Source organism: Symphalangus syndactylus, chromosome 9, assembly GCF_028878055.3.
Source record: "Symphalangus syndactylus isolate Jambi chromosome 9, NHGRI_mSymSyn1-v2.1_pri, whole genome shotgun sequence".
Classification (NCBI taxonomy): domain Eukaryota; kingdom Metazoa; phylum Chordata; class Mammalia; order Primates; family Hylobatidae; genus Symphalangus; species Symphalangus syndactylus.
Window position 1 is genome coordinate 18,044,273 of NC_072431.2, and position 72,089 is coordinate 18,116,361.

Below are 72,089 nucleotides of genomic sequence, written 5' to 3' on the forward strand. Positions count from 1 at the left end.
CTCAAAAATCAAAGAATTCAGAGAAGAGTTGTATCCTTGTGAACTGAGTGTTCAGGAAATATGACCTGCAGTTGCAGGGACCTTGAAGGAATAATAGAATCTAAATTGGTCACTGCTGAGTGGCATATATATTTAGGATGGTCAGCCTTCTAATTATCTAACTTACTGCTCTTTCTCTTCTTCAGTGCCTTTTTTCACTCCAATTAGATCTTAACATTGCATATGTGTTCTAAGCAGGGATCCACTTAAAAAATATAGCCATGCCTTTTAGCCCCAGTTATTCACTAAATACTAGAGTTTAAGAATTTCTGCTTTTCATTGAAAAGGAACATACAGTTCTTTTGATTTGTAGCCTGTCTGAAATGAAGGAGACCAGGCTGGCAGCAAAAGGAGGTAATTTAGCCAGAATTCCTGTGCTCTGTACTTGGGTTATAAACAGGGTCTTCGTAAGAGCCTTGTGCACTTTTAAACTTCAATAACTGAGGTTGTGCGTGTTAGAGAATCTGTAAATGGCACTCAAAAGTAAATGTATTAAAGTTTAGGACAACTACATTACACAATTGCACACAATATGTACTCATTTTAGATCCTGCGACAAATGAAACATGGCCAGCAGAATTGAAGTTCATGACGGCTCTAAGAAGAAAATTGAATTTGCCTTTAAATTCCATTTACAGTTTACTATCATGTCTACCTCATATGCTTTTGAAGTTAAGTTTAAAAATGGCACAGGGACTTGATAGAGATCCTGTGCTTGAACTCAGTGATAAGTATAGTTGGAACATCATACCATCTCTTAGCAAAGATAATACACCTGCCTACTTTGGTTGCTTTTAAAACAACTTCAGAAATAGAAAATATAGTGAGTTTCCAGTTAGTATAACTCAGTAAACAAGAATAAAAGAGAAAAAGTCTAGCTCCAAGTTGTGCCAATCAATAGCTTAGCTGAGTGATTGAGGAAAATTAGGTCTTGCCCCTGGCCTTTAGGTTTTTTTCATCCTGTGCTAAAAATAGGCTTATATGGGCCACCAATTCATGGTCACATGGTTTTTATAAGCCTGTGTGTGTACACAAGGAAAGGAGAGATTCTCTATATTTTTGTAGTTAAAAGTTTGCTCCATTGTATCTCAATATGAGGACAAAACACTAAGAAAAAGCACAGAACAATTGGACTGTTACTATTTTCTGCTTGTTCCCAAAAAGAGGAGATTGCAAAATTAAAGCCCACAAGTCTACCAAAAAAAAAAAGAAAAGAAAAATCTGGGTGTGTGCATTTGAGAGGGAGAACAAGAATGAGGTTTCTCTTGAACTCCTTGCTGAATACATAGAGCCAAGAGCTGGGACAGAATTGCACAACTAGCAAATTGCTTTGGCTGGTCTCCGTGTGCTTTGCGAAGTAGTTCATTTCCTGTATTTGGTCAAGATAGAGAAAAATTGGGCACATACAAATTTGATGTGGCTTTTGATTAGAATAGTTTATCACATAAGTAGGTGAGATTTCATGATGAGGATGAAGGGCACTTTAACGCTTAAGACCAAGGCCAGCCAGAAAAAAATGGTGTAATCTGAAAGTGTCCATATTCCCAGCCTCCCCTTCAGGAAATCTTTTCTCCTCCCCTCTGCTTTCCTGCTTTCCTGGGGGGGCAGCAAGTGTTCTTTTGCTCAATCACAACCTTCTTCATAAAGGAATCTGATAAACATCTTCACACTGAGTTGAAAGTTGCTATTAACTCCCCCAGTGGTATTACATTTAACAGAAGCCTAGCTCAAGAAATAAACCTCTAATTGAACAATTTCAGGCAACCTGGAGTTGAAGTATTTAGGGCAAGTGAATGCAAAAGGGCAGGGAGGCTTCTGAAGGCCCTGACATTCTGGAGTAGGGTGTCCTCTTCCCAGTCAATTCCCCACTCAGCAGCCAGGCTTGAGCTGGAGTCAGCCAAAGGCTCCATATAGAGTTTTGAAGACAACCTATAAAGGCAGATTTTTGGGTGGCAGTGCTGGGCTTCAATATTTGGAAAAGTGGGGGTGACATTGTTCCTCTGGGTTGGTCGGTTTTGTTGTTGTTGTTGTTGTTGTTTTGTTTGTTTTCCTGGCAGTCCTTAGTTAAGGCTGTAGCACCCTGAAAAGTTGGAGAAACAGCTACGGTTTGAATTGCTGTTGACTGTGGAACAGGCAGTGTACTCGGCCTCTTAGATCCAGGGCTGGAACATGAGGGGACCTTGGCTCAGCCAAGACGGGATTTACTCCACTTTATAGAACCTAGCCAAACACAGAAATGTATATATTGGATTGTGACTTTGCAACTTTGAAGGCGTGCGACGAAAAATGTAATCTATGCTAGTCCTAGCTTTGAATGATTTTGTTGAAGATTCTGCAAGCTTTGGAGCAGTATCTTTTTTCAAAGTAAAGACTTGGATTACTGAAATATGTTGTTGCCTGCATCTCATTCAGGTTTTTCATTAGGAGCTTTTCAAAACTGATGTGATTTATTATATCATTGTTTGATTTGTGGTCATGGATTTGTACAATCACTCTAAACTCTCTTGCTTGGCCTATATTAGATGCATTTTCCCCTTTCCCCTCTTTAGGAATAGGACAGGTAACTAGAATGTCTCAAAAAAAAAAAAGAAATTTAGCCTACATGAAGCATCAATCAAAAGTGCCAAAGCCAGAGGTAGCCCTTCAAGCTCTCCACTGTCATTTGTGAGGAAGAGAACATCTAATGCTTCAGTTTGGATGCATATGGTCTTGCCCTGATAGGAAATATTTTCAGAATGCCTGGGACACTTTACAGCATTCAGAATTGTTTAAAATTTTAAATTTGAAGTGCTAATTTTTATTTCTTAATTTCTTTTTTATATCAGCTAGCGAACTTAAAGATTTTATAGATTTCACTGGGAACTCATTTGAAGAATACTCTCAAATTTTGCTTTCATTTCTGCTCCACCAAAAGCACTGGTGGTCACACATTCTAGGCCTGGGCCTTCTACCTCATCTCTGAACTTCGGTTTCCTAAACTACAATAAATAAATAAAAACAGAAAAATAGAGACAATAGCATCCATGTGCATCATTGGAGATAAATTCCTAATCGACAGGGAAAGCTCCTCCACTCAAATGCACACAGCCACTATAATGTGGCCACGGATGACAGAACCTCTCCCAGTGCAGCCCACCACGGCTCAGCTGTTCCCTGAACACTTGGCTCATCATGGGGCATGTCACTGACATTAACATTCCTTCCAGATGGGGCACTGAAGGGGTTGAGAAAGAAACTAAAGCCAGAAAAATGTACTTGAACTAACTTTGCATGTCTCTTTAAAGAAATGATTACAAATCTCAAGCTCTTAGTTTTTGAGGCAAATGCAGCACCAACAAGGACCCCTCACATATGGGGGAAGAGTCAGTGTCCGGGTATCCCTGAACAATCTCACTGCCTTCAGCTTTGCAGCATCTGCGAAATCCTGTCTCCCTCTACAGAGCGTGTCTCGGGGTCGGCATAGAATTAGATAATACATGTCAAAGTGCTTTGCTTCTTCTAAAATGCTTTGCATATATGAGGTGGTCGTACTGTTCCACCATACCTACAGCACAGCTGAGATGTTAAAACAACTCTGGGTGTTGAGGAGGACTTTTCTGTTACACATCAAACCAGGTTATGTGTATGCTGTCTGGGGGAAATCTCAGAACTTTTGCTTTTAAAAAAAAAAATCTAGTTTTTTGTGGACCAGGAATTTAGTTTTAGTACCAAGTGTTTTTATTTTCAAAGTAGTACTGAATTTGGAATAGATTAGGAAAACTCAAGAGGCCTTTTCATTTCTTCACTTTCTGTTTCACATGTCAAATCTCAGAATTTGAGGATACCCTAAAACCCCTCATGGCTTGTTTAAACCTGCTGTCAGATATTCCTACTTGTGGTCTTCCAGCCTGGGTCAGGGTCCTTGGAAGATGGAAAACCTTCCTACCATCTTAGAGATATATTCCAGCTGCACGTAGTTCCAAACATTGGAAAGTGTTTCTCTATGCTCCAAGTTAAAATCTGCCTCCTTGAAACTATTTTAAAAACCTTATGGGATAAGTTTTTTTCTGATAAGTCTTTTATATTTATTGTAGAAAGTATAGAAAATAAAAAGAATTTAAAATTACACATTACCACAACACCCCAAGATAACCCTTGGCTTTTCTCTTTTAGTGCTTTTTCACTCTCTCTAAACTATATCACCTTACACATGCAGCATTCTATCCTGCTTTTTAATTTGACAATGTATCTGAATTTCTTTGAAAACATGTTTTTTTCCAACAAACTTAAATGTTGAAACCTACAGCGAAGTTAATTTTTGCACACCATGTAGATTCTATCATTGCTTCACTATGTTTGCTTCATCATATATCTATTCACCCCTCTAGACATTAAAGACATCACTACGCATCCTCCTAAATGCTTCATTATTCATATCTTTAACTAGAGCTCAATATTGATACTTTCTATTAAGATAAAATTTACATGCAATGACATGCACAAATCCTAAGTGCATGCACTGAGTTCTGACAAATTTGACACAGCTGTAACCCAAACCCCCATCAAGATATAGAACATTACCATTCTATACCAGAAAGCTCCTTATGTTACGTTCCAGTTAATCCTGGCTCCCCTCTTCCCCTTCCACCCATAGATTAGTTTTGCCTCATCTCTAACCTCACATCTTTGGGATCATACAGTTGCTACTCCTGTGTCTTATTTCTTCCTGCATAATGTTTTTGAGATTTATCCATTTTGCTGTATCGATTGCTTGTTCCTTCTTACTGCTAGTTACTATTCCATTTTATGACTATACCAACTTAACTATTTTCCTATTGATGGAAACCTTGGTCTGAGTCCCATTTTTGACTATTATGAATAAAGCTGCTATGAATATTCTCATACAAGTCATTTTGAGAATATAAGTTTTTATTTTTCCCAGGTAAACACCTCAAAGTGAAATTACTGGATCTAAGGTGGGTATGTGTTTAGTGTTTAAGAAACTGACAAACTTTGTCCAAACTGGCTGTACCATTTTACACTTCTAGCAGCAATGTATGAGTCTCAATTGTCCCACATCTTCGCCAACATTAAGCGTTATAGTCTAATTACACCCATTCTGGTGAATACCTAGTGGTATTTTGCCACATACATACTCTAGTATATAGTATGTGCTTAATAAATATTAGACATCTTTGATTATTTTTTCCATTGCGTTTATATTTCAATATTTTTAATATTTTTTCATTGCTTTTATATTTCAATATTTCTAAGACCAATGAAATATTTACTTATATCTTATAGATTTTCACTTCTTAAATTTTAAGGCTGGGCACATGGCTCATGCCTATAATCCCAGCACTTTGGGAGGCCAAGGTGGGAGGATTGCTTGAGCCCAGGAGTTTGAGACCAGCCTGGGCAACATGGTGAAATCCCACCCCTAACGAAATATTTGTCTAAGAAATTAGCCAGACATGGTGGCATGCACCTGTGGTCCCAGCTACTGGGGAGGCTGAAGCTAGAGGATTACTTGAGTCCAAGAGGTCAAGGCTTTAGTGAGCCGTCTTCGTGCCACTGCTCTCCAGCCTGGGCAACAGCGCAAGACCCTGTCTCAAAAATTTTTTTTAATTCAGTAACCCACCCACATAATCTTTGTCTCTTCCATTCTTCCATTTCCATAGTGATAATTCATTTTAAGAATCATCTTAATTGATATTTACTAGTACTTTTTGAACAAAGGGATATTCAATATCGCTGTGTAACAAATTATTCCAAAAATGTAACAACTTAGAACAACAAAAATTTATTCTCTCTCACTTTGAGCCTCAGAAACTCAGGAGCAGGTAGTTCTCATCCAGATCCTCCCATGAGGTTGCAGTCAACAAGATGTTGGCTGAGGCTGAAAGTAATTTGAAGGCTTGGCTGGAGAATCTGCTTCCAAGTGAGCCTCAGAAGGATTTGTGGGCGTATTTAAAACCATCAAACATGATCATAGTGTTAATATTAGACATTTTTCCTGAACCATATCTTTAATAAAAATACCACTAGAATTTTTATGATTTAGTTTGAGAGGGATGTTCTTTATTGTTACAAAATTTTAAATTCTGGGACTTTTGTGAATGAATAGTAAATTTTGTCAGATTCCTTTTGATATAACCATGTTCCAGCCTGGCCAATATGGCAAAACCCTGTCTCTACAAAAAAAATTAGCCGAGTGTGGTGGTGGGTGCCTGTAATCTCAGCTACTCAGGAGGCTCAGGTAGGACCACCTGAGCCTGGGAAGGCAAGGCTTCATTGAGATGTGATCATGCCACTGCACTACAGTCTGGGCAGCAGAGTGAAACCCTGTCTCAAGACAGACAAAATCATATTGTTTTCCTCCTTTAATCTGCTCATGTGACAAACGGCATTGACAGATTTATTGTTAGACCATTCTTGTATTCTCAAAATAAACTGTACCCAGTTAAACAGCTCTTAAGTATACTGCTGGCTTTAATTTGCTGATATTTTAGTCAGGAGTTTTGTTTTAATATTTATATGTGAATCTATCCTATGAGTCACCTATTGTTTTTACATCCATGTCTTTTAAGCAGTGTATTATTAGGACTCATCTGACTTGCAGGCAGCACAATCTATGCTTTAGCCATTAATATTTTCCATGGCTTTAGGCCCAGATTTATGTTTAAAAATACTTCTGAAATATTTCTCTTTTTAAATGTTCTACATATTTTATTTCAAAGGATCACATTTCCATTGATCACTTAGACTTTCTTTAAATGGTTCAGATGTTGTTAGTCCTCTTATGCCACAATTTCTACTATTTTTGACACATTTTGTTAGTTGGAGTACACTTTCAAGTAAACATTTCAAAAAGGATGGTAGGTCTAGGTACTGTTGCCCAGCAGCACAGCAAGCGATCTGTGGGTCAGAGGGCTCCAAAGAACCATGGTAGCTTGGGTCTTATAACCACAGGGCTCTCCCTCATCAGCAGGCAGTGACTATCAGGTGAGGTTTTGCAGAGTATGCAAAGCAGGCAGGCTTTAAGAGGTTAAAAATTGGCTAGTTTGGGCTATTTTAATAATTGGATATATAAAAATTTGAATTTGGTGCTAATGAATCTCAGTGTGCAGTGAAGAATAATCTGGGACCCAATACACAAAGGCCATGTTTGGCTCATTATGTAACAATTTTTAGTGACTTTCCTGAAGTAATTTTGTAAAGTCTGTATCCTTTGTCATGTGTGGCCACTGAAATCTCTACTCAACTGTCTTAGTAGTCAGCTAATGTTTGGACAGATAGTTCCTTAAATGTCTGGAACCAATAAGTCCCCCAGCCTTTGCTGAGGGACTGTGTGCATGTTGGGACCTGCCTTCAATGCTCAGGTAGGCAGTTTACAACCCGGCCTTAGCCTTCACTTCCTGCTTGTATGTGTAGAGCCTCAAGATCAGTCAGAGGTAAGAGCTTGGGGCTTTCTCAGATCTTTTCTGGGTATGTGCACAGCCCTGAACATGTGTGTGGGCTTCTAGACTTCCAGGTATACAGTCGTCCCTCAGCATCCATGGGGATTGGTTCCAGGCCTACCATGAATTAAAAAAAAAAAAAAATCCATGGATGCTCAAGTCCCTTATATGTCATGGTGTCATATTTGCAGATAACTGATGCACCTCTTTCTGCATGCATTAAATCATCTCTATATTACTTATAATACAGAATACAATGTAAGTGCTATGTAATTAGTTTCATATTGCTTATTTGTATTTTTTTTTTATACTTTAAGTTCTGGGATACATGTGCAGAATGTGCAAGTTTTACATGTGCCATGGTGGTTTGCTGCACCCAACAACCTGTCATCTATATTAGGTATTTCTCCTAATGCTATCCCTCCCCTAGACCCTCACCTCCTGACAGGCCCCAGTGTGTGATGTTCCTCTCCCTGTGTCCCTGTGTTCATTGTGCAACTCCCACTTATGAGTGAGAACATGTGGTGTTTGGTTTTCTGTTCCTGTGTTAGTTTGCTGAGAATGTTGGTTTCCAGCTTCATCCATGTCCCTGCAAAGGACATGAACTCATCGTTTTTTATACTGCATAGTATTCCATGGTGTATATGTGCCACATTTTCTTTATCCAGTCTATCATTGATGGGCATTTGGGTTGGTTCCAAGTCTTTGCTATTGTGAACAGTGCCGCAATAAACATACGTGTGCATGTGTCTTTATAGTAGAATGATTTATAATCCTTTGGTTATATACCTAGTAATGAGATTGCTGGGCCAAATGGTATTTCTGGTTCTAGCCCTTGAGGAATCACCACACTGTCTTCCACAATGGTTGAACTAGTTTACACTCCCACCAACAGTGTAAAAGCTTTCCTATTTCTCCACATTCTCTCCAGCATCTGTTTCCTGACTTTTTAATAATGGCCATTCTAACTGGTGTGAGATGGTATCTCATTGTGGTTTTGATTTGCATTTCTCTAATGACCAGTGATGAGCTTTTTTTCATGTTTGTTGGCTGCATAAATGTTTTCTTTTGAGAAGTGTACACATTTTTTGGTCCACTTTTTGATGGGGTTGTTTTTCTTGTAAACTTAAGTTCCTTGTAGATTCTGGATATTAGCCCTTTGTCAGATGGATAGACTGAAAAACTTTTTTCCCATTCTGTAGGTTGTCTGTTCACTCTGATAGTTTCTTTTGCTGTGCAGAAACTCTTTAGTTTAATTAGATCCCATTTGTCAATTTTGGGTTTTGTTGCCATTGCTTTTGGTGTTTCAGTCATGAAGTCTTTGCCCATGCCTATGTCCTGAATGGTATTGCCTAGGTTTTCTTCTAGGGTTTTCATGGTTTTAGGTCTTAGGTATCCATCTCGAGTTAATTTTTGTATAAGGTGTAAGGAAGGGGTTCAGTTTCAGTTTTGTGCATATGGCTAGCCAGTTTTCCCAACACCATTTATTAAATAGGGAGTCCTTTCCCCATTGCTTGTTTTTGTCAGGATTGTCAAAGATCAGATGGTTGTAGATGTGCGATGCTATTTCTGAGGCCTCTGCTGTGTTCCATTGGTCTATATCTCTGTTTTGGTACCAGTACCATGCTGTTTTGGTTACTGTAGCCTTTAGTATAGGTTGAAGTCAGATAGCGTGATGTCTCCAGCTTTGTTCTTTTTGCTTAGGATTGTCTTGGCTATATGGACTCTTTTGGTTCCATACGAAATTTAAAGTAGTTTTTTCTAATTCTGTGAAGAAAATCAATGGTAGCTTGATGGGGATAGCATTGAATCTATAAATTACTTTGAGCAGTATGGCCATTTTCATGATATTGATTCTTCCTATCCATGAGCATGGAATGTTTTTCCATTTGTTTCCTCTTATTTCCTTGAGCAGTGGTTTGTAGTTCTACTTGAAAAGGTCCTTCTTATCCCTTGTAAATTGGATTCCTAGGTATCTTATTGTCTTTGTAGTAATTGTGAATGGGAGTTGACTCATGATTTGGCTCTGCTTTGTCTATTGTTGGTGTATAAGAATGCTTGTGATTTCTGCATGTTGATTTTTGTATCCTGAGACTTTGCTGAAGTTGCTTTATCAGCTTATGGAGATTTTGGGCTGAGACGATGGGGTTTTCTGAATATACAATCATGTCATCTGCAAACAGACAATTTGACTTCCTCTCTTCCTATTTGAACACCCTTTATTTCCTTCTCTTGCCTGATTGCCCTGGCCAGAACTTCCAATACTATGTGGAATAGGAGTGGTGAGAGAGGGCATCCCTGTCTTTTGCCAGTTTTCAAAGGGAATGCTTTCAGTTTTTGCCCATTCAGTATGATATTGGCTGTGGGTTTGTCATAAATAGCTCTTATTATTTTGAGATGTCCATCAAAACCTAGTTTATTTAGAGTTTTTAGCATGAAGGTGTGTTGAATTTTATCAAATGCCTTTTCTGCATCTATTGAGATAATCGTGGTTTTTGTCATTGGTTCTGTTTATGTGATGGATTACATTCGATTTGCTTATGTTGAACCAGCCTTGCATCCCCGGGATGAAGCCAACTTGATCATGGTGGATAAGCTTTTTGTGTGCTGCTGGATTTGGTTTGCCAGTATTTTATTGAAGATTTTCACGTCGACATTCATCAGCGATATTGGCCTGAAATTTCCTTTTTTTGTGTGTGTTGGGGGGCAGGGTGGTGTGTCTCTGCCACGTTTTGGTATCAGGACGATGCTGGCCTCATAAAATGAATTAGGGAGGATTCCCTCTTTTTCTGTTGTTTGGAATAGTTTCGGAAGGAATGGTACCAGCTCCTCTTTGTACCTCTGGTAGAAATTGGCTATGAATCAGTTTGGTCCTGGGCTTTTTTTGGTTGGTAGGCTATTAATTACTGCCTCAATTTCAGAACTTGTTACTGGTCTATTGAGGCATTCAACTTCTTCCTGGTTTAGTCTTGGGAGGGTGTATATGTCGAGGAATTTATCCATTTCTTCTAGATTTTCTGGTTTATTTGCATAGAGGTGTTAATAGTATTCTCTGATGGTAGTTTGTATTTCTGTGGGATAAGTGGCAACATCCCCTTCATCATTTTTTATTGTGTCTACTTGATTCTTCTCTCATATTAGTCTGACTAGTGGTCTACCTATTTTGTTAATTTTTTCAAAAAAACTAACTCCTGGATTCATTAATTTTTTGAAGAGTTTTTCATGTCTTTATCTCCTTCAGTTCTGCTCTGATCTTAGTTATTTCTTGCCTTCTGCTAGCTTTTGAATTTGTTTGCTCTTGCTTCTCTAGTTGTTTTAATTGTGATGTTAGGGTGTCAATTTTAGATCTTTCCTGCTTTCTCCTGTGGGCATTTAGTTCTACAAATTTTCCTCTAAACACTGCTTTATCTGTGTCCCAGAGAATCTGGTACATTGTGTCTTTGTTCTCATTGGTTTCAAATAACTTATTTATTTCTACCTTAATTTCGTTATTTACCCAGTAGTCATTCAGGAGCAGGTTGTTCAGTTTTCTTGTAGTTGTGTGGTTTTGAGTGAGTTTCTTAATCCTAAGTTCTAATTTGGTTGCACTGTGGTCTGAGAAACTGTTCGTTATGATTTCCATTCTTTTGCATTTGCTGAGGAGTGTTTCACTTCCAATTATATGGTCAATTTTAGAATAAGTGCTATGTGGTGCTGAGAAGAATGTGTATATTCTGTTGACTTGCGGTGGAGAGTTCTGTAGATGTCTATTAGGTCTGCTTGGTCCAGAGCTGAGTTCAAGTCCTGGATATCCTTGTTAATTTTCTGTCTCGTTGATCTAATATTGACAGTGGGGTGTTAGTCTCTCACTATTATTGTGTGGGAATCTAAGTCTCTTTGTATGTCTCTAAGAACTTGCTTTATGAATCTGGATTCTTCTGTATTGGGTGCATATATATTTAGGATCGTTAGCTCTTATTGCATTGATCCCTTTACCATTATGTAATGCCCTTCTTTGTCTTTTTTGATCTTTGTTTAAAGTCTCTTTTATCAGTAGGATTGCAACCCCTGCTTTTGTTTTCTTTACATTTGCTTGGTGAGTATTCCTCCATCCCTTTATTTTGAGCCTGTGTGTGTCTCTGCACATGAGATAGGTCTCCTAATACAGCACACTGATGTCTTGACTCTTTATCCAATTTGCCAGTCTGTTTCTTTTAATTACGGCATTTAGCCCATTTACATTTAAGGTTAATATTGTTATGTGTGAATTTGATCCTGTCATTATGATGCTGGCTGGTTATTTTGCCCATTAGTTGATGCAGTTTCTTCATAGTGTTGATGGTCTTTACAATTTGGTATGTTTTTGCAGTGGCTGGTACCGGTTGTTCCGTTCCATATTTAGTGCTTCCTTCAGGAGCTCTTGTCAGGCAGGCCTGGTGGTGATAACATTTCTCAGCATTTGCTTATTTGTATTTTTGTTATTCAATTATTTTTTCAAATATTTTTGCTTCTTGCTTGGTTGATTCTACAGATGTGAAACCTGTGGAAAAAAAGGGCCAATTACATGTCGGAGCTCTTCAAGTAACTCCATGAATATCTCATTCCCTGGCTTTCCCCTTCTTAGTTTTTTGATCAACTTCTTGTTCACCCCAGCTTTCTTCACCACCTCAAGAAGCTGCAATGTTGAACAATTGCCAGTGATTGTTTCACAAACCCTCCTGGGGAAACAACTGTATGCACTAAACAAGATTCGAGTTAGATCAAATAAAGGCAAGCCCTGTGAGTGAGAATTTCCAGGGAACTACCAGACAGGTCAAACAATGACAGCTTTCTATTGTCTGGGAGTCAAGCTCTGATCCCATTCTCTCCCCTCCAGTGGCTGCTAGACTGCTGTTCTTACCGTGATTGTATGGCTGTTGGTTTTCTTTTTATTATTACTATTATTATACTTTAAGTTCTAGGGTACGTGTGCACAATGTGCTAGTTTGTTACATATGTATACATGTGCCATGTTGGTGTGCTGCACCCATTAACTCGTTGTTTACATTAGTTATATCTCCTAATGCTATCCCTCCCCTCTCCCCCCACCCCATGACACGCCCCCGTGTGTGATGTTCCGCACCCTGTGTCCAAGTGTTCTTGTTCAATTCCCACCTATGAGTGAGAACATGTGGTGTTTGGTTTTCTGTCCTTGCTATAGTTTGCTCAGAATGATAGTTTCTAGCTTCATCCATGTCCCTACAAAGGACATGAACTCATCCTTTTTTATGGCTGTTGGTTTTCAAGGCTACCATGGAGCTGGGGAGAAGGAGACAGAAATAGGGCATGTAAAACACCACAAAGGTCACTGTTCTTAGACTCAGAGTCTTTTCTTGAATGAATGTTCTTCAAATTGTTCCAAGCCTCTGGTTAATCTCTAGAGCCCTGAAAAGGTTAATTTTGACAATTTTGCCAACATTCTCATTGCTTCTATGGAGGAGCAGTTTTTTGAAGGTCCTTACCATTCCCACTGATGTCGCTCTCATTTACTCCTGAACCCACTCCAATTAGGCTTTTGTCTTCAGCATGCCACCATGCCACCAAAACCGCATTTGCCAAATCACCAGTGACTTCCCCATTGATAAATCCAGTTCTCATCTTACTTGGCCTACTGGTAACATTTCAGTTTTTCCTTCTGGAAACACTTTATTAATTTTCTCCTTTTTTTGGTTGTTGTTCTTTTTTTTTTTTTTCTTTTACCTTTTCTACCCCTCTGTCTCTTATGGTGATTATTTTTCTTTTTTTTATTATTATACTTTAAGTTCTGGGATCCATGTGCAGAACATGCAGGTTTGTTACATAGATATACACGTGCCATGCTGGTTTGCTGCACTCATCAACCCGTCATCTACGAATTTATATTTTGTTAATTGTAACAACCAGTGAATAGGTTTATAGAGATGGGCAAGGCAGGTTCTTTTTCATCCACAGCCAGTGCATGAGAGAGTTGGGTGACAGTGCCTTGAAGTAATCTAGGTCCTGCAAAGCTCAGCCAAGCACCCCAAGTTCTAGCTGTGGCTCCTCTCTTACCGTGTGTACTAAATAGCACTATCTTAAGGCTATCTAACTGCATCTTTATCACAGACACTGATCAATATAGAGGCTGGGCATCTGCTCTCAGCTGAAATCAAGGACTAACCTGTTAGGTATTTCTCCTAATGCTATCCCTCCCCTAACCCCCCACACCCCAACAGGCCCTGGTGTGTGATGTTCCCCTCCCTGTGTCCATGTGTTCTCATTGTTCAGCTCCCACTTATGAGTGAGAACATGCAGTGTTTAGTTTTGTTCTTCTGTTAGTTTGCTGAGAATGATGGTTTCCAACTTTATCCATGTCCCCACAGAGGACGTGAACTCATCCTTTTTTAGGTGATTATTTTTCATCTCTTCAACCTCTAGGGCCTAGTCATTGGACTTCTTGTCTAACCACATTCACTTTCTTAGTGATATCCAATCTTATGGCTTCAAATAAATCTACATTCTCCCTTCAACTTGACACGTATAAATCCAGCTTGCCTAACTGACATGTCCACCAGGGTATCTAAGAAGAAACTCACACTTAATATGTATGTCTAAAACCTAACTCTTAATTTCTCCCTCACCTTTACCATGCTTATTCCTCCCACAGTCTTCCCCACTTCAATGAATATCAATTCTATTCTCTGGTTACTCAGACAAAATTTTGAGGTCATCCTTGACTCCTCTTTTTCTTTTGTACCATGTTCAATCTGTTAGCAAATGACATTGGCTTTACCTTCAAAATGTATCCAGAATATTCTCACTTCTTACCACTTTCACGGTCACTTTCCTGGACTATTAGAATAGTCCTAACTAACCTCCCTTCCTCTGCCCCTGTTTTCTCCCTCCAAAGTCTATTCCTCAATATAACAGCCAGAGCAAGGCTTTAAAAATCATATCAAGACATGCCTGCGCCCCAAACTTTCCCATCCCTCTCAGAGTAAAAGCCAAAGTTCTCTGAATGGCCCAGGGTCTGCATGGTCTAGTACCCATTATGGTAACCTCATTTTTCAACTTCACCCCCAACACAAACACACTCTATTCCAGCCACACCTGCCTCCTTGCTGCTTTGGGGACATACCAGGCATGCTTCAGTTTTACATATTTGAGCTTGCTGTTCCCTCTCCCCGGAACTCTTGCCCAGGATATCTTCACGGTTATTTCAGCTCTGACTTTAGTATCACTTTATCAAAGAGGCTTTCCCTGGCAACTCTTTCAGAAAGTGACCTCCCCCTCTCCTTTCCAGGCAATCTTTGCCTTTCTTTTCTACTTTATTTTCTTATTGCCAACATTTAAAATAGTACAGTTTTGACGTTTATTAGTCTCACCAATATAAAATGTAAGTTCCCATAAAGCAGCAATCTCTATTTTGCTTACTGTTTTAACTTCATTGTCTAGAACAGTGCTTGGTACAGAATGGATACTTAATATTTGTTGTAAAACTAGGTATGAAAACACATGTCTGCAGGAAACTTGGATTATAGAATAATGAAATCTGTCACCCTCCCTTAACCTGCATCAGTCCTCTTCTCTTCAGCCGGCCAGGCAATACAACTTGATCCACATGCACAGGTTAGTCTTTGATTTCAGCTAAGAGCAGGTGCCCAGCCTCTATATTGATCAGTGTCTGTGATAAAGATGCAATTAGATAGCCTTAAGATAGTGCTATTTAGTACACACGGTAAGAGAGGAGCCACAGCTAGAACTTGGGGTGCTTGGCTAAGCTTTGCAGGACCTAGATTACTTCAAGGCACTGTCACCCAACTCTCTCATGCACTGGCTGTGGATGAACAAGAACCTGCCTTGCCCATCTCTATAAACCTATTCACTGGTTGTTACAATTAACAAAATATAAATTCATGTAAAAGCACTATTGAATTCTTTATGGCCTTATATTCATAACAATAGAACTAGTTTGCATATATTTATATATACACATGCACATATTCATTCCTTTAAGTTTACTGGAATAAGTTTCTACTTTAAACAACACCTTAAAATAGTTTTTTTAAGCAAGAAACACTTATTTTAGGAAATTTTGAAAATCAAAGAAAATATAAGAAAAAAATTTACTCCTATTCAAGTGAGACCACTGTTTAGTGTTTTGATTCTTTATGTTCTTTGGTCTACTCAGATAATTTTTTCCACATAATCTATACTGATTCTTGTATTTTTTCATTTAAAATATGGATGAAGGTTATTTTTTATTTATTTTTTTGAGACCGAGTCTTGCTCTGTTGCCCAGGCTGGAGTGCAGTGGTGTGATCTTGGCTCACTGCAACCTCCACCTCCCAGGTTCAAGTGATTCTCCTGCCTCAACTTCCCGAGTAGCTGGGATTACAGGCGCCTGCCACCACGCCTGGCTAATTTTTTGTATTTTTAATAGAGATGGGGTTTCGCCATGGTGCCCAAGCTGGTTTCGAACTCCTGAGCTCAGGTAATCCACCCGCTTTGGCCTCCCAAAGTGTTGGGATTACAGGTGTGAGCCACCACGCCCAGCCGAAGGTTACATTTTTCTAAGTACACGTAAGTAGCCACGACAATATTGGGGGACTTAAAGATGGATTGGCAAACACTCCTTCAACCATTCTTTTTGAAGAAATCTGGGATTGAGCCAACTGTTTTCCCCAGGCTGTCTCTCTAGGAAAAGTGTGTAAGCCAAAGAGGCTAATAATTACATTGGAGCCTGTACTGTATGGTTTTATAAAAGGGTATCAGGTTTGCCATTAAAAACTATAATTAGCCCCATGCCTCTGGAGTTAGAGCCCTAGGGCCGACCTTCTCCCATTTCTTACCCATACCTGCTTGAGTGTGGCTTTGCTGGGATGGGGCTTTACCTCTTCAAGGTGAGTTAAGAGGGAGCTCTCCTGCTGCTATAAGTGGAATTACCACTTTAATTTAATTACACGTTGTCTTCAATGAGCTGGATGTTGTGGAAGTGATTTTTGTCTCTGTCATTCCTTCTGAAAGTTTGTGATCCATTTGGTTATATCTTAGAACATTAATAGTCTCTTTCTTGATTCTAATTAAGTTACTAGTACCTAAGCAAAATAGCCATTAAGAGTTATGGAAATGTAATTGCTCCACCAACTGGTCAGCTATAATATTATAGCAACAGAGATGAAAACAACATTGTCTGCCTATGGAAGAATTTTTTAAAAAGTAATTGCATATAAAAAATAGCAGGTTTTTAAAAAGAAGTTACTTTTGGGAATCCACAATAGTGGAAAAAATTGCTTTTTTTGCTTTAATAGATTCTTTTAAAACTTATTTTCCTTTTCAAGGTAGTCACATCCCCATATGTATGCTAAATCCATGTCTTTGTTCCTTGTATAAGCTAATGACTGAGGTGGATTTAAAGTAGGACCTTTCCCAAGGGAGCTTAATGTTATAAGGGAGGCTGTAATTAATCTCAAAGCATACTAAATAAAAAGCAAAAAATGCCACCAAACTCTGTTAATATATATGTGGTCTCCATAGATATTGCTCAGTGTCCATGTCCTTGGCTTATAATTCAAGATCTTTTTTCTTTTTTTTTTTTTTTTTTTTTTTTTTTTTTTTTTTTTTTTTTTGAGTCCGAGTCTCGCTCTGTCACCCAGGCTGGAGTGCAATGGCATGATCTCGGTTCACTGCAACCTCTGCCTCCTGGGTTCGAGCAACTCTCCTGCCTTGGCCCTCCTGAGTAGCTGGGTGCCCACCCACCACACCTGGCTAATTTTTGTATTTTTAGTAGAGATGGGGTTTCACCATGTTGGCCAGGCTGGTCTTTTTAGCCAGGCTGGCTTTGAACTGACCTCATAATCTGCCTGCCTCAGCCTCCCAGAGTCCTGGGATTACAGGTATGAGCTACCGCGCCCGGCCAAGAACATTTTTCATAATTTTTATCTTTTTATATTTTCCCACTGTCAGTCACTAAGCCCTCTTATGTGAAAAGAAAATAGTCCGTAATGTTTTTGCTTCTTTGTGAGAACTTCCCAAGACTGACGGCTCTGTGACGGTCCCCTAAAATGGATGAGCTGCTCAAACATCTCTAGACTAAGACACAGGAACCTGGGAGTTGAGTTTCTCTTCTGCCACTGGCTTCCTGTGTAGATTTGGGAGCTCATTTCACTCTTCTAGGTCTGTCTTTTGTTATCTGTAACTTGAGTCCCTACTTGGGATTAACCTACTTCCAGCATTAAATAATCCATGACTTTAGCTTGTCCATGAGTTGCAATTACACTTATGACAAAGCAGTCAATTCTTCATGAAACATGCAAGCTCTAAAGCCATGTCTGTCTTGATTATAAAAGTGTGTCAAATATCATAGTGATATGAGGAATGGTTGGAGAGATGTCTGTATGTGTATGTGGTGGGACACACAAGTGAGCACACACGCCCACCCACACACACTATCCTTCTTCCCTCAACTCACTTCCCACGATGCTGACAGTGGAATACAGTGTCACTTTTTGGAAAGTCCTTTGAATGCAGGTCTTTAAATGTTCAAGGCCTAGCAACTAAAGGGATTTTAGAAAGTCATCTATCTCCTTGCCTCCAGGAAGCATGGAAGTTAAACCATCTTGAAAAGATTTGTGTTACCAACAGATGATTCCTTCATTTATTCATTCATGACATATTTGAGTACTTACTGAGGGCCAGCCTGTGTGCAAGGAAAAATATTCTCAAAGAGGAAGAAAAATGAGGTAGAGAATTCCCCAGGACAAGGTAACAGGGATAGACAAATTATTCTGGAGTTCATCCACTAAAATTCTGGGTGGGTGGGTAGGTTGGTTGGTTGGTTTTGTTTTGTTTGTTTGGCAGTCTTGCTCTGCCGCCCAGGCTGGAATGCAGTGGTATGAACCCAGCTCACTGGCAACCTCCGCCTCCCGGGCTCAAAAGATTCTCCTGCCTCCGCCTCCTGAGTAGCTGGGATTATAGGCACCTGCCACCATGCCTGGCTGGCTAATTTTTGTATCTTAAGTAGAGACGGGGTTTTACCATGTTGGGCAACCTGGTTTCAAAATCCTAGCCTCAAGTGATCCACCCACCTCTGCCTTCCAGAGTGCTGGGATTACAGGCGTGAGCCACTGTACCTGGCCCAAATTCTGGTGTTTGAAATGTGATGACTTTAAATGCTGACCCTGCCTCCCCACGTACCACCCCCCCACAAAAAAAAAAAAAAAAAGGCATGAGAATGTCTTTTGTAAATGTTTAGTTATAAGAGGGTGTGGTGATAAACAGGAGATGGTGGTGGGGCTTCAAGGTGTGTAGGCTGCCATGGTATTTCTCTGGAAAACAGATGATGTCACTTAAAATGCAAAGCATTAAGTAAATCACTGTCTGGGGAGCCAGACGGGAGGGAGAATAAATCTGGGTAAACCAAAAGTCAGAAGAAACATAAGTGCCAAAACACAAGGCAATTAGACCCTGAAAAATGTTATTTCATAACACTGGAGTGTCTTAGATAGCAGGAGAGAATTCACAAAGGCTCAAGGCCTATGATTGCCTATTCTTTCATTACCCAACTTATTACCCACAGATCACGAGTGCCGCCTCTTCCACCCACACTGTCCCTCACACCCTCTTGTAGTTTCAATGCGCTGGCCGTGACTCATCCCACACCTCATTTTGCTTTTGAACCTCCCTACACAATACAGTCTTGCCACTACTTCAGGATACCGTTTAGCACACATGATTCAGGCTGTTTCTGTTTTCCACGTTTATCTTTCGCCATCTGAGGACTGGCACCTCCCCTCTCTTCTACGGCAGCTGGATCTGGGTGAATCCCAGGGCCACAGAGTGAATGGTTGCTTTTTCTCTTGCTGGATTCTGGGCCATTTCTAATGTCCTCACAGGGCACAACTTGCCTCCCCTCTGCTTTTCTGCAGGGTCACATGTGAAATAGCCACATCTCATGAACTGCTTTTGTAGAAATGGGTACCGAGGAAGGCATGGAACCCATTGCAAACTGCCTCAGAGGCCAGCGCTTTTCAAAAGACAAAGTGGGGGGGTGGTAAGCATGAGTTACCACTGCTTCTCTCTAAGCCCAACTTGGCCAGTGGGCAGGTGTACTTATGCTTCTAGGTGTGACTGTATTTTCATGTAAGCTTTGTCCTTCTCTTTTACAGTTTTAAGAACAAATTTATATTAAGAAAATCATGGTGAGTTTACAGCTGTACTCTTTTCCAAAACTAGTCCAAGTAAGGCAGGCCTCTGCATGAATTTCTTATTTAAGAAATCAAATCTATCTACTCTGAAGATATTCAAAGGGAAGCGTTGTAGGCATTGAACACCATTCCAAGAAGGGGCTTCCAAAAGTTTGCTAAGAATTATAGCACTTGAGGTCTCCTAGGGATACTGTTGTAATTTATTTGGATAGATGAAGTCTAGAAATATTTATTTTAAGAGAATCAAGCAGACCACAATATTTGGCTTCCTGGCACAGGGTCTCTTTTCTCCCAGGAGGGTTGCAAATCTTGGCAAGACCTGCAAGTTTTTCACTGTCTCAGAATACCTTTCACTGAAATTTGATCACCAAGTAAAATGACAGTTTACCTCAAATCAGGTTGGTTCTTTTACAGTTTGTTTAGGAACTTGACCTTTCAGCTTTTACAACTTGGACTAAACATTTATGTAGCATTTACTCTGCTAGGTATGATGAGAGAGAGAGAACTGAAACTGGACATTTTTCTTTCCTTGTTTTGATGCTTGGTGAACTGCTACTTATCCTTCAAGGCCCAGTTCAAATGTCACCTCCTTGATAATTTTTCATATTACATAGGAGAAAATAACACCTTAAACAGATGAAAGTAATATTTGATTAACATGGTAGTGATTAGAAAATGTATGTCAGTCCTGTAGAAGAAGTTAAATGTTGCTTTTATCCACCTCAAAACTGGCATTCTCTACCAATGTATGTACAATGGAAGAAAGAATTCCCTAAAGAATTCCTCTATACAGAGGCTACACAAAGCCAGGTGATGTTTCTTAAATATAACGTTAAAAACTATCATGAGCTGCATAATGCTGGTTTTGGTCAGTAGCCGGAATAGTTGAGATATTCCAAAATGATAGTAGTTGACTGAATGACATAAAATTATTTTAACAATTACTATTATTATTATTGAGACAGAGTCTCAGTCTGTTGCCCAGGCTGGAGTGCAGTGGTGCGATCGCGGCTCACTGCAACCTCCGCCTTCTGGGTTTAAGCGATTCTCCTGCCTCAGCCTCCTGAGTAGCTGGGACTACAGGTGCCCGCCACCGCTCCCAGCTGATTTTTTTGTTTTTTTTTTTTTTGTTTTTTTTCAGTATAGACAGGGTTTCACTGTGTTAGCCGGGATGGTCTCGATCTCCTGACCTCGTGATCCACCCTCCTCGGCCTCCCAAAGTGCTGGGATTACAGGCATGAGCCACCGTGCCCGGCAAACAATTACTATTGTTTTAACTTTAAGTTCAGGGGTACATGTCCAGGTTTGTTACATAGGTAAAACTGTGCCATGGAGGTTTGTTGTACAGATTCTTTTATCACCTATGATTTCATCATTATTCATAATTTATTATTAATAACTATGCCTGGTACTCACTAGTTATTTGTCCTAATGCTCTCCCTCCCCCCAGTCCCCTTCCCCACAGGCCCCAGTGTGTGTTGTTCCCCTCCCTGTGTCCATGTGTTCTCATTGTTCAGCTCCCACTTGTGAGAACATGCGATGTTTGATTTTCTGTTCGTGCGGTAGTTAGCTGAGGATAGTGGCCTCTAACTCCATCCACGTTCCTGCAAAGGACACGATTTTTTTTTTTTTTTTTTTTGAATGCGTAGTATTCCATGGTGTATATGTACCACATTTTCTTTATCCAGCCCACCATTGATAGGCATTCAGGTTGATTCCATGTCTTTGCTGTTATGAATAATATTGCAATGAACATAACATGTGCATGTGTCTTTGTAACAGAATGACGTATAATCCTTTGGGTATATACCCAGTAATGGAATTGCTGGGTCAAATGGTATTTCTGTCTTTAGGGCTTTGAGGAATCACCACACTGTCTTCCACAATGATTAAACTGATTTACACTCCCACTAACACTGTATAAGTGTCCCTTTTTCTCCACATCCTCACCAGTGTTTATTTTTTTGATTTTCTGATAACAGCACAACAATTTTTTTTTTTTACTAACATCTTATTCTTAAAATTTTCAAACGTAAAGCAGAGTTTAAAGAAATTTACAATGGACACCAGTTTACTCACCATCTAGATTTTACTATTAACATAATTGACTATATTTTCCTCATCATGTACCAATTTATTACACATTCCTCTATCCATTTTACTGTTTTGAAATACTTCAAAGTAAACAACAGGCATCAGTATACGTCACTCTAAATAGTTCAGCATGCATGTTATTGGAGTTCAGTGTTTTTTTTGAAGTAAACTTTATACACAATGAGATTCACAAAAAGTATAGTTTTCATAAATGCTTACTTATGTAACCCAAGCCCCTATCATCATATAGAACATTATTCTCACCCCAGAAAGTTTCATCATATTCCTTCATAGTTCATCTGTCCTCAATCCCCATAGAATAGGTTTCAATAATTTTTTTAAAAAATTCAATATAACTTCTATAACTTACTAGAGTCATTTCCTCTTACTAACAAATTATTTGGCAAGAAAAACGATGTGGCATACTTGGAACCTATTAAAGTAAGAGACCATATTTTTCTTTGTATTTGTTGCTGGTGTATGTCAAGAACAAGATTAGTGTACTGGTTAATGACATATTCTTTGCAAGGTTACTCAGTAAAATGCTGTCCCCATACTGCACCTCGACTATAGATTTTATTTGTAAAAATGATTCGCCATACGTCCTTTGTTAAAAATAAATTGTATTAGGCCGGGGGTAGTGGCTCCTGCCTGTAATCCCGGCACTTCGGGAGGCCGAGGCAGGCAGATCACTTGAGCTCAGAAGTTTATGACCACCCTGGGCAACATGGTGAAACTCAGTCTCTACAAAAAATACAGCTGATCATGGGTGGTGTACACCTGTAGACCCAGCTATTTGGGAGGCTGAGGTGGGAGGATCACTTCAGCCTGGGAGGCAGAGTTTGCCAAGATCACACTGCTGCACTCCAGCCTGGGTGATGGAATGAGACTCTGCCTCAAAAAGAAAAAGTGTACATGATTTAAGGTGTACAACATAATGTTATGAGATACATATAGATAGTAAAATGGTTACTATAGTGAAACAAATCAGCATATCTATCATCTCACATAGTTACCTATTTGTATGTGTGGCAAGAGCAAGTACAATCTATTCATTTGGCAGGAATTTTAAATACAAGACCATTAACTAGAGTCTTCATGTTCATTAGATCTGCTACTTTGGATCCTTTGACTTATATCTCCCCATTTCTTCCCCACCACCCTGCCCCTGGTAACCATTGTTTTATTCTCTATCTCTGTATTTGACTTTGCAGTATGGGTCCTTTGGGGGTCCTTGTATAGTTACCTTCCTCATTGCTTGGGGCTATCAGGGGGAAAGTGAGGCTCTCCACATCCCTCAGCCCATTACTTCCTGGGGTGGCCCCTCCCATCTCTGTCACCACTGCGTTTTCTGTCTTCTTCCCTCAGTCTTGGAAGAGGGAGAGAGGACTGCTGAAGGGGAACTGCCTGTCAGTTGGGTTCTACGAAGAGTCCTAGGAAAGGGAAGCAGTATTGTCAAGAAAGCCCTTCTAGCTGAAATGGAATGAGGGGAGGAGACATGGATAGATACAAGTGCATGTTTTGGAATGGTTTCGGACTAATGAAACAAAGGGGAAGAAGGTCAACTAGGTAGTGGAGAAAGCAGAAAGGAAAATGATGAATGCTGAGAAAACATTTCAGACAGATTCCCTAGTTCTCTCCTTATAAAGTTATCTTCTGGTAGCTGACTTTCAGCCCCTGAGCTCTGAGGACTGCTTGACTCTGACTCCTAAGACATCCTCCAGTGAGCTTTGTGTTTGTTCCCCTCACACAGGACAAAATAACCAAGTTGGCCGGCCACAGAGGTACACCTCTGTGGTCCCAGCTATTCAGGAGGCTGAGGCAGGAGCATCGCATAAGCTCAGGAGTTCTAGTCCACTCTGGATAACATACCGAGACCTTGTCTCTTAAGAACAAGAGGCAACACACACACACACACACACACACACACACACACACACACACACACACAAAATCGTCGAAGAAAGCACAGGAACTCTGACCCTTCTTGCTGCTCTCAGAGAGATAGAGCCACCTGGCTATTCTAGCCAAACAGCAGGACAGATAAATGAAGGAACTGAAACCACCCAGTACCATCATACTAGGATGGTTAACCATTATGGTTGCAGGAAAAATTGTTCAGAATGAGCAAAAATGTAGAATTCTGTTATACCCCTATATTCTATATCTTAGCTTTAACACATATACCAGTTCTAATGTATATAACCAATTTCTAACTCAGCTTTGAATTGTTTGCCTTTATAACCATTCTATGTAGACAATGTCCTATATACAGACATGCATAGACAGTGTCAGTGTCTGTACAGGAATGTTATCATTGTTCAAAGAACTTTCAATTTCTGAGTAGGTCAGCCGGTTAATTAATGTGCCAATTCTAACATCTACTTCTTAGAGATGAAAGAGGCTCAGGAACAAAGATGCTACTTGAAGTCATCAAACTTCTATGTTGGGTGAATTCAGAAAGCCACTCTCTTTTATTTCAATTACTCATATGGCCTCTGCCTATTGAAAATAAAACAGTTCTGCTCTACCTTAGGCAAAACTGTTGGAAATGAAGTCTTTCTTTCATTTACTGTTTGGCAAAAGGATCCCTGATGGGCAATGTTACAGAGTTCAATTCTGCTTTCTCAACAAGCTTCTCCTTAACCTGTCCCTCTCCAACCCAGCTCCCCCACCACAAAAGTACTTCGACTTCCCAGCAAGCTCCTCGTGTCTTTTTACCTGTCCTGTATTTAGACTTCTCCAGTGAGTAAATGGAAGGCACTCACAACTATATCAAAGTCCTGTGCAGGGCAGGGCTTATGAAAGCAACCAAACTTCTACTTACAGCACCAGGGAGAGCTCACTGCCTGGCACATGGAAAGTGCTGAATGCAAGTGAGGAAAAAAAAAAGGAATAAATGAGGTCCAGTGGGGCACTTAACAAAAGGAACAAAGATAAATATCTGCTCTCAAAGAGCTTCTAGTCCTTCTGGAGAGGAGTTAGAAAATAATTGAACAGCTGAAGAATACTTACACAGAACAACTGCTCAATATTTATAAACTAATTTAGTACCAACTTGGCCCAGAAAGGCCAAGGAGCAATACCACATTTAGATGAAGTCGATAATGAAAGATTGCCTAGGGGAAGGGGGTTTTGAATTGGGCTTGAAAGGGAAAGGATTCCCTATTTAATAAATGGTGTTGGGAAAACTGGCTAGCTATACGCAGACAACTGAAACTGGACCCCTTCTTTACACCTTATAGAAAAATTAACTCAAGATGGATTAAAGACTTAAACCATAAGACCTAAAACCATAAAAACCCTAGAAGAAAACCTAGGCAATAGCATTCAGGACATAGGCATGGGCAAAGACTTCATGACTAAAACACCAAAAGCAATGGCAACAAAAGCCAAAAATGATAAATGGGATCTAACTAAAAGAAAGAGCTTCTGCACAGCAAAAGACACTATCATCAGAGTGAACAGGCAACCTACAGAATGCGAGAAAATTTTTGCAATCTATCCATCTGACAAAGGGCTAATATCCAGAATCTACAAGGAACTTAAATTTACAAGAAAAAACAACCCCATCAAAAAGTAGGTCAAGGATATGAACAGACACGTCTCAAAAGAAGACATTTACGCAGCCAACAAACATATGAAAAAAAGCTCATCATCACTGGTCATTAGAGAAATACAAATCAAAACCACAATGAGATACCATCTCATGCCAGTTAGAATGGTGATCATTAAAAAGTCAGGAAACAGATGTTGGAGAGGATGTGGAGAAATAGGAAAGCTTTCACCCTGTTGGTGGGAGTGTAAATTAACCATTGTGGAAGACAGTGTGGCGATTCCTCAAGGAGCTAGAATCAGAAATACCATTTGGCCCAGCAATCCCATTACTGGGTATATACCCAAATGATTAAAGATCATTCTACTATAAAGACACATGCACATGTATGTTTATTGCAGCACCTTTCACAATAGTAAAGACTTGGAACCAACCCAAATGCCCATCAATTATAGACTGGATAAAGAAAATGTAGCACATATACACCATGGAATACCATGCAGCCATAAAAATGGTTGAGTTCATATCCTTTGCAGGGACATGGATGAAGCTAGAAACCATCATTCTCAGCAAACTAACACAGGATCAGAAAACCAAACACCACATGTCCTCACTCATAAGTGGGAATTGAGCAATGAGAACACATGGACACAGGAAGGGGGGAACATCATACACTGGGGCTTGTAGGGTGGGGGCTGGGAGCTAGCGGGAGGGATAGCATTAGGAAAAATACCTAATGTAGATGACAGATTGATGGGTACAGCAAACCACCATGGCACATGTATACCTATGTAACCTGCACATTCTGCATGCGTATCCCAGAACCTAAAGTATAACAACAAAAAAATAGATTGCCCTCACATCCACCATTTAACTTTCTGCAACATCTGTCACCATATTGATCACAAAGGTTGATGTGGCTGCCAACCTGGCTGGCTATGCGGGTGTACCCTTCCTCCCTCACTGCCCCATGTACATCCTTCCCAAAGCTCTGTGCTTTGTTGAAGAGAACTACCTTCCCTGATGAAATGGTTAAGTGATACAAGTTTTATAGTAGGCTTCAGCTTCAAATTGAAAATCGCTTAATTATAAAAATACTACTTTTCAACAACTCATGAAATAAAAATATAGCCTATTCTGGCATAGTTGAAACATCTGACATTTTGTGAATGCTATTTTAAATTCAGTTAAAATGTTCAATATTGAAAGTAGCTATTCTTTATTGTGATAAAACTAGAAATTTTGGTGGAGCCCAGCATCATGCTAAAAACAATGATCTTAGAAAACTTAAAAATAGAAGCTATGGAGCAGAACTCTACTTGGAATTGGTTGTGGTATACATGTAACTCATAGGTTGGTTAAAACCAGCTGTGATATTCTACCATTCAAAATAAAAACTATAATTATCAAACTTTTAAAAAGTAGATAATTATAGTAATTGAGCAGAAAGGAAATAAAGAGGCAGAAGTAAAACATTTAAGGCTTAGGAAGAACAGATTTGCTTACTGAGAGGAGAGAAAGTTTCATTGAGGAATAATGAAAAGTGAGGGTGGTGAGATGAGGGACAAGTCTCATTGATGAGTCATTGATGAGTCTTGAATGTGCCTCTGTAAGTTCATAAATTAGGAAGAATCATAAACACTGAAGAAGGATAAAATTGCTACTTTTTTTGGTCATTATGAGTGAGGAAAGCCTGGGGCTGGAAAACGAGGCAGAAGCCGTTGAGATAATGGCAGAATCAGGGATGAAGTCCAGAAGAGCGCAATGGAGATGGGAAAGAAAAGGCAATTCCCTTTCTAGTCACTCAACATAGACAGAACAGGCCAGGTTATATTTAAGCCAGACTTTTAAGTTTACCTCTGATGTCCAGTTTCTATCACTTCAAACCTTCAAGTTACCAGATGTAGATGTGAGTTTTCCTCTCTGCTCACCAGATAGTTCTCACTCAGCAAGAAAAGGATTGCTCAGACCTTTGTCTGATCTTCACCAATATATTTTCATCCATAGATACGAGCGGGAGATTTTCTTCTGGAGTCAGCCTGTTCAAATTCCTTTTGGATTTGTTTCTTGATCAGGATTTTCAAACTGTCATCTTAATGAACGATTTTATTCCATATTTTAATATACTGAAACTTAATGATCATTTAAAATGTGACTATATGAATGGTTACTTGAACCACAGTGATCAAGAATGCTTGGAGTTACCTGAAGATTGATTTATTCCAATGGGCATATTTCTGTGCCATTGCTTATGAACTTACAAGATTTTTTTTGTGCTGGCGGTATTACCTAGTAATCTTGAGTTGGCCAACCTAGATTTGATTCTGGCTGCACAACTTGCTGGCCATGTGATCTTAATCTGTCTAACCTCAGTTTTTTTATAAGTAAAATAATGATAATATATACCATATAGTAGTAGCTCTTAACATGTAGTTGCCAGTAACAGAAGCATCTCTATCACCTGGGAAATTGTTAAATGCACATTCTCAGTTCCCACACCAGATTTACTGAATCAGAAACTCTGCGGGGAGGGGGGGGACCCAGAAGTGTTTCAACAGCCCTCCAGGTAATTTTGATGCTTATTGAAGTTTGAAAACCAATGTGATAGGGTAAGCACTAGATACTTATAGGGATTGTAATCAGTAAGGGAGATAACATACATAGTGTTTGGTGCAGGCCTGGTACTAATGAAGTGCTCCATAATTCACAGGCATACTGTTAGAGGCGATGGTGGTGGCCACCTTCAGAAGCAGGTTAGGAAGATTCCATGATTAGGAATGGTGGCCATGATTAGGCTACCAAAAGGAATACCCTATTTTCAAAAAAGTGAAAACCCATCCAGACACCTCACAAGTAACCAAGCAAATGTTTGTTCTCTAAAATTGCTGGAACATAAATCTGTCCCTAATTCCCATATGAGACACAGTCCTATCAACTTATCTGTCAATGCTTTAGCATAGATCCCTTGAACATAAGCTGATCTGCAATCCCAGAAAACAAGGTAAAAATAAATAAGTTGCTGTAACTTTTATTGGTGGTTCTAGGTTACAACGCTATCCCTGACTCCCTCTAACATCTGTTGTCAATTTGGAATGCTTATTGTGGTTAGGACCTTGAAAAACCATGATTTGCCTGTTTGCATGATAATGGAGTCAAGGTTAGGGTCTTGTTTTTGTTTTTGTTTTTGTTTTTTGCCTAACTTCCACTGGCCCATTGTGGCCAGTATTCTGGCAGTGGAGGTGGGAAGCAATCCATTAAGTAAGTAGCCCAGAAGTGAGATGTGTCTGATCTCTGGGTGAGGATAGACAGAGTAACAAAATATAGCTTCCGTGGCTCTTCTATTTATCTAAAAAACAGTTTTGAGCTTCCACAATGTTTCAGGCCTGGTGCTATGTCAAACAAAACAGCCCCTCCATAGGACTGACAAGTGGGGAAGATATATATATATTTTTAATCTGATGCATATAATAATCTAATCTAATACTATAATATCTAGTCATTTAACTAGTTTTTTAAACTGAAATTGTAATAAATGCTATAAAGAAGTATATGGTGTTATATAAGCCTGAAGAATGAAATTAGACTCAGTTCTTGGATTGATGAGGGCTTCTCTGAGGAAGTTGGAGTTCAGGTCTGTTAAAACTTTAGCATAGATCCCTTGAACACAAGCTAATCTGTAATCCCAAAAACAAGATAAAAATAAATCAGTTGCTAAGTTCTAAGATGGTGCCATGATCTTGGCTCCCTGGTTTTGTCTGAATAATCTCCGTCAGTGTGAGCAGGACCCGTGACTGACTTCTAACCAATAGAATATGGCAAAGGTAAGGGGAACTCACTCCTGTGATCCTATTGTGATATATATTAGACCAAGGAGTCAGCAGTGGAAATGGAGACGAACAGATGAATTTGAGAAAAATTAAAAAGGTGTAATTGATGGGGTCGAGAGTGGTTTAGAGCTCCCTGGTTTCTGTCTGTCATTCTTGGGAATGAAATGTTGAAAGATGGTCCAGTCTGAGGCAAGGGGTCAAAGATCATGAGTTGTTTGTGCCTGTTGAGTATGAGATGCCTATGTGCCATCCAAGAGATGTTAAGCAGTTGTGTGTAGCAGTTCAGAGCTCAGAGAAATGCTCTGGGCAGAAGAGGAATATTTGGGGATTTTGTTAGTAACTAAAGCATTGGAGGGCATGGACTTTCCTGCCCAGGTAGAGAGATAAAGGGGGGAAAAAGCCTCTACCCAAACCTTGTGGAACTCCTCTATTTAAAAGCTGCTAGAAGAAGTAGAGGCCTGGAAAATAAACCAAGAAAGAGATGCTGAAGAGAAAAAGGGGACATTTCCAGGTGTCTCTCTTGGGTGGTACAAGTATCTTTGACACATGGATTACTTCTACACTCTCCTTCCTTGAGTAACCTGAAAGCATTTGGAACCTTTGCTTTTTACTTCTGTCCTAACCCAATTAACTCAGTACATGGAGCACATAGTAGGCACTGGCCAAATAGTTCTTGAATTGAGTCATTTCCTTCGTATTTAAGAAAGGGCAGAATAAATAGATGTGGAGACCCAATTCCTTCAAGCACATAAACAAATGAGCAGAGTACAGGATATTGTTTCATTGGGTAAAGGTAAATATACAGCTACGTGACTAAAATAGTTCAAAAGCCATTTCAGTACTTTCTGTTGCTGAAATACATTTAATCAAATGTTTAATCTCTCAGATTCAGAGAGCTGATAACAAAACAAGACTTCTTGGCCCTGCACTGCAATCAGGAGTTAATTATTGTTCGTGCCTTTGGTGTTCCTTGTCTCGTGTTCAAGAAGCTTAACTCCTAGTGAAAATGGCATTAGGGACAATTTGTTTGTTTTAAAATTGCACGAAGAATTTATGGCATTTATAATCAGCCTTGGACCAAAACCCACCAGCCATGTACTGAACTTTGGGTCTCGGGAGTGAGCCCAAATATCCCTAATTGGGTGCCAGAAGATAGCACCCCAACAAAGCAATCAAATTCACACTTCCTAGAAAACAACGCTAGGGAACAGACCCACCAAAAGCCACTCTGCCACTCTTTAGAGCTATGACCCTCAAAGAATGTACTTATATTAGTTTCCTAGGGTTGTTTAACAAATCACCACAAACTGCATGGCTTAAACCAATAGAAAAGTATTCTCCCATAGATATGGAGGCCAAAAGACTCAGATCAAGGTATGGGGAGGGCCGTGCTCCCTCTGAAGGTCCTGGGGGAGAATCTGCCCCCTTGTTCAGCTTCCAGTGGCTCCAGGTTTTCCTTGACTAGGGGTAGCATAACCCCAATCTCTGTGTCTGTCTTCATGTGGTAGTCTCCTCTGTCTTTTCCTTTTCTGTCTCATCTAAGGACATTTGTCATTGGATTTAGGAGCCACCTGGATAATCCAGAATGAACTGATCTTGAGATCACTATCATAATTAAATCCATAACTCTTATTCCAAATTAGTACACATTCTGAGGTTCTGGATGGCTATCTTTTGGGGATCATCATTCAACCCACTAAAACCTCCTAACAGCCCATGAGGTAAGCAAGCTCAATAATTCCCATATTAAAAGAAAAAAAAAGACTTCCCAGAATATATTAAATGTATCTAAAGTGACAGGGGCTTGACTCTGGACTTTCTGAAAAGCCTGGTCAAAAAGATGGTTTCCTGATGTTAGGTAAGAAGTTGTATTAGGGAGTCCCTTCTAGGATAGGATATGAACCCCCAAAAGTACCGTCTGACCAAAGGCCTCTTCAGGGACTTGTATGCCAACCATTAGTGTCACCCTTTGATGGCCTGTTAGAAACAGGCATGAGCTAACTAAGAAAGCACATGCCTGGGAAAGATGATGCCTTCATTGACTCATCTGTGGAGAGTTATTTATTTGATTATCTTCCCAGATCATCTAATTCACTGCCAAATAATCTATATGTTTGGGAGAATCTAATTTATGCTATCAATTTTCTTTAAGGAGATATAAAGTCTAGTCAAGACTAAGTTTAGAAATTATTTATGCTGTAAGGCCTGTTCACTTCCTCCTAATCTAGGGTGTTGTCTTCCCAATAATTAGTTCTGGCCAGAGAAAGAGTCTTGTGGTTGCCTGGAGGAGTGTAGGCGGTGCACCTGTGCCTGTGACACCCAAGAAGCCAAATAACCAACCAGCCATTGAACTTGCACTAGGAGACATAGTTGTCTTACTATGTAGACCCAATGACAGCATGACGACTTACCATGCAATTTTTTAAAAATAAGCTGTAGGGTCTCAGGGGGAAGGATTGGCTTGAACTTGTTCTTCAGTGACTTATAACCTTTATAACAACATCACAGACCAATGTGGAACCAACAGAGCTCAAAGACTATAATACCTTTATTTCCCATCTATTTGCGAAGAAGATCATTGTAGATCATTGCTGAAAGCAATTAGTTACCAGAGTCAGTCACAACAGAGGAAAGGATAAAGAATGAAACTTTCTGAAGCCATTAAGAATGACATTGCTTGTAAACTAAACATAATTAGGTACCCTGGCTCATGCTGATTGCTCACATCAGTAGGCATTTAGCACAGAGGAGGAAGGGGGGAAATAAGTCACTTTGAGCTAAGGGATAGAAGGTTAGATTATAGGAGAGCAGGGTGTAGGATTTTAAACTTGAGTCAAAGGCATAATCTTCCTGATCTTCTGTCCAGTGGAATTGGTCATGCCCGGCCCCCTAATTGGAATGCTGAACGCAATAATGGCTCCAAAGTACTGAGAGCTCCATGGAAAGAGTTATGTAATTTGAACTACAGAGGCACATTAACCATGGTCTTTTCAGAGCCTGAAGAGAGTAGGGCAAGAATGGTGCTGCACACCACCATTGCACTGAACTTTCCAAGGCTCCGGCACATGTCATGTCACTCCTTAGTCTAGAAATGTCAGTGTCTTCTACCTCACAAGTAAAGTCAAAGATCTTTTCTTGATATCAATTACTATTATGTTATTAACCATAAAACTCTAAAAGCACAAAACAAAAAACACCACAAATCTCAGCACTACTGTTCCACATTACATCTTGACATGTTTTTCTAGTCCTTCTGCAATGCAGAAATGTGTAAACTTTAAAGCAACAAACAAATGAAACTTTTGGGCTCACTTGACATTAACTTATTCATTCCACAATATTTAATGAGCACTTCCTATATGCTAGGCACCGTGAAAGACTAAAATGACAAAGATGCGTGGGATTGTCATTTCCTTGACATGTTATTCTGTCTAACAAGAGAGATGAACATAGGAACAGAGGGTGATAATTTGCTCTTGTGCGTGTCTCAGGAATCAGGTGCTAAAACAAATTTTTGCAGCCCTCCTCTTGGGACCACTCTTCCCTATTCACCCATTTCTCCTGTTTTCTGTTATGATAGGTGCAAGCAAAAGTCTTGGGGAATGGATTTAGGAGAAAGGAAGAGAAATGTAACTGTCCTCAAACATTTTGCAATGTCTCTTTGTTTATTACAGAAAATTATGCCTCTTTTATAGATTAGTACCATTATTTTCTACTGTTTAATATTATATAAGGTCATAAATATGATCCTGAGTGTAAGAACAATTCTCCATCTTTGTTGCTGTAGACCCCTTGCGTGAACAGCAAAATTATGACAAGTGCCACCTTAGGTCAGAAGAAAAACTCTGACTGCCTATGGGGCAACACTGGCCAGAGTAGGAAGCAGATTTTTATTTTAGGTGAAAGCCAACAGCGTCAGAGAGGTTCCTCGGTGTAAGAACCATAGTGAAGAAAATATTTCACATTAACCGAGCACTTAGGTGCTGGGCTTTACACGTGCAATCTCATTTAAGTTACACAGCATACTTATAAAGTTGGTATTACTATTCTTGTTGTACAGATGACATTGAGGCTAGAGAATAACTTTTCTGAGATTATCCAGTGAACATGTAGCAAACTACTCTGAGCCCCCACGTCAGCGTTCTTAACCTTAGGAAACACAAATCAGAAGATGGCACCAGGCAAGAGAAGCTGCACAGTGTAAAGGCATAGTGTGGGCTGCAGAATTACAAACAGCTTCACACTCTGCTTCTGTTCTTCCTCAGTCAGTCCCCACAACTTTTTTGCTGGTCAGTGTTCTCTTTTCTATGTAGAGGGAAACATCTTCTTTATCACTGGTCCCTCAATATCTGTAACTGCGTTGGCCGGCCTATAACATAAGCCCTCCAATAATATGTTGAATGAATGCCAAGTTAATACATGACCTCAGACAGGTTAAGAATACTTATTTTTACAGGGCTGTGGTGAGGGTGGGCGGTAATATAAGTGAAGTGACTCACTTGGTGCCTGCACACAGACACCCCTAAGTGGCCGCCTCATTATGCTATATAATGAAGGGGAAAGGTGAATGAACCGAGCTATGGACTTCTTCCCTTAGTCTGAACGCTTAGTGAACTCCTCCCCTACAGACATACTTCAGAAAGTGTGAGGCCACTCTGGGAAATAGGACTAGACAGGAACAAACTCAGTTTGGGAGCCTCGCACAGATTGTCATACTGTGATAGATTTCCTAGAATGTAAAGACCCTTGCATTGATGCATGTGCACGGCGCCACCAGTTCCCGAAAGCATTTTCAGAGCTTAATGCAGTGCCAGGCTTGGTGTTTGCATGCCCGTATTGTTCTCCTGAGGCAAAGCGAAAAGTCCTTTTTGATTCCTGCTTCATCCACAGGAAAAAAAAAAAAAACAAAAATCATACTAGAGAAGTCCTCAGCGGAAACGGCATTGTCATCAAGCATAATAGAAACATCTTAAAGATAAATTTCTTCCAGTTGCTGTGGCTTTTTATCTGGCAACTCAGAGAAGGGTGTTAAGACTGATAGGCAGATTTTCTTCACAGTAAAGTAAAATATTGGAGACTGTATAGAAAGAATGAGCACATTTATGTTGTCTAAAATCTGGCTTTTGTGAAGTGTTCATCTACTCAAGATATCACTGTTTATCTCCTACAAAGCTGATTTAGCTGTTTTCTCACCTTTTCACAATAATCTCATAGAAAACCCTTATTTTTCATTCGTATTTGACACAATCTCCTGGCAGCAGCTCAAACTGGCCTTCAGGGAGGAGGCCCACTGCAGCTGGATGGGCCCCTTCCAAAAATCTGATTATCAGCTGCTTTACTTTTAAAGCAAGAAGGTCTTTGGTAAAAGTATTTTGGCCAAATTCCAGCCCTAATCTATATGGTGATTACCAAATACACTGTTGTAACTTGCTTTCAAGGGATGTGGATTTCTTCTAAGCCCAGAAGAGTATGTTCTTTTCCCTTTCTTTCCTCTTTCCTTATCCTTCCTCTGATGACAGAGGGGAAAGGAATGATTCTCCTCTGCTCCTGACTTAGAATGCTCATCAGCCAAAGTCGGAAGGACAAGTCTTCCTCCAGGAAAGGCTCTTCCCAACTCTGCTGAAAGCCGCCTCCTGTGGCAATGCCTTGGGCACCTCCACACACCACTTCTCAGGACAGACTCCACCTGGAGAAGCTAAGGGCCAGGAAAAGGTCGTTTCCCTTAAAGAACCAACACAATTCTTATGATTAGTTAAGGAGGATTCTGTAATCCGCAGAGTTTCTCTCTGCCCAGCTGTTGGAAACCTCAGAGCTAGAAATTGCACTCTTTTTCCCAGGATTTCTTGATATGAATTTTTCTTCGATTACTACTTCATGTTTGTTTTGTAGTTTCTGTTCATGAATCTGTTTTATTAGAACTTTATAACTTGTCTCAAATTCTTTTTGAGAAGTAGATGAATTGTGAATAAACATTTTAAGTGGCTGCCATTACTCTAACCATGCTGTTCCTCTCACCTGAACAACAGAAAAAGTAACCCAGGAAAGACAATTGAAAAGCATCTTTCTAATGAAGAATTCCTAGCTAGAAGTGTTTGGCTTCACACCAAGATCAAAATAAAATCATTCATTCATTCATATAGAAAACTTTTCATCAAGAAACATTTACTTATAGGATCAAAGTAAACTACCTCATTTTTTTTCCCCTGTCCCACCCTCAATTTTTAACAATAACATAGTCAAGAAAGCCCATTTTATAGATAGGTAAACTGAGTCACAGAATGTCAAAATAACTAGACTAAGAAAATATACTAAGTGATAGAATAGATAACAACCGGAGATGCTATAGTCTGTGGGCTCTGAGGAGACAGCACTAGCTCAGAGTCTCCAGACTGGAGCCTTAACCCCATCCCAACACAAAAATTTTGCTGGGCAACCTACCAGGTTAGGTCTCATTTCTCTCACCTCCAATTTCTCCATGAGAATGATGGTATTTCATGCCTTTTACTTTCTTTGAGGAGAGGTTATCAGTTCCTGTTTGATTTAATAAAATAATCCTAATTCAAATATTTCTGTTCAGGGGAAGGAAAGAAAAATTTGCCTTTGAAAAGCCTATTCATTAAAACCACACAATGTGATTCACTAAAAATATCTGCTAAATTATGTAAGTACACTACATACTTAGAAAAATTGTGAGAAAAATTTAATCAGAGCAATTGAGGCAAGGGTCAATGTCTATACAGCCTGTTTACAATCCAACCTATTCCTGCAATCAAGAAGGAATGGCAATAGAAATGCCATTTTAAAGAGATGTACACATCTATTATACTAAACTCCTCAGGAATCGGGAGAAAATTTTGAAGAAAGTAAGTGGAGGCAGTTGTGGAGGCAGATGAGTAGGAGACACAGCTATACTCCTGTCCTCGTGTTATCTGACCCACAGAACTATCACGATGGGCTCAACTTCCTCCAGACATTAGAATGGACATGGCCTTAACATGATGCTTGGTTTTGTCTATAGGAATCAATCTGTCCCCAGAAACATGTTAACAGAAAATCATGTATGTTCCTGACATGAAGCTGGATTTCAGACGGTGTCAGCCACTAACCCAGCAGCATTCTCCCTTTATTTGTGCCTATATATTTGAAAATAAGGGGTGGGGGGCATACCCAAGTTTACTTTAAGACTAAATAACGTTGCTTTGTGGCACTCATATAGTATCTATTACACATTTCACTTCAAAACCTCATCTCCCCTAAACCCTCTTCAACGTGCTTGAAGTAGCACTGCCAAAGGAAAGGAATTTTCTATTTAACTAGAGCACTGACATTCTGTTACACAATTCGATCTTGTCTATTTACCTGCTCTCAAAAACACAAGACACTAAACACAAAATGCTGAATGCGCTGAGTCTGTGGTGCCATAGGTGTCTGAATGCATCCGTAGCTTCCCTCTCACTCATCAGTGTAATTGTTGCCATGTTATTCCATTTTTTGATTAGTCTAGTCCCTCAAGCTCAATGCTTTTTTCTGGCCCAACGTTCTTCTGCTGGTTGTCATGGTGACTGAATTGTTAGAGAGGAGAAAGGCTCTGTTGTCTGTCATTGTTCTGTTGTGGTTTAGGTAACACAGGAGGCAACACAAGTGAAGTGGATGGACCTTTTTTGCTCTGCATCATTTCATAGTATTGAAAAATCTCACATAAAAAAGGAGCAAATAGGCCCAACCAAAGAAATAACCAAGCTCTTTCTAAAGGAAAGTGCACATTATCATAAAGAGGCAAAAATAGCACTAATGATGAACTGAGTAATCTATGAAAATGCTGCTGAATATTACATTTATTACTAGAACAATTGCCATGACTTAAACATCACATACAATACCTACCATTTTGCAATTTAGAGTAAATACAGTTTTTAACTATACAATTGTAGCATCAACTCGTTGATTCTCCAGGCTGTGCTACTTTAACCTTATGTTCTGTTTAACCTAAAGATATGTTAAAAGTTAAGATTTGAAGGAGAATTCAGAGTTGGGCAAACTTTCTTTTGGTGGTAAGATAGTATTCAGGTCAATTTCTACTTTGGGAATGTAGAAATGATTTTTTTTAAAAATTAGAGATTTGTTTCAATTGGTAAAAAATGTTTTTGAAGCTAACCAAAATAAATATAATCCCTCCTTGATTTATTTTTCAATTTTCCCAATTTTTTAAGCCAGAAGACAGAGGCATATAGCATATGGACATGGTAAATGAAGGGGTATATCATAGGCTAGGACCAAATTCATAATGGCTCTTATCAAAATTGCTCTAAGTCATCTTCTATCATTGCTTCGGTAGATGTTAACAACATCAGTACTGGTATAGTTATTTTCTATCTAAATTTTTTATTTCCTTTATTTGATTGTGAAATGGTTTATTCAGCTGTTTCATTTAATTATTTTAATGATACAGTTTTAAGTAGGGAAAATTTGGTAAAATATGATTGGAAAACAAAAAAAGATTAAAGGTTTACTGTGAAGTTTTCCTACCCATGCCTAAAATTCATCCGTCTAGTTTTTACTCCTTCACATATAACTACTGTTATATAACTATTGTTTGTTTCTTTTGTAGTTTTCTAGAGTTTCTTTATGAAAATATTTTTTCAAAATTCTAAGATTCTTATTTTGCCTCTTGCATGAACAAATGGTAGCATACTATTCATGGTTCTGCATTTTTCACTTACCACTATATGTGGTTGTCTTTTCGTATCAGAGCACAGAGATCTTCTCCCTTTTTCTTTTTACAACAGCCTAGTGTTCCATTGTATAGATGCACTATAATTTATTTAATCCCAATTGACGGACATTTGGTGTGTTCTCAAAATTCCGCTCTTTATAATGAATAACCTTGTTCATTTATTTCTTATGTATGCAAATACATATAAAAGATAAAATCCCAGAAGTGAAATTTCTAGGTTAGAGTGTATTTACAATTGTAATTTTGATGCAAATTGTTAAATTCCCCTCTGTAGAGGTTATTCCAATTTACACTCCCGTTGACAGTGTAAAGTACCTTTTTTCCCACCTTTGACAACAAAGGGTAGTATTAAACTCTTGAAATTCAGCCAATTTCATAGGTAAAAAATAGTAGCACTCTAGAGTTTTAGTTTCTGTTACTAGTGATGTCAATATCTTTTTATATGTTGTAAGACAATTGTATTTCTTTTCGTGTTAATCTTCTCCTTAAATTCTTTGTCCATATTTCTTTTGGAGTGTTAATATTTTTCTTATTGATTTCTAGTTCTTTATATGTTTGGGAAATTTTCCCTTTAAGTGCGTCATGAGTTGCAAATATTTTTTCCCAACTTGTCATCTGTGTTTTGACTGCGTATCTGGAGTTTTTTCCATGCAGAAGTTCTGATTTTTATACAGTCACATCCATCTTTATGGCTTCTTTCTTCACTCCAAGGTTATAAAGAAATTCTCCCAGGAATTTTATAGTGCTTGAATATTTTTTCTTTTAAATTTAATATTAATATTTAGACTTTATCCTTGAGCAGTATGAGTTACAGATCCAACTTTAGATATTTCCAGGTCGCTATAGTTATCCCATCACCAAATATGGAATAATTCATCTTTTCCCCACCACTGACTTTTTGTGCTCCCTTTATCAGATACTAAAGTATATTATGTTTTTGGCCTATTTCTGGACTTCGTATTCTGTTGCCTGTCTGCTCACACATTGAGTACTAGTACATTTAACATAATACACAATGAACAAGAAATTATAAGAACTGCGCAGTCACGTGCCACATAATGTTTTGGTCAACGATGGACAGCATATATAATGGTGGTCCCATGAGATAAAGGAGCTGAAAAATTCCTATTATCTAGTGTTTTCACAGCCATCATGATGTCCCTTATAGTATTGTAGCACCCCTTCTATCTTTAGAGACACAATTTTTTTCCACTGTGTTACCACTGCCTACAGTATTCAGTACAGTTAACATGGTGTACGGGTCTGTAGCCTAGGAGAAATAAGCTACATCATATAGCCTAGGAGCAGTATGCCATTAAACAGTGTGAAAGAAAATCAAAATATATGTTTATTTTGGAGCAAGAGGCTACACCATATAGCTTAATTGTATATACGCTCCACCATCTATAAGCGCATTCTCTGATGCTCAGTCAATGATGAAATCACCTAACAACGCATTTCTCAAAACATATCCCTGTTAAGTGATGTGTGACTATTCTTAGTTTATAAATGAAAACGGTTATTCCTGTATCTTCACACAAGTATTTTGTCATATTTAGCCACTGCTCACTATAACTCACCATTGAAACATACATTCCTTTCCCTATTTCCCCAGGAAGTATATCTATTATGCAGAACCAGACGTTGATTGTCATTCAATCTGAGAAAATTCAGCTGAAGTCATCAGCAATTTTTCAATTAAAATTATACATTAAAGAATATACATGGCAGAAGGCTGTTTTCTCTCTGAATATGCCTTTAAGGGTCCAGAGTTGTGGGGTGTTCACAAATCTCAGCGTGCATTTGTTCAGCCTCTCATGGTGGTTTACAGCAACAGAAATCTGTGAAACATGCTGCTCTCGCTTTCTGAGGGTGCTCCACGATGACTTTAAAGCCTAGCCATTAAAGAGCATTTGAAAGGGCACTTACTATTTAGTACCCAGTAAACATATATTTTGATTTTCTTTCATACTGTTTAATGGCATAATATTCAGCAAGGATCTGTGGAAACCAGCTAGCAATCACAACAGACACACTCCAGGGAGGTGTACCAGCACTTCCTAGATTGGGCTTCTCTCCCTCCCCACTGCGGAAGGGCTGCGGCCGATTTCATCACAGTGCCAAATATTCACAAGCTTGTTGTCTGTTATTGGTTTAATGTAGTACATTCACAGAGATTGAGGTTGATTTTCAGTAAAGGCCTATTAACTAATGCTTCTTGGCTGTGATCTTGAGGCTTTCCAGCTCACTCTCCCTGCTTCCACCCCTCCTCCTTATCAAGCATTTCATCACTGGGGAGGGGATTTATGTCCTCACCAGAAAAGATGACTTTTGGAGCAGAACCTACCCAATAATCAGAAGTGGCAAGTAAAAGAGGGCAGGTGGTGACCTCTCCCAGTGACATGAACAAGAAGCTGGAAGAGCCTTTCCTTTTGCTTAGAAAGTGCCCAAACCACTCATTGCAGGAAGCATTTGGCTACCGATCACTTCTCTGAGACCCCTTATAAAAGGTGAGCAAAACTGAAAGCTCTCCCTCCCTCCCCAATTAGTTCAGACTGCAGCCGACCTTCAAAGATATCCATTGCAGGGGTGTTTTCTAGTGATGATGCTGTGAAAATAATTTTCCTTTTTTGAAGGGCTTTCTTTCTATTCTCTCCCCATGGCAACTTTTGAAAATTTGTTAAAACGCACACTCACGCACAACCCTCTCAGGCTATCCACAAGCTCTCTAGGTGAGTGGGAACAAATGGCAGCCTATCAGAGAAGTGCACCCAGGACAATTGCACAGTTGTGATCCTTTGGGGATCTCATGCAGACTCTCCCTGCAGCCCCCAGTGCACCATCAGGAGTTTCTAAGTATAAAATGAGACAAGGTAGGTGGACACCAGGGGGTGTGTGTGTGTGTGTGTGTGTGTGTGTGTGTGTGTGTGTGTTTAATTAAGCAAACACTAGTTTGTTCTAATTACCTTTCCAAATTGATAAGGGGTTTCTTATGATTCCAGTAACTGCATAGAAATTGAAGAAAGCAAGCTAAGGCTCTATAGCTTTGGGGCATCTGTGTGCTTGTTATATGACTGAATCTAATAGCTGAGACTAGAAGCTGATAGGAGAGTGAGCTTGTTGGGGGAAAAGGGGAATTCATGGAATAGACCATACCAAGGGTTTGAAGGGCAACCACAGATGACTCAGGACTTTTGGGATGCTGCGGTGACAGTTAAGGCACTCAAGTCACAGGAAGACTCAGTATATCAACAGAAACCTCCCCCAATAGATGTACATCTAATTGACATGTGATAAAAGAAATCATGCACATATCCTTTTTTAGTAAGCACTTGCTTTATTTCAAGCACCTCAACTTCCCACTGACATCCCTTTTCTGAGAAGCCTTATTTTAAGATGCTCTTTAAATTAGGTATACATAGGGAGGAAGGCAAAAGCTACAGTGCTCCTCCATGCAGCTTAATTTCTGGGAGAGAAAAAAATGGCTGTTTCTGTTTTTCCTTTTTTGCCTTGACACAAGAGTGTCATGCCGAGAATTATGCTGAGGCTAGGATTTAATGGCCATGCCAGGAATTGGAAGCAGCAACTGTGGACCAGAATGTAAATCCCATGGATGGTTTTACTTGATGCTTTTATGGAGCATGAATGAGGATGTAATTTAAAAATAAGCCCTGCATCCTATTTAAAAAGATAAGGGGCTGGATGTGTGTAAATGTTTGGATTAAATATGACCAAGGACTGTATCATATTTAAATAGCTTGGCACTTTGAAAATGATGGAATCAGGCTTCATAATGATGCAAGCATCTACCTAATGGAACTAAATTTGCAATAAAGGTACATAGTGGAAAAGGGCAGACAAGTGGCGCTGAGAATCTAAGTGAGACAGCACCAAACAATGAAACATACTGAGTTTAATGACTGACCTTATTGGGATCCTTTCTGCTCTCTGACAATGAGGATGTGAATTATCCTATTATTATAAGCAGGTGGATCATCTTATTAATGTACCCTGGTCTTTCACATTTTTATTTAACTTTAAATTAAATTGAACAATTTCAGGAACAACCTCCCATCCCTCAAAGGAAACAAGCTGATGCCCAGAAATGTTTTCTGTGGAGCTTTATATAATTTTTTTTTTCTTTCCAGAGACACATTTTCAGCTCTGCCAAACCATAATGCTTAGGCTTTCATTTGGATATAGCTGAGGTGTCTTGGAAGTTTCTCTGTAAATTCCTTCAAATCCAGAGAAGCCGAATGAGATTCTAAAAGGCTGTGTTCCTCTTAAGGATTCTGGATGGAACAGCGTCTTTGGAATTCTGATTCGGATACTGTCAACCACTTGATAGTCCCTGCTCTAAGGGGTGGCAGACGAACCATCATCAAATGTTTTCCAAATTCATCCCTGGTACAACTCTCCCCTTAAACTAAAATTAGGCGGTAAAGTAATATTTGCTTAGAAACACTTACCAGGCACCTGCCTAATAAATGCTACCCTGGCAAAGCCTTCCCACACAAAGAAAATATTTCATCGGAAGGTCAATATCTGCAACTAATGAAAGAAATGGAGCTGTTTCAAACTCACCGACAAAGGTTTCTGTCTCACCCCCCTTTCCACTCTTTTTTCTTTTTGGTTTTGTTTCCTTTCAGCATATTTTAGGAACTAATCAGCCTTATAAAAGGTAGCACTGTTAATCTACTGTTTGTCTTGGTCTTCATTGCAGCTCCTTAAGAGATAGAGTGCAAACAAAGCGAGAATTAAGGTCATTCCATTTAAATCCTTCAGAGAGGAAGACGAGGGCTAAGTTATTGCTGAGGACTACAGAGAGGAGGGCTGGAGGAATCCAGGATTAAAAAGAAAAAAAAGAAACCCTCATTGTTTATTATTTGCCAGCCTCAGAGCAGCCCCCATTCCCATATTTGTGAAGGGATTACCCTCCCATCCTCTGAGATTAATGGGAAGCCCAGACAATTCCCTGGCCCACCATCCACCCTGCACCAAAGAACATTTTCCAGAAAGGTGGGCCTCGGAGTGCACTCACTTGGGGGATGAAGAGTGTGACACACTCATCAGCCTGATGTGATTCGTCCTCCAGCGGCCGGAGATGCACAAGCAAACATAACTGCAGAGGGGATTCCATGCTTGCAGAGAAGCAAAACCACATATTAGGAGGTGGCTGTGCACATGAAAATCTTAGCATGTATCAGATTTAAAGGGTGGAGGGGGGTCCAAATAAAAAATAATCCACGCGAAAGCATTTTAGCAGCATGTAATACTCCTTTCTTTTTTTTCTATAATCCTGATTACAACTCTACTCCTCATATTTTGGGACAGAAGTCAATTTGTTTGTTGCTACCACAGTTCATTGAAGCATTACTAAAATATATTAGCCTTCAACACTAAAAAATGTGGCAATGGATTGATCTAAGTGAGTAATGCATGGGAAATTTTTTTCTTTAAAGAAGTAAGGCCAGGAAGCAGAAATTGCCATCTATAGCTAACAATAGAGATGCAGATTCTTATTTTGGTCACTGAATATAAGGTATTTTGCAAATATTCTCCAGTATTTGGCAAGTTTGGCATATAGTAAACTCAAAATAAATATTTGTTGCATGAAGAAAAGTTTTGGTATTTTTGACTGCTTATACTGATAACTAACATTAATGTCTATGGAGCATTTACCAGATGCCATGCAGTGTACTAAGTACTTTACTTTCATTATCTCCCTTAATTTCACCATCAACACCATGAGGGTATTATCTGCATTTTACAAATGGAAAAAAAAACAAAAGCTCATTGAAGTTAAGTCACTCACCCAAGGTCACATAAGTAATCGGTAGCAAAACCAGCCCGCAGGGCCATACCATGTTCTTAATGCTGTACTGCTGCCCCTTGAAAGCAGCATTTCTTAGCTTGAGCTTAGAAAACACTCAGGATTGCTCCAGATTCAATGTGATTTTATTAGATGGACCAATTATCCTCAGAGAATCAGAGTGCTACCTTTAGCCAAGGTGTAATTGGGAAGAGGCTACCTTCATGGCAACTTCAAATTTTTTCCTTAATTCCCAGAAGAATTTAGCTACTCACAAAATACAATGACAATTCGGTGGTGCTTTGTTGAAAGTCGTAGGAACAGATCTGAGAGGAGTGATGCTCCTTCCCTGACGGATATCCTATCTCCTTACCTCCCTCAGTTACCCTCCCAACCCCTGCACCAGGCAGTGTCAAGTTTTCCCAGGCAGGATGAGATCTGTTTGCAACACCCTTGGCATATGGTGGGTTCTGCCTGGTTTTCTGCAGTGTTTGATTATGATTGGCCTAGTTAATTCATTTTGTTGCATGTTCACCCCTCCTTGGAAACTGAACAGGATTAAATTGCATTTATAAAGCCCTGACAAATCACCGTGTGATTGAAATCAGAATAAAGACAAACACCGAGATCATTCTTTGAGGAAATTCTGACAGCATTTCTGGCTCAGCAGGAGTGTTTGTCCAGAGACTCACATTATCTCCTAGCCATTGGGATGCCCAGTTGTAAGCATACTGACTACTCAGTAATAAATGTAGGATCCACAATCAAAGACTAACCAGAGCGAAAAGCCATACATGAAATTGTTTCCTCTTGAATAAGCCTAAAACCCCATTTTAGCAAATAGTCCAATTTATTCTGTCTCCAAACTCTAGCTCACAAACAAGCTCTCGCCAAAGTGGACTGAGTTATACCCATTTATTTCCCTTCCTTTGAGGAAAGTGCTAGAAAGCCTTATGGTGACCAAAAGAAGTATAACTAGCATTAAAAATTTAGAAATAACATTTTCTAAGTCAGAAATAATAAAAAGTTCCTGGACATAAAAGTAAGGCCTACTTACTATTATTTTTAGGATATTTTGCTGAGCTATGCAATAGTTTCCAGCACGATTGCTTAGCCAGTCTTAGCCGCTCCCTAGTTGGTAATACTGTACTTCCAAATAAATAGGTAAGTAGAAAGAATTAAAAAGCTGTTCCCATTTGTGAAAGCACTGTTAATCCCATATAACCCTATGAGAAATTTTTACTAATTTCAGTACATGTTTTATTGAGAAATCGTTGGATGCTCACTTCATATGGCATAGTTTTCATATTAATAGTATTTTAATATGAGAACCAAATTTTTGAGGATGACAAACTGGAGCCCACCATCAAAACAAGAATGTCCTGTAACACCCTTTTATTTCAAAGGTAACTATAGATCTGCTATGAGTTTATGGTAACGATGACTCAGGTTTCTATATTTCACAGTCAGCAAGAAAGTTAGTCTCAATTTTTCAGTGAAATGTGTCAATCTTAGGGCTTTCCTGCTGAACAGGCGGTCACCCCTAGAGAGGTTGAATATAAAATAAGTGTACTGATATGGAAATATAATAGCTTCCTTCAATGGAAAATTTCATCTTTGAAGAAAACAGATTCTTCCCTTTCCCCATTCAAAAGAAAAAAATAACAAAATACAGTCAATTGAACTGCTTATGATTTCTAGGCACCAATGTTAAACATCACATTTAGGAAATTTCTTATTGCCAGAATGTGCCTAATGATTTGTTTTAAGAAATCATCTCCAAGGTGAGACAAGCACAGCATATAAACAGACAAACACTACTTTGAAGGGAAAACATATTGAATCAGCACTTTAGGGTACCAACATTCATTTCTTTACAATGAGGCCTATAAAATATATTATACATCAAACTGTTTTTGATCATTAAAAGACTTCCAGAATACAGAATGGTTACTTAACCATCCTCACACAGCTGTATGTTGTTTGCTTTGTAAGGTGACAACCAACTGGCCACATGTAGATTATTTTATAAGCATCCCTCTGAGGAAGTGTACCGAGATGGCAGACAAAACACATGCATCTACTGCTGGCTCCCACCCATGAAAAGACAGATATATTAAAATAATTAATGAGCATATTAGAAAATAAAAATTTCATCAGCAGACAAGAGATTCTAAGAAATCCTAGAAGATAGACAATCAAAGGGGAGAGTATGGACAAGAACAAGACCAGAGGGAAACACAGCCCAGACCAGGAGCAGGAGAGAAGGAAAAAGAGTATTTATCCTACCAGATATCAAACATCCTATGAAGCTCTATTTTTAAAAGCAGTGTAAACATAGTGCAGGAATAGGCAAACATACTAATGGAACAAACATAAAATCTGAAAACAGATCCCTGTATATGTAGAATTTGGTATATAATAAAAGCGGTATTTCAAACCACCAGGAAGAGTGGATATTTAATGCATGGTATTGGCAAAATCAAGTAACTATTTCACAAGAATAAAGTATGTGCACTATATTATAGCTCACACAAATTTCAGATGAAACAAAGCCATGTGTAATCTACTAAACATTGGAATAAAATGAAAATATTTTACATTTTTATAAAGGTAAAGATTGACATCGATGGTTGTGATAAAGACGCCATAAATAAAGCTAAAATACACAACACAGCCTGGAAGAAAATGCTTTTAACATCTTCAGGTGAAAAACATTTGTAAAGAGTTCTTCCAAATCAATGAAACAGCAAACTCAATATGAAAATGGACGAAGATGATAAACAAGACACGGATAAAGAAATATGAATAGCTAAAAATTACATATAAGAAGATGTGCAACCTTGTGAATAATCAGAAAGCAAACTAAAGAGTTTTTGCCATCAGACAAGAAAAAGCTGGAAGGCATGTTAATATATAGCTGTTGGGGTAGAAAATCGGATACTCCTATACAGAATTATAGAAGTGAATGGATATAATCTTTTAGAGGGAGGCAATCATATATCTATCCATGGGGTAGAAAACAGGATACTCCTATATAGAATTATAGAAATGAATGAACATAACCTTTTAGGGGAGGCAATCATATATATCTATCCACATTAAAAATGTACATGTATTTTGACCCAGCAACATTCTCTATGTATATATACACACATACACATATATACATATAATACATATATATGTGTGTATATATATATATATTTTGATCACTCATCTTACCATCACAATGTCCTTGAATATTCCATAGCCACTTTCTCATCTCCTATTCACTCTTTAACTTTCGGCAGTGTGGCTTATCACCTTCACCCCAGCCCAATTCTATTGAAACTCTTCTGGTGGGAATCATCAATAACTACCTAATTGTCACATGCAAAGAAATATTTGAGGTATTTGTCCTATTTGTCCTTGAAATACTTGATGCTGTGGCCCATGCCTTCCTGGATATTATTTCTTCTTTTGGAATCTAAGGCTCTTCACTCTTGTTTTTCTTTAGTAGAACGAACTCTGTCTACTTTGTTCATTCTTTGTCTGATGGAGCCTTCAAAGCTGGTGTTCCCCAAGGATTATGGCCTGCCCTTCTCTTTCTTACTCTACATTATCTCATTAGGTGAACTCAACCTACAGCTGCTTACAGGCTCAAGATTCTAAATCAATACTTTCAGCCCAGACACCTCTACTGAACTCTAGAGCCCTATGCCTGCACCAGAATATTCCACAGGCTTTCCAACAATCTCAACATGTTTCTTTCTATTCTTTGCCTTGATGAAAGCACTACCATCTACCCAGTCACCATAGATAACTAGAATCTTGGGGGTCATCTGAGACTCTGCCATCTCTCACCTCTCATATTCAATCTGCTAACATATACTATAGATTCTCTGTTATACATCTCGTATCTGTGATATTCCCTATCTCCACTCCTAGTGCATTGATTAATGCCCTATCATTTATTCAAAGGGTTCTTACCTGGAATTCACGTGCTTTAAGAGATCTGTGAACCATCTGATAGTATATGTGAATTATATATGTGTATATACATATGTGATTCTAAAAAGGGATCCAAGGCCCCAAAAGGTGAAGAACATTTAGCTTTGTCTAATTGTTGACACAGTCTCCTAATTATATTCCTCCTACTTCTAGTCTCACCCTTCTGCCCTGTCCTTTATCCTGCAGTTGCCTTTCCAAATCATAAATCCAGTCATGGTCCTCTTATTTTAAAATGCTGTAATACCTTACTTTTTTAACATAAAACCCAAACTTCTTTGTAAGGCCCTCTGTGATCTGGCTCCTGCCAACTTCTATGGTTTTTTCTCCCTCAGAGTGCAGGGACAGTGTCTTGCTGTTTTTGTCACCTCCAGCAAATAATGCAATCCTTGGCTGATAAATGATGACTGAATGACTTTATAAAGGAGATACCAGTCTGGTTGTTTATCACCATCAATTTCCTTTCATATATTAAAAGATAAGAGTGGAAAGAGGGTTGGAGAGAGAAGGAGCATCTCAGATAATAGAATGTGATTAGAAATTTTGCTAAGTATAAACAATCTTATGAATATTAAATCCCCATTGCAAAGGCCAATGATTCTAAAATAATATGAAATAAAGTGAATGCAGAAATGTTCAACTTTTGATGTGAGCTCAAAGTAGCTTTCTATTGTCTCCATTGAAATATGAATATTGTAAGATTCATGTCTCCTAACATTTGAGTAATGTTAAAAGATGTGCTAGCCTAAAGTCTATGCTAGAAAGTAGAATCAAGACATCAGTGTGTAGAGTTTACAAATCAAGTAACTGAAGGTTAGAGAATAGAAAATAGGAATAAAACCACCAACTTTTATATTTAAAATACACAAAAATGAAAGAGGTAGTTCTGATTCTGATATTTGGATATATTATAGGTAAGATAATAACTTTAACAAAATTCCTTCACATGTAAATCCTAAAAACTATGGACTCCTCAAGAATGTGTCATTATGTTGCATTTGTGTGTGATCAAACGTTGAAGGCAGGAGAGGAAATGGAGAGAGATGAAAGAAAATGCCATATATGTACCCGAGAGAGAAAAAAGAATTTCTGAAAAATATATCAAGCTCTTGAAAAGGAAGTTTCCTACTTGCTTCAGTGAAATAACAATCTAACATAAAGAAGGCATTATCATTGCGTCATGCAAATATTGACTGACTTGGCTAATCAGGACTGTATATCAACAGCCTCTTTTTCCCTGGAGTCTGCAGTGACAGCTTTGTGTACTCTGCAGTCTCTTGTGCCTGAGCCAACAACTGATAGAGTATTAGATCAAAGCCTTGATACACAGATGCCAGGCAATTTGGTATTAAATAAGCGATAAGAGTACAAAAGAAGTCTCAATGTACTTTCACCACAATTTGAACAGCAAATAGTTAATTAGGTTGATAATAGATGTCAACATTTCATATGATGTCATGGTTCTAGAAGGTGTAACTTCTCTCACCCTGAGATGGAAAACTAAATGATTTTATTTTTTAAAAAAGCAAATTTAAATATTATTTCATTATTTATGATTTTTCTCATCTGAAGCATTTGGTTAAACATAGTTTTAATCATTTCTTCAAGGTTTTTTTAAATAAAGGGACAGAATGTAATTTTATCTGCATAATTTAAGTGAGGTGTTTAAAAGATGTGATCAGCCAGTAAAGGTTTGCATTCAATGCGAATAATCAAGGCCTGAATTCATTAAGGAGTATGGAGATGTTGCTATTTCCAGATTTCTTTTTAGGTTTCTTATATGTGAGTTATAAAATATCTTGCCCACTCATTCCAAATAAACAGTGATGTCATGAAATATGAAACAGTTCTTCAAGACTTTTTATCTAAATGAAAAGTTAAATAACCATCGACTTATTTTCAGCAACTAAATCAAATATCAGAAAAATTGGGTGCATTAAAACTTTCTTTCTATATAAACATACAAACAGGTCAAAAGTATGAAATGTTCCCAAGAATATTTCTTTAGCTAAGAAATACATAAAATTATTAGACCGTGTATCCTCTCAGGTCTCTAATATTGTAAGGTAAATAATAAATGACTTACCAGTACGAAATGAAGTACTAAATTCTTGGAGCCAAATGTGTGAGTTGCATTATTTGTATGTGAGGAGGGGGGAGAAGCCAAAAAGCAAAACCTCCACAGTTAGGGGAGATGAAAATAAGTATCATAACCTAACTCCACAGTTAGGTTAGGGGAGATGAAAATAAGTATCATAACAACCACAGACTTGATAGGACTTCACCAAATGAGTGAAGTATCACTACTTTAGCTGGAACAACCACATAGTAAATCTCTGGAATACTACTTCCCTTTTCCAGATTTTATACTAAAATCAATGTATATTAACAGTGCCATCTACTGCTCTGCAGTAACACTACAGTGTCCCAAAGTGGCCCAATGAATCCAAGGTGGTTATTTTTATTTTTACTGGGACATCATCACTGCAACTGGTCCATGGTGCTATTCTGAGGGTGCTATGAAGTATGTTAAACAGTTTATGCCTGAGGTTGCAATTTTTTGAATTTTTCCAATCAGACCTTGGTGATGACCTTGAGCAGTAGGATATAAATAACTCCCACATGCTCAGCGTTCCAATAATGGAACATTAGGCATAAGGCATATAGTCATTGACTAACTGCCTTCTTCATTTTTTTTAAAAAAAGCCAGATTTGCTTCCAGACAGTGATTCATGGGAGCAACAATGTAGTGAAAAAAGTATTGAAGTAAAGGTCAGGAGAGGTGTGTTTTTGTTATTGTTCTATTATTTGACCCTGTTTTTCTCTTTAGTCTTCATAATCCTGCCTGGCATAATGTTAACAGGATGATCCTTTAGGATTTCTTTCTTACAGGAAAAAAATCCATCATGTTATCACATGCGATGTGAATTCTCTTCATCATGCTTTTCAAATACTTTTCAAACACTTTTCCAACTTACTAAGGTTTCTTTAGTTAAGTGCAGGAATTATTATTTAAAGGCTTTCTAACACGAAATAAAAATTATTTAGATAGAAACTAAAATATACAGGCAGTCAGTTTACTTAATCTAGAGAATTCCAATACCTGGGTAATTTCCATTTGTTCATGGTCTTGTAGATAGAGCTCAAATCCAGCGAGAATGGAAAATGTTTTCCCCATAAAATTTACATTAACTTTTTTTAACATCATGACCTATGTGCCTCTTGATGTGATGCACTGAGAAGAATGCAATCTCACTTAGTGTCATATTCCTGATAAAAAGGTATAACTGGAATCTTACGAGGAAACATCAGGCAAACTCAAGTTAATAGACTTTCTACAAAAAAATTGCCCTGTAATTTTCAAAAATCTCAAAGTTGTGCAGGACAAAGGAGACTAAACAGGCATGACAACTATTAAGTGCAATGTGTAATCTTGGATTGAGCCTTGGAGCAGGGGAAAAATTGATACGGAAAATATTGGGACAACTGGCACAATTTAAATATGGGCTGTTAGCTAATAGTACTGAATCAGTATTTACTCTCCTGAATTTGATAAATACATCATGGTGATGTAAGAAAACATCATTGTACTTAGGAAATGCATTCTGAAGTACTTGGGAGTTAAGGGGCACAACATCTATAACTCGTAAATGTTTCAGAACAAAAATTTTGTGTGTGAGTGTGGAGAGAGAATGTGAGCAAATCTTAACAACTGATGAATTTGAGTGAAGGTAAACAGGAACAGTTTTGTGTACAATTCTTTCAACTTTTCTGTAGGTTCAAATTTATTTCAAAATGAAAAGACAAAAAATCATAGACACATTTTCTTCTATTTTAAACATAAATTTTAAAGCTGGAAGAGACTAAAGAACACTATTTAGCCCAAGTATTACACTTTATGAGGACACTTTACCCTGAAGGGTCTAAGAGGACTTCTTAAGGTCACATAGGCAAAGAAAGAACTCCTAGCTCCTGACTTCCTATCTAGTATCCTTTCCAGCAAACCACACTGACTCTGTAAAAAGATAACAACACAGGTGCCGAAGTGCCAGTTCACTAGCAAATATGTTGCCCAAATCTCCCAAGTTCCTCATAGTACAAGCAATTCATCCTCAAACACTGCCCAGCTTGCCAGGCATGAAGAGATGACAATGAGAAAGACCTAGACCTCTCCTTCAGGGAACTCAGAGACCATGGAAGAGGTCACAGTGCACACATAACCCAAACTGGGGCCTTTGATCTGATTCTGAGCCTGAAATTACATGTAAAGGGGTCAACTCTTGGGTTAACAAAACAGTTACAAGTATTTTCTATAGATAGCACGCTTTGTTGGCTTATGTCTTTTGTTACATGATAAAAGATGATAGAGTCAAATGTACAAATGCTGGGGCTCTTAGGATCCAACATTAACACCCCTTTCCAGACTTTACATTTTCTTATACTGTATAAAGCTCATTAGAAGACAAGATGAATGAGCCTATTTTCTACATTAAAGTGCCAGCAATTACAGAGATAAAAAAGAGAAAGGGAGAAAGAGGAAAAAAATACATCAAGAAGTAAGGGAGACAGACGCGAGTCTCTTTAAGTAATCCACATACTTTACTGTTTTATAAAACTTATTAAACAGGAAATTCTAAATTGATTAAATGTGTAAATTTTTGTCATTCTATCTGTACCATAACTTACATATTTATGTTAGCTATCTCAGCCTCTAGTGAGGTCTCACTTGTTACTTTCATATTAGCTTATTCATTTAAAAGGCAATAATTGTTAAAGAAAAATGATTGTTTTTCATAATGCTCAAATGTCTGATTAATCTAGTCAAAATCCTGCCAATCAACCAATGTCTTGTCTATATTTGCTTCAGTAGTGCTAAGATACCAAGTCACCTAATACCCAACAATTTGAGTAACATTCTACTCTCGTGATTTTTTCCTCATGAATTGGTGAAAACTTTAATCAACTTATAAATCAAAGAATGTAAAAGTATTAGACTGGGTCAGACCTACATTTTCACCTGCCCAGGGCTCATCCTACAACCAGGAAACTTGCAATGTGTTGTGGACGTGCATGTCTGTGCCCCTAAGGGTTCTCACATCCCAACTTTATTTCTCATTCATTGAAATCTTTCCATCTGTAAATATACTGAAAACTGAATAATAACAGAGGTGGCAGTGCTATGTAGAATTCCCAGAAGCATCAAGCCACAGCTTCTGAAGTATCTGCTTGTTGAAGGCAACTAGTAGTAGAAGATATAATCTGTGGTCAAGAGAGCGGATGGTACATCAGACCACCTTGTATTGAGTCGTGGCTCTGCCATTTACTGTTTTCTATGTCTCAGTTTCTTCATCTGGAAAATGGGGTAATATGGTGACCTGGATCATGAGTCTGAGGCACAGAAGCTGATGAATGAATGTCGGCTATCACTATGCAAAGTTTACTAACAACTTAGACTTTTCTTTTGCGTATGTTTTACAAGGCCCTTTCATGCACATCAGTGCTTCTTAACATGCTTCTGCATCTCCAGATGCTTGGATTTGTTAAAATGCAGACTCCAGGGCTCTACCCCGGATTGAGTCAGAATCTAAAGAGGTAAGGCCCTGGACACAGCATTTTAACATTTTACCCAGGAGTTTCAGAACTAGAATATTTTTCATCTATATACAGTTCATTTATTTTGCTGCTTTTTTAATTTAAAAAAAATTTCATTGTACAAACACTTGACATGAGATCTACCCTCTTAACATATGTTTAAGTGTGCAATGTAACACTATAGGCACAATGTTGTACAGCAGATCTCTATTTTATCTTGCATTACTGAAACTTTATACCCATTGATTAGCAATTTCCCATTTTCTTCTCCCCACTTCCCCTGGCAACCACCATTCTGCTCTGTTTCTATGAGTTTGACTATTTTAGATACCTCATATAAACTGAAGCATATAATATTTCTCCTTCTGGCTTATTTCGCTTAGCATAAAATAATATCCTCAGGTTCAGCCATGTGCTATTATAGCATATCATAGGATTTCCTTTGTTTATGGCTGAATAATATTCCACTGTATGTACATAACATTTTCTTTATCCATTCATCCATCAAAGGACATTTAGATTGTTTTCACCTCTTGGCTATTTGTGAATAGTGCTGTAACGAACATGGAAATGTTAATATCTCTTCAAGATCCTGATTTCAGTTCTTTTGGATAAATACCCAGAAGTGGGATTGCTGGATCATATGGCAGTTCTATATTTAAATTTTTGAGGAAACTCCATACTGTTTCCCATACTGAGTGCACCATTTTGCGTTCTCACCAAGTGTACAAGGGTTCCAGTTTCTCTGTATCCTTGCCAACACTTGTCTTCTGTCTCTTGATAAGAGCCATTCTAACATGTATGAAGTGATATCTCATTGTCGCTTGATTTGCATAAGTGGCATTGAGCATATTTTCATATAAGTTTGGCCATTCGAATAACTTTTTTGGAAGACTGTCTCTTCAAGTCCTTAGCCCATTTTTAAAGCAGGTTGTTTTTTTGTTTGTTTTTTTGTGGGTGTGTTGTTTTGTTTTTGTTTTGCTAACGAGTTAGAGTTTGCTGTTGAGTTATAAAGAGTTCCTTATGTGTTTTAGAAATTAACCCTTTATCTGAAATATGATTTGTGAATATTTTCTGTCATTCTAATGGCTTGCCTTTTTATTCTGTGGATTGTTTCCTTTGTTGTGAAGAAGGGTTTTAATTTGATATAGTCCTACTTGTCTATTTTTGCATTTTTTGTCTGTGCTTTTGGTGTGATATTCATGAAGTCATTGCCAAGACCAAGGGCACGTAACTTTCCCACTATGTTTTCTTCTCGTTCTACACTTTCACGTCTTACATTTGAGTTTTTGAGCTTGTGTACAGTGTAATATAAGGGTTCAATTTCATTCTTTTGCATGTGGATATCTGGTTTTCCCAACACCATTTGTTAAACAGACCATCCTTCCCCCATTGTGTGTTGTTGGGATCCTTGTCAAAGATCAATTTACTGTATAAGCATGGATTTATTTCTGGGCTTTTATTTGGTTCCATTGGTTTATATATCTGTCTGTATGCCAGTTCCACACTGTTTTAATTGTTATTGCTTTGTAATATATTTTGAAATCAGGAATTCAGCTTTGTTTTTCCTTCTTAAGATTGTTTTTGGCTATTCAGAGTCTTTTGTGGTTCCATATGAATTTTAAAATCGTCTTTTCTATTTCCGTAAAAAAAGTCATTGGGATTTTGATAAGGATTGCTTTCAGTTTATAGATCACTTTAGGTAGCATGGACATTTTTAACTATGTTAAGCCTTCCAATCCACTGGCACAGAATGTCTTTCCATTTGTTGATGTCTTTAATTTCTTTCATCAATGTTTTATAGTTTTCAGTGTATATCACTACCTTAGTCAACTTTATTCTTCAGTGTTTTATTCTGTTTGATGTTATTATAAATGGGACTGTTTTCCTAATTTCCTTTTCAGATAGTTTGTTGCTAGCATACAGAAATGTAACTAATTTTTGTCTGTTGATTTTGTATCCTACCACTTTACTGAATTCATTCACTAATTTTAACAGTTTTTTTTTTTTTGGTGAAGTCTTCAGGGTTTTCTATATATAAGATCATGTCATCTGCAAATAGGTAAAATTTTACCTCTTCCTTTTTGACCTTGGGTGTCTTTTATTTCTTTTTTTAATCTAATTGCTCTGACCAGAACTTCTAATATTATGAATACAGTGGGGAGAGTGGGCATCTTTGCCTTGCTCCTAATCTCAGGGGAAAAGCTTTTTTTGCCATTGAGTATAACGATAGTTTGATTCCTAGTTTGTTGTTTTTAACATGAAATGGCTTTGAATTTTATCAAATGCTTTTTTCTGCATTCATTGAGTTGATCGTGATTTTCATCCTTCATTCTGTTAATGTGGTGTATCACATTAATTGGTGTCATATGTTGAACCATTCTTGCATCCCAGGGATCAAACCCACTTTGTCATGGTATATGAGCCTTTTAATGTGCTGTTTAATTTGGTTTGCTAGTATTTTGTTGAGGATGTTTAAGCTTGTATTTATTATTTTATTCATTTCTCACTTAAATTTACTGCCTTGCAAACCACAATGCATAATGGTAAGTAGACAAAATGTAAATAAATTGTCTTTGCCAAGAAATACGTGTAACATGCCCAAGCCTAAAAATAATGCTGTAGCTGGCAAACACTTTAAAAGAACATCAGTTACGTCTGTTCCTTAGGTTTCTGAGGAGCCTTGCGTTACGCTATACTAATAACTGGTATTTACTACCAAAAATGATGTTCCTACTCTAATAAGTTGTGCGCTGCCCACAAAGCTAGTCTAAGAAATTTGGCCTGTAATCCTAGCACTTTGAGAAGCTGAGGTGGGTGAATAGCTTGAGCCCAGGAGTTGGAGACCAGCCTGTGTAACACAGCAAAACACTGTCTCTACAAAATATACAAAAATTAGCCAGGTGTGGTGGCAGTGTGCCTGTAGTCCAGCTACTCAGGAGGCTGAGGTCAGAGAATCAATTGAGCCCTGGGAGGTTGAGGCTGCAGTGAGGTGTGATTGTGCCACTGCACTCCAGCCTGGGCGACTTAATGAAATCCTGTCCCCCCACCAAAAAAAATGGAGGCTGCAAGTCCCTATTTGAAACATGAGCTTCAGAATAACATTAGGTACCAAAACCCAGAAGTTCAATGTCTGGCTCCTCTGGGGCAATTTTCATGTATCTTACACATAAGATTTATTCATTCAACAAATGTTTTTTGAGCACCTCCTATATGCTAGGTACTAGTCTTGCAGATGATGGATGCCCTAAATCTATTGGTCAAGCCCTTTTCTGCCACCACATTTGGAAATTCAACTATAGTTCTATGTGAAAAGTTTGTGAGAGTGGGGCCTTAAGGAGTTAGGGGTGAGGGAGAGTGGAAGAGTAGAATATTTAAGAAGAAAGCATTTGCAGAGCTGAAATAAACTGATATTAAAATCTGTTGTAATAATATATGCTCTCTGGTGAGTTCTCATCCTTTCTCCCTCATCATAAAACAAAGAGAACAGAGATACCTGGTGCTGCATGGAGTTGCACCTGCAGAGACTATGATGGGATTCTGCTGACAGCATTCTTGGACAGAAATGAAGAGGAGAGAATGCCAGTGGAAATATGCAACTATGTCTGTCCTTTCCAAATTTGACTGTATTCTCCTGCTGGATTTCCCTCATTCAGAAAAACAAAGATTCATGAGACCTACTTTATTAGTCAGAAACAGTAGTTTATCCACCCCCAAATTGTGACTGACAGTGGCACCAAGAGAGATTTGGAGGGATACCTGATGTTGACCTCAAGGGTGAGGAATGAACCCCAAGTGCCCTAAGTTCTTGTTAAAGGCAAGATTTAACTTGTTTATAGGGAATAGTTTGCTTAGTCTACAAGAAATAAACAACATCAGGGTTTTGCTGTTTGCTTGCGATTTTCCCTAGATAAACTCATTTGTCTGAGTTTAGAGTGCATTGTGTTTGTTCCTTCAAAAACATGAAATTGTGGTGGTTTCATTGAAAGGACGATTTAGCTTCCATTTGCCACAAACATTAAGTACTTTTCCTATTTACTTTTTCCAGCTGTATTTTTGGCTGTCACTGCAAATTACCAGTGCTGCCAAATAGACCGTCTATACCTTGAAATATAAAACAGAAATCACAGTTCACATAACATAAGGTTCCATGAATTTCAGAAAATACACTGAAGAGGCCCCATTTCCCTCCTATCTCAGTTTCTGAATTCTTCTGACATATTTATCCTGGAATTAATCACAAAATTCCAGAAGGGCATGCTGCACTAACTCTTGTTGGAAGAGGGATGGAGATTATATAAAAGAAATGCCAATCTCATCATTTAGCTACCAAATTATTCTGTCAGGTAGTATTTGTAATCCAGACCACCTCTGTGCTCTGAATTAAGCCTATAGTTTTTTACCTCTCCAAACTCTAGATCAGTCTTTATCTGACATCAATTTCATGCTTTCCTCTGTACAAATTGGCAGCCAGTGCTTATCCTCCTCACCACATGACGTGTCACAGAATCATTTCTTGACATATGGCAGCTTCAGCTGTATTTGTTCCCCTTGTTTCATTATTTTTCTCTAGGGGATATATTTCATCTCCGTACAATCCCAGTTTGCTCATTTCTATACTAATGGCTCCAAAGTATTTAGTGGGGTTTTCATTCACACATAGTCAGCACAATCTGATTTTGTGAGAAGGGTACAGGAGAAAAATAGGATCTCATTAGATAATACAATAAAATTATGAGATTGTGTTTCCACCATACAAAGGTTGTTTTCCCCTTCATATCAACAAAATGAGATACTCTAAAAGTTATATTAGAAAAATTAAAGAAGCTAGCAATTTAATTAGTCAAATGGAAAGATTTGGTTGAAACCCTTCACCAACAAACTTTGACATGGTCTTCAGATACACAACTGGCAGGATGTGGGCTAGAGACTGGTTATTAGCTGAGCTTTATCAGTGATGGTGGAGAATATAATTGACTTGCTTATGCAAGTCACCATCTTCTCCAGTTTTTAGCAATCAAATCATATCCAGTCACCTAGAGCCCAACTCAAATCCCTCTTCTCCGTGATACCTTCCTCGATTATCCCAAACAACATGATTTTTCCTTTCTTTGCATTTCAGTTTTGTTGGCATCTGTTTGTAAAGGGTCCAAATACTTATGAGATGCCTACAGGAAACCAACACCAAAGAGGTTCTGTGATATAGTGCCAGGAGGAAATATGGCTGCATGGAAGTCCCCACTCTAAGCAAAATTGCAACATGTGCCATTATTTTTAATCCTAGGAGTTAAGCCTCCACTGTGGAGAATAGAAAGCTCTGGTAATGAATGTGTTTACAGGGTACAATTTTTTAGTCCAAAAGAACAATAGTTTAGCTATGGATCTGACTTGGTTTCTTTTCCTCTATCCCATCAAGAATAGCTCCTTTTCTGGTCTATTTAGAAATCTTACTTTCTCCCTTATCATATGCTTCCCCTATTTCATCTCCAAGGAAGAAGACAAAAGAGGGGCTATGATCATCTTCTCTTCTAATCTATAGAGCTTAGGGTTATTTTGTCAAGTCCTCGTGGAGGACTTGTATACTTTTTTTTTTTTTTTTTTACATATTCATACATTTATATATTTCTTTGTTGGGGACTGGATACAACAGAAGCATGCCCCCATGGATTCTGGGGGGAAAGTGGGGTGAAAATGTCAAAAGACTGATAATAAACTGAGATTCCCCTGCCTGGGATGTTAAAAAATCAAAGCGTAATTTATAATAAACTTTTACATTCAGACCATTGTTATCTATCAATATTAAGGCTGGATCAGAAAGAAATAAGCTGAAATGGTAGAATAAGAAATGGAATTCATTTATTTAATTTTAACTTTTATTTTAGATTCATGGGGTACATGTGCAGGTTTGTTACACGGCTATATTGTATGATGCTGAGGTTTGGGGTGTGAATGATCCCATAACCTAGGTAGTGAGCATAGAACCTAATATGTAGTTTTTCAGCCCTTGCTCCCCTCTGCCCCTCCCCACTCCATGCTCCCCCTTCCCCTTCTAGTAGTCCCCAGTGTCTTTTGTTCCCATCTCTATGTCTGGGCATAACCAATGCTTAGCTCCCCCTTATAAGTGAGAATATGTGATATTTGGTTTTCTGTTCATGTTAGGTCACTTAGGATAATGGCGTTCAGCCACATCCATGTTGCTGCAAAAGACATGATTTTCTTCTTTTTATGGTTGTGTAGTATTCCATGGTGTGGATGTACCACATTTTCTTTATCAAATCCACCATCAATAGGCACCTAGGTTGATTCCATGTCTTTGCTATTGTGAATAGTGCTACAATGAACACATGAGGGTATGTGTCTCTTTGGTAGAACAATTTATTTTCTTTTGGGTATTTACCCAGGAAGGGGATTGCTCGGTCAAATGGTAGTTCTGTCTTGAGTTCTTTGAGAAACCTCTAAACCGCTTTCCACGGCAGCTGAATTAATTTACATTCCCACCAACAGTGTGTAAGTGTTACCTTTTTTCTGTAGCTTTGCCAGCATCTATTGTTTTTTTGAAGACATTTTAAAAATAGCCATTCTAAGTGAGATAATATGTCATTGTGGTTTTGACTTGCATTTCTCTGATTAGTAATGTTGAGCATTTTTCATGTTTGTTGGCCACTTGTATGTCGTCTTTTGAGAAGTGTCTCTTCATGTCTTTTGCCCACTTTTTAATGGGGTTATTTTTTGCTTGTTCAGTTAAGTTCCTGTATAGATTCTAGATATTACACCTTTGACTGACACATAGTTTGTGAACATCTTCTCCCATTCTGTAGGTTGTCTGTGTACTCTGTTGATAGTTTCTTTTGCTGTGCAGATGCTCTTTAGTTTCTTTAGGTCAGAAATTGAATTTAGATTAAAAAATTTTTTTCAGAGCTGAAATAGAAACAAATTCCCCAAGAATGTAGAACCTTCTTCATTGTCGGTGTTCAACAGAGTGGGTTTTCATTTGTTGGATATGGTTTAAATGGGGCAGAGTAATGTGTAAGACAACATTTTAAGATTAAAATCTATGAATCTGACAAACTAATCAGAACTTTAACACTAGTACATCATGATCACAATACTCTATCTAAAGCTGAGATTAGGGGTGAAAGCACAATACACATAACTTCCTCCCAATCAGTGTTAGTCTGTATATCAAGGCTGCGATGTTGATCTAACTGGGAGTTTCAGCTGATTCTGTCTTTACCAAGTTGAACACTAGTACCTTCTATTAGTTATTACGTAGCTATTTTAAAATATGCTTTCTACAAGCTAGAAAGCAAAAGAGAATGCTTTTGAATACATGTATGTGAAATTATTTTGGGCACCAACCAAATACCTATTTTCATGTAATAGTGAAATGTATCATAGCATGGTCATAATAAGCAAATGCAATGAGCAAATCGGAAGAGAAAAAAAAAATGATTGCTATAAGGCAAATATGCAAAAAATTTCAAATGATGGCTTTTAAATAAACTTAGCCAATAATTAGATTCAACATTTTAAAAATGTATATCATTATGAATTAGCAAATACTTTGAAAAATCTCTGGCCTTTATTATTTCCTGTGATTACAAAAGCAATAAAGTATATTGCAAAACTTTTGAAGAATGAAGTACAACAAATATAGTAAAAATCATTTATATCCCCACTATCCAAAGATAAATACCATTAAGATGTTAGAATCAATTTCCTCCCAGTTTTTTCTTTTCTTCCCATGATATAATCATTCACGTCATTACATTTCCTTCCAAAACATTATTTTTAAAGTCTACAAAATCTAGTGCATCAAAGAGATGCACTACAAAATATTTCATCTTTTATTGTTGCGGAGATTTCAGTCAGGCCTCACAAAGAGTCAGGAGACAGAAGGCTCCCTACCTAGGTTAGGCAGAAAGACATGTAATACAGGGACTAAGAAGCTGACAAAATTGTATAGGTTTTGCAAAAGTAATCGCGGCTTTTGCTGTTGAGAGTAATGGCAAAAACCACAGTTACTTTTGCACCACTCTAATAAATGGTTTGAAAGAGTAGATGCTAGGCTGCATCAGAAGTGATAGACGTGGGGCAGCCGGAGACCCTTGCTGAGACTGCTGACTTCAAGAACACACTGCCATACACAGCTGTGAGCTAAGAAGCAGGGCCATTGCTACCACTGCTACGGCCTCTCTTGATACTCCCCAAAAAAGTGATGGACACTGGACTGCTTCTTCAGGAAAACCCAGCATTGCCACCACCACGTTTGTCATCAGAAAAAAAAAAAAAACACAAGAAAAACCTCAGTCAATAGGAAGATGTCCTCTGCTTCACTTTTACCTCCTAAATATCACATGAGTGCATCTAGTGGGAGGAACCTAATTTGCAGATGGATTCTATATGTAGGGTGGTATAGGTTTTAGCTTTCCAGCCCCTGCAGAACAGTGGGGCCAGCAAGAGCAAGGTTGGAGGATGCTGACTGAGCCTGATCCACTGAGTCCACCACGACTATTGTCAATAAGGCCGTGGGGAATGTCTTTGACATGGATCTTTGTCTGCATTACTGTTTACTTCCTTAGGATAGATTTCTGAAAGTGAAACTACTTAAGCAAAAGAACAGAAAATTTAAAGTGCTTTATTTATTTATTTATTTATTTATTTATTTATTTATATATTGCCAAGCTGCTTTCCTGAATAATCATATCACTATATACATAATATATAGTAAGCAAAATGTGAAAATGAAAAGCTCATCATACCCATACCAGTATTGACTGTTGAGTCTTTTAAAACACATCTTATTGACATTCATTTTTTTAAAAGTCAATATTTCTCCATATGAGAATCAACAATAACACTGTAAGGTAAATCGTTATTTCTAAATATATTCAAAATGAAATTTACACCAACTCTTCAGTGAAGGTCCTCAGATTCAAGACTACCATCACTGGTGGAATCTGATTGTAACAGTCTGGTTATCCCTGTGTTAGTAAGAAAAACAAAGAATCTCTCTAGGATATCCAAGGGCCTTTTATATTATGTACAGCGCTAAAGATCCATTACAAATGAAGTCCTCAGCAACAACATAGCCAATCATATTGTTTGCCTTCAAAAGAGGTACTTGACAGCCTGTGCAGGCCCTCTGAAGTGAAAGGACCCTGGGCCTGTGGTGGAAGCAGAGGCTCTGCAGTAACAGTGATGGCTGAGGCAAAAGGCTAGTGATGGGATACAGGTATTTGAAGCTGATTTTCTTACTAAAAACCAGTGACAATGTGAAGGTTTCCTGTCATTTCCATCAGTACCTCTAAGCCACACCTATTAGGCAAATGATTTAAATAAAACTTGTCTCTTTTTAGACAAATACAGCTTCAAGGCAAGTCCTGGTTGCTCCAGATCTGTTCAGGCTGTGGCCCCTAATCCCTTCCTATATGCAAATCCTGGAATTGTCACTCTTGGCACTTTTGGCACTTCTACCTCTTTTAGAGTAAAAGCTAAAAAGATTCCCTAGAGAATCTCCAGCCCTAGCTGGGTTCTTATAACTCCAACTCTATGCAGCTCATAAAGCTAACACCGTTGTTTGAAAAATGACCATAATTATCTCTATGTAGAGACGGCTCATTTCATTCCATGAAAGCCCCTCAGGCTACCTGAAAGGAAGAGGCTCACAAAGACAATCACTTAAGGCTGCTCCAGAGGTAGTGCTGCACCTGCTGCTTACCGCTGTGAAATTCAGAGTTCATGTTCTCTTTTTTCCTCCCCTCCCCTCCCCTGCCCTCCACTGCCTTCCCCTTCCTTCCCCTTCCTTCCCCTTCCTTCCCCTTCCTTCCCCTTCCTTCCCCTTCCCTCCTCTCCCTTCCCCCTCTTCCTTCCTCTCCCCCCTCTTCCCTCCTCTCCCTTCCCCCTTCCCTCCCTTTCCCCCTTCCCCCCTTCCCTTCCCCCCTTCCCTTCCCCCCTTCCCCCTTCCCTTCCCCCCTCCCCCCCTTCCCTTCTCTCCCTTCCCCCTTCCCTCCTCTCCCTTCCCCCCTTCCCTTCTCTCCCTTCCCCCCCTTCCCTCCTCTCCCCTCTGTACTCTACCATTCTTCTTCTCTTGGCTTCTACACTCTCTTCTCCTCTTGCTGCTCATTGGCTAATCTCTGTATCAGATGTCCACTTCTGGACCAATTAGTGGTCACTCCTTTAAAAAAAAATGGTCTAGCGTTGCTTCTGAGCTGAGGACTTGCAGGAAGGCGGTTGAGGTAGAACAGTAGTTCTCAAATGATGCCCTGGACCAGCAGCTGCAGCAGCATCTGGGAACTTACTAGAAAAACAAATTATCAGGCCCTACAAAAGCCCTATTGAATCAGAAACTCTGGGATTGGGGCCTAATCATCTGTGCTTGAATAAGTCATCCAGGTGATTCTTAGGCACACCAAAGTTTAAGAACTACTGGGCTAGAAGATACGTGTGAGTGGCATGATGATAGATACACATGGTATGGTATCCCCAGGGAAAATGATTTGGTTTGGATTCTATGATCAGGCAAGTGAGCCCAGGCGAAGACTTTTTATAAGGGAAGAACAACAAGCAACAAATTATGTGACTCCATGTACTTCTGGGCAACGCGTTCTTCTTGCAAAAAAAAAAAAATAAATTTTTTTTTTTGCATTCAAGGGCCAATACCAGTAGCGGTGCAAAAGCCAGGACAAGTTTCAGGATACTATGCTAATGTGGAGTTCCAGTTTTACAATTTGTAAATGGACACATAGTATTAGGCTTTTTCAAAGGAAGATTATAGCTGTCTTTAACCCTTGAACTCCTTCCTGCCTGATGTGGTAGAAGGAGTCCCAGAGTGGGGGGCAGAGGAGCTCAGCCCTGCTGTTGAGTCATGTAATGATCTTGGGCAAATCAGGACCTCAGTTTCCTCATTTGTAAAATGAGTGATGGCTTCATCTTCTCTCAGGTCACATTCAGTTCTAGAATTTCTTTACCATCTTATATGACTTTTTGACACGGACCTAAAAACTGCCTTGATAGTTTCTGCCACCCTTCAGATTTGTGATTTTAAATAGGGGATGGAGCCCTCCAAGTGGACATCAGGGCATAGGTTGTAAAGAGTTCCTTTTGTGTGAAGCCATAAAGATCAGAAGAAAAAGAAAAGCAGGACAAGGTGGTATCAGGAAAAGAATGACTAGAAGATGGTCATTTGAGTCTAGGGTAGGTACCAGAAGGGAGAGAAAAAAGAAATTACAAACATAAGAACTCTGAATCTGGGCTTTAGAGGTAGAGCACCAACTCCCCAGTGAATGAGCCTGGTTGGAGATTCCTTTGGGCAAAGCCTGGAGACACCAACAGAACATGGAAGGAGCCTGCAGGAGAGGAGCAGCATAATGGAGTGAAAAACACATACAAGTGAAGCATTGACTATTTCTGTCTTAGCAAAGCAAGTGATTGATTCAGAAGTTCTTTGAGCCTGTGCCGCCTCCTTTCAGAAAATGAGAAGTCAAGGTTAAAATGAAGGCAAGTAGCGTTCCTAGCACTGTTCCTTGCACAAAGTATCCTCTTCCTCCTCCCAACCCCACAAAACAGCAACTTGTCCAAGGCCACAAGACTGAATGAGGATCCAGTGCCAGCCTCAGGACTCTGAGAACTTCTTTCCAACAGCACCAGCCTATACCCACCCATTTTACTTTCCATCCTATTATCCACTTGACTCAAAACATCCTGATTTAACCCTGTTTTGGTTTAAAACACATAAATTCAACCTTACTGGTACAATCTACAGCAGTAATGCAAATACTGGCTTCCTAAGGAAAAAAGAAATCATATATCTATCTCATTGTCATCACTGTCCATTGTAGGAAGAAGTACATTTTATTAATGTTTGTTTATATCAAGGTTTAAGATGACTTCTTCAAAGGTTGAATTTTCTCTGAGAAGTTTACTTGGATTAGCAAGTCTAAAAAGTTGTTATGCATTTATTTTAATCTCTTGCCTGAGAGAATAATTTCTGCACAGATAACAGCATAAGTGAAAAGCAGCTATTGTGTATGCACAGTAGCATATTTTTAAACCTTGTCCTATTAAGAAAGAAAGGATAACAAAATGTGCCCTAAGAATCAAGGTCCCTACTTTACATTACTGGAAGTTATGCTGTTAAATCAATGCATGCTGGGTGGCAACTTTTCTCCTAATGTGTGTACAATTTTATAGGTTCCTTCACTACAGAGCAAAATGCACAAGTACTGTGCAGCTTCTGAAGTCTATAATTCTTTAGTAGCGTTTGCTTTTCATGTTTCTCTCCCTGTTCAGTAAATGGTTCATTTTAGATTGAAAGTCAAAGATAATTGAGCATGAAAGCGCTTTCTCGGTGTTCCGTCTTAAAGGGTTAAATGGCCAAAAAATAGGCAGCAAGTCAAAATTTGTGAGATAGACGGGAAGGAGATGCTGGCCTGTATCTTAACATTTTCCATTTTAGGGGAAATTGACTGTACATCTGGTGACCTCTGAACCAAAAGCATTGCTAATACATGATGTTGAAAACCAGACCCTGACAAAGGAGACACAATCTCTTTCTAGTCTCTTTCTCTTAAGGGGATCATGGGGAACTGAGATAGGTTCGATACTGAGCAACAAGGATGATTAAAGGATGAAAAAAAAAGGCCAAAAGGGCTTTCAGATGAAGACAGAGATCCAATATGTCTAATTCTACTTGGAAATAGCATGGCCCAGAGCTCAAATGATATTTCCTAAACTTAGTTGGAAAAACTGGCTAAATTAAGAGAATAAAGAGGTATAAGTTTGATACAAGAGAAGGAAAGAGGAGCGTAGGTAGGAAAAATTACAGAGATGAGGTAAGAGAAAAGAGTTAGAGATTCCTACTGGAAGAAGAGGAATTGCCAAGGTTTTCAAAGAAGCGAGATCACGTTTATCTTTAAACTTCCCCATCTGTCAAATGAAATTTGAAGAATCATGGCAAACATTTCCAAAGATGCCCTCTAAAATGGCAAATTTGAAAAATGACTTCCTATCGAAACCAAACACCTCATGGGGTTTCCCTTTTCCAAGATCTAGAGATCATTCTTCTGGGTGGAATGTTCGGCTCTAATCAGCCCAGAGCTACAGATGTCTGAGAGCTGAAGAGGCTCCAAGAAGCAAGCTGACAGCAAGCTGACAGCCAGTCTTAGCAAAGGCAGTGGTGTTGATGTCCAACCTTCAGTGGGACAGGTCACCCACCAGGCCAGACCAATCCTTAAAGAGATACACCTGTTCAGTGCAGGAGGAAGGGGAAAAAAAAATCACCGAAGGCAGAAATGGGGAGTTTGGGCTTTGTGTTTAATTATTTATCTGTAAAGCCCCAAGAAGCGACATGAGAATGCTTTTGCTTTGCTCTCCTTATATATTAATAGTACTCTTTACTCTTTCAGCCACTTTCTTTAATGAAAAAAGAAATAGGAACTAGAGAATCAAGAGAAGCATTTTGACTGTGAACATTTTTCAAATGTAGACCAGTGCTGTTTTTTCACCTGTGCCCAGCTGAATCCTGTCTGTGTGTTTGTGTGGTACATATCATGCAACCCAAGATGTGTTCTGAGAATGACTGAACAACAAGGCTTGGGTACTGTAATACACAAAGGGAAGTTACGAGCCCTGGGATCCTCTTTACTTCCATTCTTGCCTTTGGTTCTGTTCTTTGTACCTATCGTTATATTAAAGATTCTATCCCTTAATTTCTCCACTGGAAAAAAATGTGGTGTCATTCCCCACCCTGCCTAACTTACAGAGATGCGAGATTTAGGGAGCCATCACTCACAATTGCCTTGGAGTTCTTGATAAAATGATACTGAACAAATTCAATATTACTGTTAGTATTTTCATTGTTCATGTCTTTCCTTGGCTGAGCCTATGGATAACATATATTTATTGTTGCTTTAGGTTAATAGCAGCTTTGTCCTTTTTTCCCTCCCTCCTAGCACCCATTACAGTAATAAAATGCCTGTGTATTTTCAATCTTTTTCCTACCAGTTGCTATTAGGCTATGCAGGCCTATAAAACTATTGGAATTAGATAAAACTATCAAATACATTAACCCATTCATGGAAATAAGATTATAGTAATCAGCTTCTTCATCTCTGACCATAAAATAATTTTTGAGAATAATATGCTGATTGTAGATACCTGAAAAATATGGGGTTTTTTTGGGCACAGTTTCCCGAAACATCTTTCTTTTGGAATTTGGTTCAGAAAATCTAGATTCTTTTGTTCTACATGAGACAATATGTTCATCTCTGAAGTCTCCAATTTTTGAAGATTAAAATAGTAGTAATAAACCTTTTATTAAGCATGAAAAGTACCCATGCACCACCATTGGAAGAAATTGGACCAATTCTAGTTGCCAGGTAAAAGTGAATGCACACCGATATCAAATATCAGTTTGCAACCCCCAGAGGGCCAGTTTCTCAGGACTGGTCTATTGAACCACATTCAGCAGAATCTCCAGGGAGCTAGTTAAGAGGCAGATACCTGTTCCCCTCAACCCCACCAGACCTTCTGAATTCAAAACTGTGTTGGGGTTTAGGTTACCACCTTTAACAAATAAAAATATAACACAAATACTAATAAACACACAAACACTCTCTAGTTGGGGCCTAGGAGTCTATACTTTAACAAGCACCCCAGGTGTGTTGTGGCACACCAAAATTGGAAAACCACTGACCTAGAAAATGTGGATTCAAATCACAATGAACCATCACAACACACCTTCCAGAATGGCTAAAATTAAAAAAGGACCAATGACACTAAATGCTGGTGAGGATGTAGAATCACTGGAATTCTCATATATCGGGAGTGAGTGTATGAAATGGTATAAGCACTTTGCAAAAAGGGCTGCAAAGTTCTTATAAAACTAACATACACCTGCCCTATAACTCAGCAATTCCACTCCCAAGTAATTACCCAAGAGAAATGAAAACATTTCTTTTCATTCACACACAGATTCATACAAGAATGTCTATAGCAGCTTTATTCACGATAGCCCCAAACTGAAAACTCCTGTATTTGCCAGTAGCAGAATGAATCAACAAACTGTCATATATTTATTCAATGGGAATACTTGCAACAAAGAGGGATGAATTATTGATATATGCAACAACAGGGATGAATCTCAAAAACATACTGAGAGAAAAAAAGCCTTATTTGAGAGTATATATTATATGATTCCATTTCCATGAAGTTCTAGAACAAGCAGAACTGTTCTGTGGTGGAAAAAAATTAGAACAGTAGTTTCCTCTGATGGGGAGGAGGTGGGAATTAACTGGGAAGGGGTATAAGAGAACTTCATTGGGTTTCTGTAATTGTCTATCTATTTTTTTGAAACAGGGTCTCACTCTGTTACCCAGGCTGGAGCGCAGTGGCTCAATCTCAGCTCACTGCAACTTCGTCTCCCAGGCTCAGGCAATTCTGCTTCAGCCTCCTGAGTAGCTAGAACAACAGGCACGTGCCACCACACCTGGCTAATTTTTTGTATTTTTGGTAGAGACGGGGTTTCACCATGTTGCCCAGGCTGGTCTCAAATTCCTAAGTTCAAGCGACTCATTTCGTTCTTTGAAAATTTTACCTTAAAAGAAAAAAGTAAATCAATATTCAACTCTATGATGTACATACTGAACTATTTAAGAAATGCAATGATGTCTAAAACCTACTTTTGTTTTTGTTTTTAACTTTTTTATTGTGGTAAAATATAACAGAATTTACTATATTAATCATTTTTAAACATACAGTTCAGTGGTATTAAGTACATTCATATTGTTGTGCAGCCATCACCACATATCTCTGGAACATTTTCATCTTCTAAACTACAATTTCATGCCTGTTAACAACTCCTTGTTTTCTCCTCCCCATGGCAACCTTCTATTTTCTTTTTTTTCTACATCTTTTATTTTAGGTTGAGGGATAATGTGCAGGTTTGTTATATAGGTAAATTGATGTCATGGGGGTTTGGTGTATAGATTATTTTGCCACCCAGGTAATAAGCAGTTACCCAACAGGTAGTTTTTCTGTCTTCACCCTCCTCCCTCCAGCCTCAAGCAGGTCCCTGTGTCTGTTGTTCCTTTTGTGTCCATATGTATTCAATGTGAAAACCTACTTTGAAATGCATAAAAAATAAGATGGATGGGGGCTGGAGATTTTTAAATGTTAATGGTAGGACCTAGATGGTGAGTATATGACAGTTTACCACAATTTTTTTTAACCTCCTGTATATTTGAAGTTTTCAAAATTAAATGCTGGGGTGGGGGTGGGGGAATCACTGACATAGAGGAACAAGAATTTTCTGACTGGGTACACCAATTTTCAAGAGGCTGCTTCTCTCTCTACCTTTAGGCATCTCTCACCAACACTGCCCAGGAGAAGGAATCATTCTGATCCCCCTCAGCACCTCAAGGCACCACCTACACAGATCAGGGAAGCTCACACTTACTCCCTAAGAGAAGACTTCTCCTCATCACCACCCTCTTCTGAACACTAACTTCCAGTCTCGTTTTTCATACAGCACGTCCTTTTGTCTTCTACTGAGGAACTCTTTTTTTTTTTTTTTTTCCACTTGTGTAAGTCATGAGATAGGTGTTCCTCAAACACTAGAGCCGTCAGCTTTAGCACAGTGACCAGCTTGCTTTTAACACATGTGAATGGTGCCTGCTCCAGGAGAGATGGCAAATAGTGCACACCGCAGCTTGGGCTTCCATGGCACTTAACTCTCGATCCCCAAGTAGGATCGCAGCCTTGGAGGTGGCTTGGTTGTTCTCTCAGACAATCACTCAGAAAATCGTTTTGACTAATCACCCTCATACTGGCTCTGACTGACCAACCACCCTTTGTACTGGCCACACTGATAAACCCATGGAGGGGATGGGAGTTTAAGTTCTGTTTCAGAATTGCCTTTCCTGGTTTCTCTCTTTAAGATTACAGTTAAGGACGGGTGCGATGCCTCACGCCTGTAATCCCAGCACTTTGGGAGGCCAAGGTGGGTGGATCACTTGAGGTCAGGAGTTTGAGACCAGCCTGGCCAACATGGTGAAACCCCATCTCCACTAAAAATACAAAAATTAGCCTGGTGTGGTGATGCACACCTGTAGTCCCAGCTACTCAGGCGGCTGAGGCAGGACAGTCGCTTGAACCCAGGAGGAGGAGGTTGCAGTGAGCTGAGATGGCACGACTGCACTCCAAACTCCAGCCTGGGTGACAGAGTAAGTGAGACTCTGTCTCAAAAAAAAAAAAAAAAAAAAAAAAAATGAGGCTCAATTAGCCGGCAACTGCCAGCAAAGCACAATACAGCCTCACTCTAACAGCCATACCATGGTGACTTCTTAAGCAAAGAGGGTTCCTGGATTCTTCCTGAATCAGACCCAGCCAGGTCTGTTTACCTGAGGTTCTAATCTCCCAATGTGGGCTGAAAGATTATTTTAGCAGGTAGGAGCTAGAAAAAGTGTAACTGTACAACAAGGGCTGCTGAAAGTCAAGTTAATGCTTTTACATTTTTGGAGGATGTAGCCCTGGTTAAGAGAGGTTAGCACAGAGAAGAGGGTAGTCTTATTTGAAAGCTTTCTCATTTTCTGCTTGCATCTGCAACATTTACACTCTAGCTTTCCAGCTAATTGCAAAAGCATTACGTGCTTGATAAAGAATACTGGGAAAACACAGAAAAGCACAAAACAAAAATATTAATAATAAAATTCACCTATCATTCCTCCACTCAAGATAAGCACCGGTCTTTGACATATGTCATTTTGCCTTTGGATTGTTTTGATTACCGCCATGCACTACCCAGTTCTACACATAAGAATGAACTATTTGCTTTTTTATTATTTCCTATTCAGAAAGTAGTCAAGGCAATTGAAGTTCCCAAACTGAGTATGTGCATGATTTTTATTGATTATAAAAGTAGTATAAAACTTTGTAAAAGATTCAAATAATTGAAAAATACACTGGCAGAAAAGCACATCTCCCACAGTCCCACTCTACAGTGACATCATTAATAGATTGACAAATAGCTTTTCCGTTATTTCTGTTTATAAAACTACATGATTTTTATAAAAATGAGATTGTGATATATATATATGGTTCTATAATTAGCCTGTGAATGGACATTAGATTATTTTAAATTCCTGGCTATTACAAATCTGCAATGACTATCTTTCAACCAAATTAAATTGCAAGTTACAAATATATTATTAGTCAGAATCCTATTGGTTCTCCAGAGAGTCACAACCAACAGGATATAGATATATGAGAAGGAATTTATTAGAGGAATTGGCTCACACAATTATAGAGACTGTGAAGTCCCACAATAGGCCATTTGCAGGCTAGAGAACCAGGAAGTCTGTTAGCACGGCTCAGTCCAAGTCTGGAGGCCTGAGAACCAGGGAAGCTGATGGTGTAACACTGAGTCTCACACCAAAGGTGTGTGAACCTGAGGGGCCACTGGTGCCAGTCCCAGAGTCCAAAGGCTGGAGAATGTAGAGTTCTAGTGTCCATGGCCAGGAGAAGAATGAAAAAATATAAACTATCTTTGTACATGTGATTTAATTAAAATTCACATATTTAAAAGCAATAAATCTGCAACTGCTTCTTGATAAAAAAAAAAAAAAATTTGGTGTATGTCTCTTTGCCTATTTTTTACCACTATCCTGCAAGACTATCCTGCTGAAAAGACGTACACCATTATCCATCCACCATTTTACATTCCTACATGTCCCAGAGGAGTCTTAAGGCAATTAGACTAAGTATATGCTATGAATAGATTTCTTTTTAAATTTTAACAGCTTTAAATGACTTTTTTCTAAACCTGA

At 38.7% G+C, this 72,089-nt stretch overlaps 1 long non-coding RNA gene across 2 annotated transcripts; it reads right to left on the reverse strand.

Moving 5' to 3' along the window:
- Positions 1 to 21,126: 21,126 nt before the first annotated feature.
- On the reverse strand, positions 21,127 to 36,675 carry LOC129490520 (uncharacterized). 2 transcript variants are annotated; one of them, XR_008660273.2, is made up of 3 exons: positions 36,497 to 36,675; positions 35,600 to 35,668; positions 21,127 to 21,264 (listed from the first exon to the last, which is right to left on the reverse strand). It is a non-coding gene; the product is annotated as an uncharacterized lncRNA (long non-coding RNA). The 2 variants fall into 2 exon arrangements; XR_008660274.2 differs by lacking the exon at positions 21,127 to 21,264 and adding an exon at positions 34,869 to 35,152.
- Between the last annotated feature and the right edge of the window lie 35,414 nt (positions 36,676 to 72,089).